Source organism: Schistocerca cancellata, chromosome 2 (assembly GCF_023864275.1).
Source record: "Schistocerca cancellata isolate TAMUIC-IGC-003103 chromosome 2, iqSchCanc2.1, whole genome shotgun sequence".
NCBI lineage: Eukaryota > Metazoa > Arthropoda > Insecta > Orthoptera > Acrididae > Schistocerca > Schistocerca cancellata.
The window spans coordinates 388,265,670-388,337,758 of NC_064627.1; positions in this window are offsets into that span (position 1 = coordinate 388,265,670).

The window sequence follows — 72,089 nt, forward strand, 5'->3', positions numbered from 1 at the left end:
TTCAAAAGAAAGTACAAAAGCAGCCAACCACAACCAACACCTTAGCCGCACACTAGACAAGCAACACATACGAACAACACACTCTACGCTGACACAGTAAAGTTAATCATCTATGAAGGTTCATAGATTGGCAACAAGCCCACTAAAGTTTATTGTTACGATACAATTAAATCACACCACATCCTTGCCGTGTTTTATCAGACCAAGTACAAATATAATACAGAGCACACTATGGTCTTGCCGTGCCCTTTCAAATCAAGTGCAATTATATAAGGCACTGTTCTACCAATGCAAGCGCACTTACGCCCCACTGTGTTTTCACAATTCAACACTTAGTCACACAGTGATGCCAGTACAAATCCAGTCGTGAGTACCGCTTAATGGCTCAAGTCATTCTTATGCCCCGCCTGCCAATCATCGTAATGGGAACTCTGTTCTGCAGTTTCTTCCTGGCTTCCAGTTGCCTTGTCTTCGGGAGCTACGGACGTAAACGCCGCCTGCCCTATAGCCCAACACTGTTTCGCGTTACAGCTGACCACATCCCATGCTGACCGTTCGCAGTCCAACTCCTTTGCTGCCTCTACACCAGGGGTCGGCAAGTAGTTTTCAGTGGGGTCAGGATTCGGTGTAAAATTTTTTATGGAGGTCCAGAAAAAAACTAATAATTAAAAGGTGCTGTATTTTATTTTGTTTTCAAGTCGAATTAGTTTCCAAAAGAGGGTAAACCAAGTAAAACAAGTAGTTCTCAGTTGATATTGTAATATATTCAATGTGAGAAATTACATCGACGGTCTTGAGCCAGTTTTCTAAAGTGCGGTGTACGAGGGGTACAGCAAATGCGAAGTATCTCTTCGAGGTGGGCGTCCGTCAACCTTGACTGATATGTGTTCCTCGAAAAATTCATTTTCGAGAACGATGATTCGCATATATATGTCGAACCAAACGTAGTGGCCAGATTGATAGCTACTTTCTTACAATTTTCATATTCTTCTGAAACATGTTTACCCAAAAATTCTTCAGTGGATACAGTTTTATACATTTGCAAAGAAATATCTTCTTGCAAATCGATTATCTCCACTTGAAGTGAAGACTTTGAAACGCTGAACAACTTAGCAGCCACATCAGTCCATTCTGCCGATGCATCAACTTTATAAGCAAATTTTAGGAATTGAGACAGCTTTCCAATTTCTGCAATGTCTTGAAATCTTGTAGCAAATTTGTCCCTTAGATCGGACAGAAATCTTACAAACACTGTAATGTCTTCTTCCGGGTTCTCTTTTTTATACTCAAGAATCGTTGGGAAATGAATACATTCGTGCCTCGCAATATCTTTTTCAAAAATATCCAGCTTACGACGAAAAGCAGACACGCTTTGTATCAGATCACATACCAATTTCCCATTCCCCTGTAACTCTATGCTGAGCGCATTTAAATATTTCAGAATATCCTTCAGAAAAACCACAGCTAGCATACTCCGCTCGTTATGAACTCTAAGTGCTTCTTTGCTCCCTGGGTATCCAAGATTTGCATAATCAACTGCACCAAGCTGTCCATTACTTCTTTCAGAGCAGCACTGAGTTTTCCACAAAGGGCAGTCTGATGAATTATACACTCGTACGATATTAGACTTGGATTCTGATCCCTGATTTTCTTTACTACACCTTTTTCTTTGCCAATCATCGCTGGGGCGCCGTCAGTTGAAAGCGACACTATTTTATCATAACGAATGTTGGAATTATTAATAAATTCGTCATTAGCTTTGAATAAATCTTCTCCTCGAGTGTTACCTTTCAAAGGCAATATTGGGAGCAATTCTTCCCTGAATATCGTATTTTCAATGTCGAAAAATGTCACGAAAATAGATATTTGTTCATCATCAACAATGTCACATGATTCGTCAAGTGCAATGGCGTAGCATGGTGCCTTTTCCAAAAGTTCAAGCAGAGTGCTTTTAATATCAGTAGCTAAAATTTCCGTTCTTCTTGTATTACTTATTGCCGACATTGGAATGCTTTGAATTGCAGCGACAACATCCTTTTCTTCTTCAAAAAGTGCCGAAGCTACTTCCAGCATACATTCTTTCATAATTTCCGAATCTGAAAATGCTAGGCGGGCAGGAATTCTACATTCTGTGCATATACTAAATGATCTTCTTATTTGGTAGGGTTTCCCCACATATTACTTCCCTTGCTCGTGCCAGTATCTCTGTCTCGTGCTTTATCCACCAGATTGCAAATGCATTCAGTTTTTCTTCTGGTTTTCCCGCGATCTGCATTTCGTTTTCAAGAACGAGCCGGATCATTTCTGAGCGTTCACCAGCAGGTTTGAAACCATGTTAGCACGTTGCACGTTGTCATGTACCGTGTGAAAGCGACTGATATCCGAAATTGACACAACTTTAAAAAACAACTTCCACCCCTAGAGTCCTCACGATTCCGTTCCTACACCCCTGGGCTGTTGCCCGACTCGTCAGTTTTGCGAGCTCCAAACCACTCTGCATTATTATTTATTATGTAGACCTTTCAGCCAATCATCTTCAGGAACAGAATTCAGGCATTTCCATTGGCCGTTTCCTGCTCCCATCAATACCACTTTTCAGCAAATAGTAGTTTACTGTCCATATTTTAAAATTTTTATCTTCTGATAGGTGTTGGAAAACAATGGTCAACATAAGAAAATCACTCGCTCTTGTGGCGGCATAGTAAGACTTGACCACAACTCATTTAATCTCTGTTGGTCCACCATGGCGAGGGACATCGGCTGGTTAAGCAATTGTCAATGTCAATAAAATTTACCAACAGTCGTGTACTTCAAGATATTATTTTATTTTATTGTGGAGGCAACCAGTTTCGGTATTTCGTTATGCCATCCTCAGGCCCCATACTGATCTATCCAAATAATCGAACTTGTCGTATAGCGCCACAAATCACTGCTGAGTATCGTGAATTCAGTTGTTATACGATTGCTTCATTCGAAGTCGTGATAGCGACTACTGCTACAGAAGGCTCCGGCAGAGTGGCCTTCATTGTCGGAGACCTACTTTATGTGTACCTCTGACGCGTCTTCACAGAAGGGAACATTTAGAGTGGAGCCGTCAACATGCCACCTGGACGATCGAACAGTGGGTCAATGTTCTCTTCACAGATGAGTCCCGGTTTGGTCTGGACAGTGATTCTTGACGGATTCGCATCTGGAGGGAACGTGGAACACGATTTCAGGATCCAACCACTGTGGAAAGTGACTGATATCGAGGGTCATCCCTAATGGTATGGGCAGGCATTACGTTGACCGATGTTGCAGTTGTTTACACTCTGTATTCTTTACATTGTTGCCGGCCTGGGTGGACGAGCGGTTCTAGGCCCTAGAGTCTGGAGCTGCGCGGCCGCTACGTCGCAGGTTCGAATCCTGCCTCGGGCATGGATGTGTGTGATGTCCTTAGGTTAGTTAGGTTTAAGTAGTTCTAAGTTCTAGGGGACTGATGACCTCAGATGTTAAGTCCCATAGTGCTCAGAGCCATTTGAACCATTTTACATTGTTTATACTTTACTATCACCTGTTTCAACTGTTTTGTGGCAAAATAAACACAACTTTGCAAAATTTCGGTTTGTTGCTTTAATTTTGGACACCAGTGTATTACTGCACGTCTACGATGATACAACGTACTGTGTTCCGATTCTGCCCCCCTTCAAACGATGCAAGGTGTCGAGGGCACCGACAACCCGATGAGGCATTTAACGAGCAGTGTTCGGAGGGAATAGTTCAGGGGAAGAGGTTACGTGATGTTTCGGGCATATTTTTTGTTCCATAACTTGCGCCCAATCATTCAGGTTACCGCGAATATGATCTAGGACGTTTAGTTCAATATGACAGTGTTGCCCTTTCGTCTACATCCTCATTATGATTATGTCGACACTACCGTCCTCACAGATCACAATAGTTGTGTTCACTGAGCGGCATGCATACGTTACTTGTTTGACTGGCACTCAGGCACCCTATATCAACTCGAATCTTCAGGTAGATCACCAGGTCTTAATACCACATAAATGTTTGGGAAAGTGTAGAACAGCCGGTGAAAAGTAGTAACCTCAATTTCATAGCCTTACAGTATCTAATCAGCAATGAGTAGCTTCGGATGGATGTGACATACCTGCAGAAACTTGTGTAATCTCTACCTCGCCGAACTGAGGTCATTGTAAGGGCTAGAAGCGGGGTTACACGGCATTAGTGTGATGTCTCCTGTGGGTTTCTAATGTTTAGTCAGATGTGCGTAATTTCTATAGTGTCTTGGTTTATACTACCTAAGATTGTACACAACCACAATGAGTGCTTGTCGATGGGCCGTATTTGTATTGGGCACGGTAGTCGTGCTTGGCCACGTGGGGCTGAAGGATACAGCCAACGCCTCCAAGTCTCAGGCGGCTGCATCGATCCGCAGAGATACACACAGCTCTGCAGATGGCGGGCCGACGACTGCTGAAGCAACAGCTCCTGCACAATCCACCTGCCAATGGCGACACAATAGATTTTAATTCCCCCGTGCATTTCTGTTTCCATATACGAGGAGACATTAAACTGTAAGCCAACCATTACTGTGTCAGGCCAAGTAACTTTTATTGAATGCTGCACCATACGTCAAAGTGAAGCAGATACGTGACACTACTTTTCAACATAGTCACAGAATCTCTGTAAACAACGGTCGGAACACGTTCTTCAATACATTAATTGCATTCGCAATTGCGAATATGGACGACCGTCGGCTGTAGTATGGAATGACGACAGTGAAAATTTGTGCCGGGCCGCGACTCGAACCCGGATTTCCCACTTTTCGAGCATCGCCTTACCATCTTTTTTGTGATCTCATTTTGTTCGGTATTGTTCGAATTTTTTCTGAGCAGACGTCCCGTGATACCCGTTTATTCAATCGTTCACCCACTTTTTTATTGAAAAAAAAGACAAAGGGCAGCGAACCCTCCGCTCGAACACGCTGAGCTACCGTGCCGGCTATCATTGGGCTATCCGTGCGTGACTCACGTCGAGACCCAAATTTCCATAGCTCGTTAAACATATGTCAACAGCCTGTACTCGTACATCGATTACGTATGTTCCTGTGCAGGTGGGACATTTCTAATTGAAAATCGCTTGCCCGGCGTCGGCGTATAAATACGATACATGTATGCGTGTCCGAAGTGTATCGTACTTCTAAACACCACACGCATGGCAGTATCGTATTCATCCGCTGGCACCGGGCAAGCGACTTTCAAGTAAAATGTTTCCCTTGTACGGGAATATCAACAAGGGATGTACGAGTACAGGATGTAGACACCTGGTTGACGACATACGGAAGTTTGGATCTGCCCGTGATTCGTGCTCGGATAGCCTAATGGTAAGGCGACTGCTCGCAGTAAGGGAGAAATCCGGATTCGAGTGCCCATCCCACACAAATAATAAAAAAAAAAAATAATGTTTCAAATGGCTCTAAGCACTATGGGACTTAACATCTGAGGTCATCAGTCCCCTAGACTTAAAACTACTTAAACCTAACTAACCTAAGGATATCACACATATCCATGCCCGAGGCAGGATTTTAGCCTGCAACCGTAGCAGCAGGGCGGTTCCGAACTGAAGTGCCTAGAAATGCTTGGCCACAGCGGTCGGCGCACACATTTTCATTGTCGTCATTCCATTATACGGCCGATGGTTGTTCATATTCGCAGTCGCGAATACATTTCATGTATTCCAAACGGCTTTAGTCACCGCATTTGCGTCGTAATTCAGAACAACACAGGCGCTGCAATATCGCACGTTCTTCAAGTCAATCAATTCCTCGAAGGTACTGAGTTGCGCCATTCGAGTACCATTGATCTTCGTCATTGGAAAATCTTTTCCCCCCACGTTCTTTCATCTTGCAGAAAAGATGGAAATCGCATGGTTGAACATCTGTACTTCCCGATCAGAATCACCCAAGTCTGTACAGCCTTGGTCAAATTCTTGGCACCATTTCACTACGGCTGGGCACAATATTGCGTTAGGTCCGTATAATGCCACAATTTCACGGTGACTCTATTACACGTTTTACCCACAAGAACCGAGCTATCCCCAACGCTTCAACTTTGCAATACGTTTCCAGTTGCTGCGCCATTTGTACCGCATACTCTGACGCACCTGTTATCTGTACTGCAGCAGAACTGTCTCTGCAGGAAATCGGGAACATCTACTCTCGTGTAACAATACATTATGTGCAATATTCTTAACGTGAGACGGTATGTGTAACTTACTTCCTGAAGTCGCTACACAGTTATTGCCCATTGTTTAACAGCTTGTCACCATTGTGCTGCATAGGTTAACGGCAGGCGTTGCTGAGAAGAGTGGAAACACGTGAGGCAGTATTGACCCTTCGACTTATCGCAGAAGATACGTCGAAAAACTTAAACATTTATAGCTTTTAGAAATTTAGAAGAAGCGTTTGATAGTGTTGTCTGGAATATACTCCTCGAATTTCTGAACGTAGAGGGAACAACACACAAAGAGCAATGGTTATACACAACATGTATAGAAATCAGGCTGCAGCTGTAAAAGTCGAAGGATAAAAGCGAAGTGATACTTGAGAAGGTAATGAGATAGGTTTGTAGCCTATCCCTGATATCATCCGATCTGTACGTTGAGCTAACAGTAAAGGAAACCAGGGAGAAATCTGGATTCAGTCAAATACTTAGGAATAACGATTGCAAACAATTTAAATTGCGATAAAGGCGAGGCAAAGACACGTTTCATTGCCAGAATACTTAGAAGATGCAACAAATCCGCCAAAGAGACCGCCTGCACTACACTTACCCATCCTCTAGAACACTACTGCACTGCATGGGATCCTTACCAAACGGGATTGCTAGAAGACATCGAAAAAGTTCAAAGACGGGCAGCTCATTTTGTATTATCATGAAGTAGGGGGATATATTTTCACGTAATTTCAATCACCAGCTTTCTCCTCTAAATACAAAAAGATTTTGTTGACTCGCACCGCCAAAGGGAGAAATTACCAACGCAAAAAAATAAGAGAAATTTGTGCTCGCACGGAAAGATGTAGGTGTTTATTTTTCCCACTCTTGTACAACGGCCGACAAACAGTAAGCAAATCGTTCTACAGACTTTCTGCCAAAGAGTTAAGTTTGATCTGCAGAGACAAGTACTGCAACTTACGTACATTTGATCCTGCATACTTTAATGAAGCCTTGATCTCCCTCGACGATTTTTATCTCCTACAATTCCCATCACCGCCAAACTGATGCCCCAGGCTGTGCCCCATCAACCGATCCCTTCTTGTAATCAAGTTGTGCCACAAATTTATTTTCTTCCCAATTCAACCCACTACCTCCACACTACATATTTGACCTACCCACCTAGTTTTCAGCGGTCTTCTGTAACACCACATACCAAAAGGTTCCATTCTCTTTTTGTCTGAACTCTACAATAAAAGACGTCGAAAATAAGACATTTGATTCACCTTGGGTGTGTTTAGTTAATGCGATAGTGTCCAGAAAATCCTCAACAAGAGCCACTGTTAGACACTAGGGAGGATATCGTATGGCTCTGAGCACTATGGGACTCAACTGCTGAGGTCATTAGTCCCCTAGAACTTAGAACTAGTTAAACCTAACTAACCTAAGGACATCACAAACATCCATGCCCGAGGCAGGATTCGAACCTGCGACCGTAGCGGTCTTGCGGTTCCAGACTGCAGCGCCTTTAACCGCACGGCCACTGCGGCCGGCGAGGATATCATACATCATGTAAAAACTTACTCCTAACATCTGAAGTCTGCACGTGCTGCATTCAACGTACATATTGCTTAATGGTCACAACCGTATAGGCAAACAAATACAGCTCTAGACCGGACTTATGGAAGTCATCGTTTCTGTGCGTCATCGGCAAGGAGAATGGTAAAGGGGTAATCGCTGTACCTAATGAAAGTACGCCAATGCACCGTGCATTGAACTGCAGCGTACAGATGTAACTACAGAAGGCCAATCGATCCGAAAGTGTTTCGGTGTGATTTGATCTCCCCGTTAACTGATTCTGTAGCTTATTGCAGAAAGTCTGTGTTGAGCTGTTGTTGAGGCTTTGGCCAGAGTTGCCATTAGAGATCTGAAAGGGAGCGAGTATTAATCTTATATTGCGGGCTGCATACTTCGTAAGTGAAGCCGCCGCTGTTACATCAGAGCTAACGGTCTTCCTTCGCTCCAGCTGTATTTCCGCGAGTATGGCCGCGTCTGAGAGCGGTGATGTTGTGGTTGCTTCGTACTCGTCCACTCGTTCTCTCTCACTTAAGCATGCAGCAGTGTAAGGCTGGTCGGGACTTACTGTTTGTACGGAAAACGAGTGCACGATGTTGCTGTTACAAAGTAGCACTGACAAGGTGAAATGACCGACTGTCGAGATGAGAAGGTCCTTAACGAAGCAGTGATTTGTGAGACTGTGGAGGGTGTAAGACAAAAACTAATTGATGCAAATTACAAAATTTCAAAAGTGTTCCATTACAGAAGGAGAGATATCTGGAATAAGTTACACGCTATAGTTCACGCTTCAGACGAAAACCATACAAATTTCGTCGAATGTAAACAAAATGGCTGTATTCTACTTTATTCCACCTGCACCTTGAGAAAACGTATGTAGAGACTGCACTTTATCTTCAGTCATGGTGGTGGTGGTTAGTGTTTAACGTCCCGTCGACAACGAGGTCATTAGAGACGGAGCGCTAGCTCTGGTTAGGGAAGGATTGGGAAGGAAATCGGCCGTGCCCTTTCAAAGTCTTCAGTCATGCTTTCCGGTACTGCTGATACAGAAACGGCAACATCTCGAAAATGTGTATATGTCAACGTAACTGTTAGCCTTTCACTGAATAGACATATACGGGCTGAATCACCTAAAACTTGCGCCGCAAATATGGCGGAAATGGAAATGCTATTTATGTCAGGGGCTAATACTGTTAGCCAATCAACAGATTGTAATAATACTTAGAAAGTGTACTTTTGTGCAAACATAACGTTTTTAAATGGAACAATCCCTATTGACATCAACAAATTAAAAGTAGGTACATCATACCGCTACGGTCGCAGGTTCGAATCCTGCCTCGGGCATGGATGTGTGTGATGTCCTTAGGTTAGTTAGGTTTAAGTAGTTCTAAGTTCTAGGGGACTTATCTTCTGGGGACTGATGACCACAGATGTTAAGTCCCATAGTGCTCAGAGCCATTTTGAACCGACACTTGCACAACACCTGTAGCAGCACACAGTTAAGAACACCACACGTGCATACCCTAGTCATGTGGATTCTCACCAGTAACGAGACAACTCACCATCAGAAGTCGTGTTCAAAAAGACCATTGCCAGTGGCAATACACGCTTCCAGTGTGGTATGGAACGATTGGTGCAAACGTGCTATCATTTCAGCGGAGATGCGCGGACAGGCTGTAGTAACACGTCGTTTCATATCATCGGGTGTAGTTGGTATGTCGTTGTAAACAGTGCCTTTCAGCTTTCCCCATAGAAAATAGAAAACAGACATCAAATCCGGAGGAGCGGGCCGGCCTAGGCACAGGCTGTCTGTGTCCAACGATTTGGAATATTCGTGAAGACATGCTGTAGTACACCATGGCCTAGACAGCCATCACATTGGTACCACAGGTTCCTGCTAGTCTGCAGAGAAATGTCCTATAACGTCCGTGGAACATGATCTATTAGTAGGCTCAAATTACAATGAAATGAACACCCTTAGCTGCTTACAGGCGTTGACATACGTCAACGGGGACAGATGAAAATGTGTGCCCCGGCCGGGACTCGAACCCGGGATCTCCCGCTTACATGGCAGATGCTCTATCCATCTGAGCCAACGAGGACACAGAGGATAGCACGAATGCAGGGATTTCGCCTCCCGCGAAACCCACATTCTCACTACATTCGTACTGCCCCCGCCCGTTATACCATTACTCGCGGCGTGTTGCCGATTCCCGTAAGAGTTATATATATATATATACTAAGATGGTAACTGTTCTTTCGGACATGTCCGAAAGAACAGATACCATCTTAGTATACAGGGTGTTACAAAAAGAAAGAAAATATGTTATGTGGACATGTGACCGGAAACGCTTACTTTCCATGTTAGAGCTCATTTTATTACTTCTCTTCAAATCACATTAATCATGGAATGGAAACACACAGCAACAGAACGTACCAGAGTGACTTCAAACACTTTGTTACAGGAAATGTTCAAAATGTCCTCCGTTAGCGAGGATACATGCATCCACACTCCGTCGCATGGGATCGCTGATGCAGCCCTGGAGAATGGCGTATTGTATCACAGCCGTCCACAATACGAGAACGAAGAGTCTCAACATTTGGTACCGGGGTTGCGTAGACAAGAGCTTTCAAATGCCCCCATAAATCAAAGTTGAGGTCAGGAGAGCGAGGAGGCCATGGAATTGGTCCGCCTCTACCAATCCATCAGTCACCGAATCTGTTGTTGAGAATCGTACGAACACTGAATGTGCACTGAAATGTGCAGGAGCTCCATCGTGCATGAACCACATGTTGTGTCGTACTTGTAAAGGCACATGTACTAGCAGCACAGGTAGAGTATTTCGCATGAAATCATGATAACGTGCTCTATTGAGCGTAGGTGGAAGAACGTACTGACCAAACTAAAATGAGCTCTAACATGGAAATTAAGCGTTTCCGGACACATGTCCACATAACATCTTTTCTTTATTTGTGTGTGAGGAATGTTTCCTAAAAGTTTGGCCGTACCTTTTTGTAACACCCTGTATATTAGTAGGCTGCCATACTTGTGCGCGTTCAGTGTTCTGTCTATGTAAAATGGGCCTATGAGCTCTGATTGTTCACTGTCCCACATCACACGTTTAAACTCCATGGGCGCTGGCGTCCCACCTGATGAAGCCAACGCGGATTGTCATCAGACCAGTAGTGCATCTTTCGGCGGTTTACTTGGCCATGATTGGTAAATCATACACTTGGAGTGTCCTGTCTCAATGCACATGTACGGAAGTTAACACGATTCTCATATTCGTTTCCACGCAGCTCATGATGAAGAGAGTGTGATAGGGATGGAACCTGTATGGACGGGGAGTGAGTAGGACACTTTCCAGGCTCATGCCACTTCCTCGTGCGATTTCGCAGTAACTAAGTCACGGACCCATTGCAGCGGCAGCAGCAAGAACATGAGTTTCCCCCTCTTCTGTCGTCACTTTTTTCCTTCCACTACGTTCTGTAGGTGCTACACTACCACTTTCAAATAACTGGTTGAAGAGGGTGATAAAGAAAGTACAAGAACGAACTGCAATCTTCCTACGCTCTCCATACACCATGAGCATGTCGGCTTTTCCAGGTAAATCCCATTGTCTACTCACCACCTACTGCTTGGACTGTCACACACTAACTGACTAGTAAGTCGCAATGCACTCAAGAAACACACAAGTACGTGTAAGCAGACATAACAACATCGAACGTAGCCACTGAGCAGGATGAAAGGCGCAAATAAGTATCAGTGTGAAAATGTTTCAAAATACGGTATCTCGTAAACGACTCGCCCTAGAATCCTGCAACAAACGCTGATGACATTCTAATTTACCATGCTTTTAATTAGTTTATGTCAAGAGGCATTGTTCCATTTAAAAAAATGTTGTTGTTTCCAGAATGATATTTTCACTCTGCAGCGGAGTGTGCGCTGATATGAAACTTCCTGCCAGATTAAAACTGTGTGCCGGACCGAGACTCGAACTCGGGACCTTTGCCTTTCGTGGGCAAGTGCTCTGCCATCTGAGCTACCCAAGCTTGGGTAGCGGACCGAGACTCCAACTCGGCACCTTTGCCTTTCGTGGGCAAGTGCTCTGCCATCTGAGCTACCCAAGCTTTTTTCGTTTCCTTTACTGCTTGCTCAATATACAGACTGAAAAACATCGAGGATAGGCTACAACCCTGTCTCACTCCCTTCCCAACCAGTGCTTCCTTTTCATGCCCCTCGACTCTTATAACTGCCATCTGGTTTCTGTACAAACTGTAAATAGCCTTTCGCTCCCTGTATTTTACCCCTGCCACCGAAAGAGCGTATGCCAGTCAACATTGTCAAAGCTTTCTCTAAGTCTACAAACGCTAGAAACGTATGTTTGCCTTTCCTTTATCTTCTAAGATAGTGTATGTTTGCACTAAAAATACACTTTCTAAGTATTATTACAGTATGTTTATTAGCTAATAATATGAGATCCTGACTACCAATCCATTCTGCGGAAACCGCACATCAACATCACTTCCCATATCGGCAATATTTGCGGTGCCAGTTTTAGGTGATTCAGCGTGCATATTAAAACTAGCTTATATCTTCAAAAAAAAATTATCTGTATAAATGTATGTACAAAAAGAGCAATAACTCACTGCTCACCAATCAGTCGTTGTATTGGTATATAATTTCCTTCTGTCATTTAGCCAGGTCGAAAATTTTAAGACATTTCAGTTTGCTATTGAGAATGGCTACAAAGCCTAGATCATGATTATGTGAAATAAATAAACAGTAATTTAGAGCTTAGTGGCGAAATTTCTTTCATAATTGTTGCATGTGAAGAGGGGTTGCTGCTAGTACGCGGTCGTACTTGCGAACTCGCCTATTCGGTCTCCTTTCTGAGCGACTGGAGTCCACTTGTACCCGGTAACAGAGGAGTGACGAGTGGGCTAAGGCGTAGACTCCGAGTCGTGTCTACAGGCACACGGCGACGGCTAGTTCGGAGATGGCGTCATAGGACTTGGTGGCGAGTTTAACGTAGCTATACGGAACTCATTTCTGATCTCTAGTTCCCGTGTCCTGAACACGATCTGCTGCAGTTTTTATTTATTAACGGTAGCAGTACATTGTTGAAAACGTCAGTGGAAGTAGAGAGTAACTGAAGGAAGTTGATTGACATCATTTATGATTCGTGGTGCTGGAAACTCAGACTGCCCTCGTCTTCACATTTCAGAGGAGGAGGAAAAATGAACTGCGGTTACGGCTTCCTGGAACTAATCAGGAGCGTAACAACGAGCAACGGAACCAAGCGCTCGACGTGGCGGCGTTGCTTTGCTGATAGCTTTATCTCGCTGCGTTTCCGTACAATCGCTGTTCACACTCGTAGTTGTTCGTTCTAGTGTTCCGCTAGTTATCGGTTTTTCAATGAACCTTCAAAGGATGTTCGCCTGCCGTCCGCTGTGGCGCTAGCTTTTGTGATACACAGAGTGCATTCGCTTTCCCGCAGTACGTTGTTTTTCGTGCTCGAGCTATTTGTTGCTGTTGTTGTTAATGAATGCGACGGAATGGCTGGACTATACCGCACTAATGTTGAACTGAAGGGTGCAGAACCCAGTAGTGCTTGTTTCATCCTAGAGATCCAAAGCATGAAATGTTGTTGTTGTTGTTGTTGTTGTTGTTGTGGTCTTCAGCCCTGAGACTGGTTTGATCTCCATGCTACTCTATCCTGTGAAAGCTTCTTCTTCTCCCAGTACCTACTGCAGCATACATCCTTCCGAATCTGTTTAGTGTATTCATCTCTTGGTCTCCCTCTACGATTTTTACCCTCCACGCTTCCCTCCAATACTAAATTGGTGATCCCTTGATGCCACAGAACATGTCCTACCAACCGATCCCTTCTTCTAGTCAAGTTGTGCCACAAACTTCTCTTCTCCCCAATCCTATTCAGTACCTCCTCATTAGTTGTATGATCTACCCATCTAATCTTCTGCATTCTTGTGTAGTACCACATTTTGAAAGCTTCTATTCTCTTCTTGTCCAAACTAGTTATCGTCCATGTTTCACTTTCATACATGGCTACGCTCCATACAAATACTTTCAGAAACGACTTCCTGACACTTAAATCTATACTCGATGTTAACAAATTTCTCTTCTTCAGAAACGCTTTCCTTGCCATTGCCAGTCTACATTTGATATCCTCTCTACTTCGACCATCATCAGTTATTTTGCTCCCCAAAGAGCAAAACTTCTTTACTACTTTAAGTGTCTCATTTCCTAATCTAATTCCCTCAGCATCACCCGACTTAATTCGACTACATTCCATTATCCTCGTTTTGCTTTTGTTGATGCTCATCTTATGTCCTCCTTTCAAGACAGTATCCATTCTATTCAACTGCTCTTCCAAGTCCTTTGCTGTCTCTGACAGAATTACAATGTCATCGGCGAACCTCAAAGTTTTTATTTCTTCTCCATGGATTTTAATACCTACTCCGAATTTTTCTTTTGTTTCGTTTACTGCTTGCTCAATACACGGATTGAATAACATCGCGGAGAGCCTACAACCCTCTCTCACTCCCTTCCCAACCACTGCTTCCCTCCCATGTCCCTCGACTCTTATAACTGCCATCTGGTTTCTGTACAAATTGTAAATAGCCTTTCGCTCCCTGTATTTTACCCCCGCCACCTTCAGAATTTGAAAGAGAGTATTCCAGGCAACATTGTCAAAAGCTTTCTCTAAGTCTACAAATGCTAGAAACGTAGGTTTGCCTTTCCTTAATCTAGCTTCTAAGATAAGTCGTACGGTCAGTATTGCCTCACGTGTTCCAATATTTCTACGGAATCCAAACTGATCTTCCCCGAGGTCGGCTTCTACCAGTTTTTCCATTCGTCTGTAAAGAATTCGCGTTAGTATTTTGCATCTGTGACTTATTAAACTGATAGTTCGGTAATTTTCACATCTGTCAGCACCTGCTTTCTTTGGGATTGGAATTATTATATTCTTACATACTAAAAAAAGTTGTGCTTGGCATGAAATTGCCGAAGTGCTGTAAATGAATGTAAGAGAAGTGAAGAAGAAAATAATCTCCCTACAATCTTCTTCAAGGCTAGGAAGGTGTAAGCAACGTATAACCTCGGGAATGCATGCAGCGGAGAAGCATAGTTCCAGAGGTTTTGCCTACCAAACACTTTCATTTCTCCTCGATAAACATGATGTGAGGAAAGGCAGATGTTCAAAGGTAAATAAATTCATAAAAATGTGGTATTTTGCATTTATTTGGTAGGGGTGTTTAATAAGTAACCCAACACTTTACTTTTTGAAAGCAGGATGGTTTTATTCAGGATTCCCATACACCATATTATTCCCCTCTCCTTGGCTAGAAAATCCTGTTTTTCAACATAATCTCCGTTTTCTGTAATGGCCTTACGCCACCTTACTTGGAGAACCTGTATGCCCTCATGGTAATACTCTACTTTTTGTTGTAGGACCAACGTCTTGGTCCATCAGTTACCTCCATGTCATCCACTTACTACTTCACGCAGAGTGCATCTTTGATTGGGGCAAACAGATGGAAGTCGGGAGGTGTGAGATCCTGGCTGTAAGGTGCATGAGGAAGAACATTCCATCGAAGCTTTGTGACCTCTTCTCGGGTGCGCCTTGCGTTTTCGTGGAGAAGGAGAAGTTAATTTGTATTTCTGTGGCGACGAAGACACTGAAGTTGTTTCTTCAATTCAGTTAAGGGCAGCGCAACAAACTTCAGATTTGATCTTTGCACCGCGAGGGAGGACGTTAAACAGAATAACCTCTTCTGGGTTCTAGAAGACTGTCGCTATGGCTTTACCAGGAGAGGCTTCGAATTCGAACTTCTTCGGAGCAGAGGTGATGTGCCACCACTCTATCGCCACTTTGTTGGGGTGACGACAAACGCTTCGCTGAACGACTCACCGTGCTTTTTTTCACTGCCGGTCTCCACTGTCATTCTGCAACCGTGTGGGTATATCTTTGATGCTACGGCTTTCCACCAATGGCAGTTCTCTGCTTGGAACGCTCCTCCGTTACAAACGCCATTTTTAAGGCTACGTATACCTCCGCCATCTATCGGAACTTTATGAAACTATAGGTGCTGAAGCAGGAATATTCCACGATGTCTCACAACATATTCTGCATTTTTTCAACCGAAGTTGGGCAAGAAAAAAAGTGTTTTATTGTTTATCGAAAGCCCCTTGCACTTCAATTAGAGTTGTAGAGTATGTCTATCCAGCTTATCGATATTTATCGTGCTATTCGACCCGTCCATTATCCGATTTGAGATATTGTGCACATTCAGTTCTTACTTTCGCACTTTTTTTTTCCTGCGTGGCACAGACTTCAGTGGACATACAAAATAAACAAAGTTGTACGTTTCCGTTCTCCAACGCGCTGCACGGAATCTAAGTTTATCAACTTCACGACAACATTAAAAGAAAACACAAAGTGTGTTTCAATGTTCGTTCCCTCGAGTTCTCTTCCGTAAATCTTTATGCGCAGATACAATTCATTGATGATGAGCGCTAACGAATTATCCGTGCACTGTTTGCGAATGCGCATTCGCTTAATTTCGCCTCGGTAAAGAAACTGTAATCGAAAGCGAGCCGTCAGATCCCTAACGCTCTGCTGATGTTTTGCAGCTCGTCATTGCAGTCCAAGTGCAAACACCCTGTAATCACTTCCAGACGCCCGCTTTACTTGTGTTGCCAAGGAACGTAATCTGATCTGCTACGTACACTTTCTCTTTTTTGTCTTGAGTGTATTTACAATAAGACTGCCGCGAGATTGACCCTTATTAATGAAAATCACTGTTTTTATTCGCTTCAGAGCCCGTTTTCCGATGTTTTGCCACTAGTAACGTTCTTTTAAAATTTTATTTGTGTTACCCAAATTTACTGTGTGTTTTGTTGTTAACCAAATGGTGTGCTTAATCAGTTTTACTGTAATCGAAATAAAAATTAAACAACTTAATCTGGAAAACCACTATGCAATGCCTATAATGAAATCAATTCCTCTGAAATTTATACAGTCTCGTGACCACTGAGTTCTATGGCCCTGTGCAGTAAACTGATAAAATTCCCTATGCACATAAACAATGAAATAGATTTTCCTTAGCTCTTGAATCGCAACCGATGTAATCTTGGTATTCTGTTCTCTCCTCAGTAGGCATACTTAATATTCAATCTTGGCTCTGCGAAGTTCAATGCCGGCCGTAAATTAGCTTCATACAAATAATGTCCGTAGATTAGTTGATAAATGAATAACCTTGCAAATGTTCAGTGATAATTTTGGATATTGGCTCAGCGTTGTGCAATGCTGCCCGCATTGAACCTGTTACAAACATTAACACTTTTCTGATTCTGGCACATTAATTTTTTCTGACTCTGATTGAAAACTCATTTCTTTTAAAAAATACTCATTGAATTCAAACAAACACGACATGGAAGAGGATGAGATACTAATAACGGGATATGCTAAGACCGAATTCTTTAGTTCAAAAACTGTATTCGAAATAAAGTTTCTCCTCCACAAAATCTGATCTCAAACATTTTACGTTAACTTCAAAATCAGTGAACTTCTCAACTGTTCTACAACTCTCACTTACTGACGTAGTTAACAATACTTGGATAGTTACATGACAAAAGGTTTTACATCATTAGACAAAATAGATTCCAAAATTTAACTTGTCTGTATCAGGATTACAAAACACACAAAATATTACAAATCGGGTATACCTAATCAACCTACACATTAAATCTGATGGCAAATACTAGGTTCCTACATTCAAGGGACGATACTGTCAGAATTAGCAAAATCCACATTGCGCTGCTGCATACTTAAAACTAAATATACAAAATTTCATTACCTTACAAAACTGTATTATGCTGCGTCGATAGGCCAACAGCTAAATTCTCACAGCTAGCTTAAAGTCTTACATCCTATCTGTAACAGAGTGCAACGGCAACTGCGTTCTGCGTGCCCCTACTTAACAATCGATTCTGCCACTCAGGCAACATCTTTGGCTCAGTGGTGTCAAAGATACAATCTCTTCTACATGTGATAACCATTTCATGTCATCTTTCATGAAATATGTTAGAAAATCGGGCTCCACGTACACACCCTGTAATCACTTCCAGACGCCCGCTGTACGTGTGTAGCCAAGGAACGTAGTCTGGCCCGCTACGTACACTTCCTCTTTTTTGGTCTTAGAGTGTATTTACTAAGACTGCCGCGAGATTGACCCTTATTAATGAAAATCACGGTTTTTATTCGCTACAGAGCCCATTCCGGGATATTTTACCACTAAATTTTGCATTGCAGACTTATCTGCAGGTTTTGCCAAAACACCTCTACCCGTAAACTCTTGTGCAAAAGGTTACCCAAAATTTTTCCAAGAATTGTGTTTCACATAAAACTGGACAATGAACATGCCCTGTTTCATCATGAGCACCATTTTGTTTTGCATTCAACTGATCATTAAACACGTCTGCTTCTCTCGTGAAGTCAAACTGCAATCCCCGTGGTACATGGATTTCACTGCAGTGGACAGCTTTTAATGGTCAGTTTTGTGGCGTTTTCAGTCACGAGGCTGCAAACGGATGCAGAGCCAGCACCAGTATGAAGTGCCCACTGCAATGGACTGTGCCGGCCAGAGTGGCCGAGCGGTTCTAGGCGCTACAGTCTGGAACCGCGCGACCGCTATGGTCGCAGGTTCGAATCCTGCGTCGGGCATGGATGTGTGTGATGTCCTTAGGTTAGTTAGGTTTAAGTAGTTCTAAGTTCTAGGGGACTGATGACCTTAGAAGTTAAGTCCCATAGTGCTCAGAGCCATTTTTTTGCAATGAACTGCATGCGTTTGCAGCCTCGGGGCTGAAAACGCCAAAGAAGCGACCAATAACAGCTGTCCACTGTAGTGGACGGTATGCGCCGCGGGGTTCATGACACAGCAAAGCACTCGGGTCAGAGCACGCGGGATACGCGCACGCCACACACTCACACAAACATGTGAGAGCACTGACCGGTGCATCCAAGTCACGGTCCTGTTCGTTGACAAGGGTCAGTTCCGCATCAGCCTTAAAAATATTTTCCGGACCACTTTTTTTTTCTTTTTTTCTTTTTTTGTCTTGCTTCGTTCATCGTGCATTATTTTGGCTTCCGGGGTGGCAGAATTACTTCATTTTATTTTCTAAGTCTCCCCCGGTATGACGCTAAATTTATCACTAATCTCATTTCTGCTGGTCCGTAACACTTCTGCCCTTTTTGGTTTACGCTCAATACATATCATGTGCTCAGTAGGGCATTCATCTCATTCTCCTGCTTCTTCCGCATCATTTGTCCAGTGTATTGGGACTTGCTTCTTTGGCTGGCCGCCTCAGCCTGGAGCAACCTTGTGCTCGGTCAGGATGGAGACGCTCCATCTTGAGGTCTGTATGGAGGGTAGCTAGCCGTTGTTGTCTCGGTCCCCTGATAGGTGATTTCCCATCGATCTTCAAAGGAAACACGAGTTTTATTTTAGTTTCTTGATCTGCTCGAAGTACGTGTCGATACCACTGCAGACGGCTTTTCCTCATCTTCTCCACGATACGTGTCGCTCTGTGCAGCCCACGAATTTCATCACTGGTCACAGGATCGTGAAATGCCAGGAGAGATCGCCAACGAAGCATTTTGATTTCCACTACCCTGTCCCCACAATGAGTGGTTGATGACCAGTTGACGAGTTACTTCCGTATCATTATATCATGCATACAGAGTGAATCGCCTAAAGCCGGCCGCTGTGACCGAGCGGTTCTAGGCGCTTCAGTCTGAAACCGCGCGGCCGCTACGGTGGCAGATTCGAATCCTGCCTCGGGCATGGATGTGTGTGATATCCTTAGGTTATTTAGGTTTAAGTAGTTCTAAGTTCTAGGGGACTGATGACCTTAGATGTTAAGTCCCATAGTGCTGAGAAACATTTGAACCATTTGAATCACCTAAAACTTGCACCACAAATATTGCGGAAGTGTAAATTGCTATTGATGAGCAGTTTCCACAGAATGGATTGGTAGTCAGGGGCTCATACTGTTAGCCAATAGCCGGCCGAAGTGGCCGTGCGGTTAAAGGCGCTGCAGTCTGGAACCGCAAGACCGCTACGGTCGCAGGTTGGAATCCTGCCTCTGGCATGGATGTTTGTGATGTCCTTAGGTTAGTTAGGTTTAACTAGTTCTAAGTTCTAGGGGACTAATGACCTCAGCAGTTGAGTCCCATAGTGCTCAGAGCCATTTGAACCATTTGTTAGCCAATAAACAGATTGTAATAATACTTACAAGGGAACCTACCCATCGCACCCCCTCAGATTTAGTTATAATTTGGCACAGTGGATAGACCTTGAAAAACTGAACACAGATCAGTCGAGAAAACAGGAAGACGTTGTGTGGAACTATGAAAAAAATTAGTAAAATATACAAACTGAGTAGTCCATGTGTAAAATAGGGAACATCAAGGAGAATGTGAGCGCAGGAGCGCTGTGGTCCCGTGGTTAACGTGAGTAACTGCGGAATGAGAGGTCCTCGGTTGAAGTCTTCCCTCGACTGAAAATTTTATTTTCTTTATTTTCGCAAAGTTATGATCTGTCCGTTCGTTCATTGACGTCTCTGTTCACTGTAATAAGTTTAGTGTCTGTGTTTTGCGACCGCACCGCAAAACCGTGCGATTAGTAGACGAAAGGACGTGCCTCTCCAATGGGAAACGAAAACATTTGATTGCAAGGTCATAGGTCAACCGATTCCTCCACAGGAAAACACGTCTGATATATTCTATACGACACTGGTGACGGCATGTGAGTCACATGACAGGAATGTTGTCGGCCCACCTAACTTGTACACTTAGCGAATGGGTAAAAAGATTCTTCTACCTTGCCCGATTTAGGTTTTCTTGTGGATGTGATAATCACTCCCAAAAAAGTGATGAAAACAAAGAGTTTGTCACATAAACTGAAAATAAAAAATTAAACTTTTCACTCGAGGGAAGATTTGAACCTAGGACCTCTCGTTCCGTGGCTGCTCTCGCTAACCACGGGACCACGGCGATCCTTGACCGCCAATGTCCTTAATGTTGCTATCTTCGCATGTACTACTGAGTTTGTATATTTTACTAATTTTTTTTCATAGTTCCACACAACTTCTTCCTGTTTTCTCGATTGATCTGTGTTCAGTTTTTCAAGGCCTATCCACTGTGCCAACTTATAACTAAATCTGAGGGGGGTGCGATGGGGAGGTTCCCGTGTTAGAAAGTGTTGCAAACATATATTTTTTTTAATTGAGCAACGCCTACTGACATTAATTAACTGAAAGTAGCGTAAATTAGAATGTCAGTGGTGTTTGTTGCTGGATTCTAGTCCGAATCGTTTACGAGATATCGTATTTTGAATGGTGTCCACACCGATGCTTGTACAATACCTTCAGCAGCACACACTAAAGAACAACGCAAGTACACAAACTAGTTATGTGGATCCCCACCAGTAACGAGTCAATTGAGCATCACGTGTTGTGTTCGAAATGACCATCGGCAGCGCCAATACGCTCCTCCACTCTGACATGGAACGACTGCTGTACATGTGCTAGCATTTCAGTGGAGGTGTCCGAGCAGGCTGCAGTAATACATCGTTTCATATCATTGGATGTAGTTGCTACGTCCTTGTAGACAATGTCTTTGAACTTTCCCGCAGAAAAATGTCTACAGGCATCATATCCAGGGAACGGGCCGGCCAAGGTACAGGTTCTCTGCGTCAAATCCAACGATTCGGAAACAATTCGTAATGTTGTAGTACTGGTGTACTATGGTCCGGACAGCCATAATGATGGTAGCACAAGCTCCTCCTAATCTGCAGATGAACGTCTTCTAGCATCCGTGAAAGACGATCTGTTAGTACGCTGCGATACTTGTACACGTTTAGTGTTCTGTGTATGAGAAACGGGCCTATGTCGTTGTTGTTCACTTTCCCATACCACACGTTTACACTCCATGGACGCTGACGTTCCACCTGACGAAGCCAACACTATTGTCAACAGATCAATAGTGCACGTTTCGGCGGTCTATCCGGCCATAATTGGTACATGAGGCTTCATCATTAAACAAGATACATAACACATCTAGAGCATCCTATCTTAATGCCCATGTACAGAACCTAAAACGCGATTCTCATAATCGTTTCCGTGCAGTTCTTGATTGCGAGAAGTGTGATAGGGATGGAACCTGTGTCGATGGAGAGTGCGTAGGGCACTTTACAGACTCACGCCGCTTTCTCGTACGATTTCACGGTAGCTAACGTGCGGAAACACTGCAACAGCAGCAAGAGCATTAATTGCTCCCTCTTCTTTTGCCACATGTTTCCTCCTGTTACACTGTCTGGGTATTACACCTCGAATCTCTCGTGACTGATTGAAGAGATTGATAAATTATTTGCCGAGATGGTTGACGAGTATGGTGATATCTTGCCGCGTACAACGTACGTGAACGAACTGCATTCTTCCTAAGCTCTCCATACACCATGAGCATGTCGGCTTTTTTTACTGGTAAATCCCATCGTCCACTCACGAGCTACTGCTCGGAGTGTCACACACTAACAGACTAGCAAGTCGCAGTGCACTCAGGGAATACACAAACACACTGTAAGCAAATGTAACAATATCGTCCCTAGTAACTCCACTAGAATGCTGCTACAAAAGCCTGTAACATTCTGATTTAGCCCCATTTTTAGTTTGTTAATGTCAACAGGCATTGTTCCATTTAAAAAATCTGTAGGTTTCCACAAAACACTCACTTTCTGTGTGTTCTTATAATCTACTTATTGGCTAACAGTATTTGCCCCTGACTACCAATCCAATTTGTGAAACCTGCACAACAGTAGCACTTTCTCCTTCCGCAATATTTGTGGTGCAGATTTTAGGCGATTCACCCAGCACGTTTATTTTTTATACTTACCTTGCCCCTTTTAATAAGTTATAACTTTAGTTCCGATAATGTTCTTTGAATTTTTGTCTTTTATAGATGTTTAGTTCTGATAAGGCCTCATTTGGGTCGAAACTGGTTAACAGTGATGGGTACATATGCGATAAAGACATTTGTGAATAAAAAATGGTTCAAATGGCTCTGAGCACTATGAGACTTAACAGCTGTGGTCATCAGTCCCCTAGAACTTAGAACTACTTAAACCTAACTAACCTAAGGACATCACACACATCCATGCCCGAGGTAGGATTCGAATCTGCGGCCGTAGCGATCGCCCGGCTCCAGACTGTAGCGCCTAGAACCGCTCGGCCACCCCGGGCGGCTGTAATTAATAAAAATGGCTCTGAGCACTAAAGGGACTTAACAGCTGAGGTCATCAGTCCCTTAGAACTTTGAACTACGTAAACCTAACTAACCTAAGAACATCAGACTTCCATGTCCGAGGCAGGATTCGAACCTGCGACCGTAGCAGTCACGCGGTTCCAGGCTGAAGCGCCTAGAACCGCTAGGCCACCATGGCCGGCTATAATTAATAAATAGTTGATTAGTTGACTAGTTGTAGTTTGGGTAGCGAAGTGTACAACCAATTTCTGTGTCGAGGTGATGGACGATAGTTAATAAAAAAAAATTAAAAAAAAAAAGAAATGGATATGTTCGTACGTGGCTCTCCAAAACTGAAATGCAGAAAGACCTGCTGTGCGCTCCTAGCCAGAGATCAAATACGAGCTTGCTGACGGTGCCGGCTGCCTTCCTCATGTTGTATATCAGGGCACTTGACCCTGCCACCAGCGGCTGGATCCGACTGTGACAACTGCAGAACCAGTGCGCAAGGCGTTCGGCGAAACGGCCGCTATCAAAAGCTCCTGTCTTGCGTCGCCGGCCGAGCGTACGTGTCTCTCAGTGACAAGGCCAGCACAAGGCCGCTTGCCATGCAAACCTGCACCTCCCAATTGGAGACAGGAGAACAAGAAGGCACTCATCGTAACTCAGTCACTCACTATAACAAACAGTGCCACGTTGTAAACAGCTCCACATTGTACTGTAAACAGTGGCACACTGTAATGCTCATGCAACCACACCCGACAGAGGTAAAAAAGATGCGCCGTCTAGGACGGGTAGCAGGTTCGCGCTTGTCAGTGGCTGTTCTGTGACGCAACAGGCGCATGAAGCGGCCGCCGGCGGACGGCCTTGGTTGCGTTGAATGGGCTGGCGGGGGGGGGGGGGGGGGGGGGGGGGCTATCCTCCCCACCAGGTCGAGCAGCGGGGTAGCGAGAAAGCGGCAGACACGCGCGCAGCAGCAGAAGAACGCGTTCTTCTTGTTACCGCTGGGCCAAGAGCATTGCCTGCCTGCCTGCCTGGAAGGATCTTTCGGAAGCACTACACGTGCGGCATGCCTAGGACGCCTATGATCCTTATTCTTCTAGGATGTTTTGTTATTTTTAACGGAGGGAAGTCTTCAGACGTAAAAGTTATTGCGGGCGTACTCCAGGTGTTATAGCACCAATTCTTCCCGCAATATGTATAAACAATCTAGTGCTGAGGTGTCCAGCCTTCTATCTTACTTGAGCCACACTGAAAAAAGTCGAGCATTTTTCGGCCGCACATAAAATACTTAAAACTAACAAAAAGCACTAAGCAAAAAGAGCACATATCATCGTGTGGTGGGAGTTCCAGATTGAAAATATTCAGTTAGTTATACATAACCTTTGAAACGTCCCCTTAGAAAAATTATGAATTACTATGCTGGTGAACCCCTTACGTTATTTGATTTTCAAACAGCTGGGTAAAACTCAACGTACTCAAACAGTTTTCTCTTTACCTTTTCTAATCATCACAAAACTGACACAATATTTTTTGCGCAACGCAATCTGATTTCCAACAATCCCTACAAAAGAATGGCCCTGACTAACAATATACCGAGCGAGGTGGCGCAGTGGTTAGCACACTGGACTCGCATTCGGGAGGACGACGGTTCAATCCCGTCTCCGGCCATCCTGATTTAGGTTTTCCGTGATTTCCCTAAATCGTTTCAGGCAAATGCCGCGATGGTTCCTTTGAAAGGGCACGGCAGATTTCCTTCCCAATCCTTCCCTAACCCAAGCTTGCGCTCCGTCTCTAATGACCTCGTTGTCGACGGGACGTTAAACACTACCCACCCCGACCGACTAACAATAACCTATACCTTTCATGAATCACTCACCTCACAAAAATCTTCGTTATTCGAACTACTGCTATAAAGCGAGCGCCAACACTGCCAGCTAAGTAAAAGATTGTAACTACGGAAGACACTAACTACTAACAGGCATAGTTAGCAAATCAAAGATTTTGATAGAGAACAAACAATGTATTTACCTTAATAATGTCCAAAAGTCATCATATATATATCTATCAACTCATGACATCCATCTTTACAAATTTCCTTTTTCTGGCGGCACACGTCCAGGTCGTCCGTTTATAACAACCTCTCAAAACTCTGGCATCTCTGTCCCCACATCCGCCACTGCTGGCGGCTCACCTCCAACTGCACAACGCTATGCGCTGTTCACATCGAACTGCCCAACATTACACAAGGGAATATTCCAACAATGAGTCCAACCAGCCACAGACCGCACACAACACAGCCAGTGATTTTCATACAGAGCACTACGTGGCGTTACCAAAATAAAAACCTCAACATCCTACTTACACCTTATATATAAGGAATTTTGTGGAATTTGTTTTTACCGATCGTGTGATAGATAACTTATGTCTTGAGCCTCACTGATACTTGCTTTGGACCGCACGTATGCCCCTGATCATGGTTTGGACACCCCCGATCTAGTGGGTAAGGCTGCGTTCACAGTGGCACCGACAACATTCGCCAAACGCCGTCTCCAGAAGTCGGCTGATAACATCGGCCTACAGCTTGGCTACAGTGCATTCTACCCCCTTCCTCAGTTTTTGGCGGAGTGAAGAAGGTTAGGTGCACCATCTTGCTCCCAAATAAAATATGTTGTTCAGCTTCTTCCCATTGAGGCACGGGCCATAGCTGTAGCACATCAAGATAAGAAACATCAGTTACAATTAATTCACCAAAAAAGAAAGGCCCATAAACTTTCCGCGGGGATTTTTCTTGGGGCTAACCGTGAAAGACTGTCACTCTTTGTCATTCCATACTCTTCCCACTGCGCACAGGCATACAAACAAATCTGTTTGAGTTGCTCTTTCATTTGGTGTATTATTTAAAATTGTACATTAACGTAATAAATGCTACAACGCCTTAAAACCGGTAAGTTCATTTTGAAACACCCTGTACTGTATACGGTTCCCTCGGTTATCGAAATAATCGGACAAGCCTACGAACATACAAGATGAACGAAGGTGCTTTCTGTTACATACTCGAGATGATTTGTGATGACTTTGAAAAGCAAGATAACAAACACTTTGTTTTGCCATATTTATTTGAAATTGTGCAGGCATACGTCAATTAACATCAATAATTGCCATTCAGCATAGGCGTGACAGACTAGCTTAAAGTTATAACAAGATTCTTTGAACACTTGAGGCACTGAAAAATGGAAACATACTGTCCCTACATTTGTAAACACTTCATGTAACAGAATCACAACCCTACTGGCATTAAAAACGCCAGTAAACAGTAATAATAATTTGTAGGCAGCTAATAACAACTTACCACAGCCCAAAAGAGACCCACTACTGTAACTATAAGGATAAGCAAAAATGGTTCAAATGCCTCTGAGCACTATGGGACTTAACATCTGAGGTCATCAGTCCCCTAGAACTTAGAACTACTTAAACCTAACTAACCTAAGGACATCACACACATCCATGCCCGAGGCAGGATTCGAACCTGCGACCGTAGCGGTCACGCGGTTCCAGACTGAAACGCCTAGAACCGCTCGGCCGCACCGGCCGGCTGTAAGGATAAGCACTTCAACTTGAACAAATTATATTATGAGATTATAATTTCCGCCTACAATTTCCGATGATGATATTAAGTCACTTGTAGTTCCCAATAAACCTGCGTTTTCGGTCCATAGATTCCGAAATGTATCCGGATTATGATATTTTTCTCATCAGGAAACTTACCAGTTTCTCACATTCAATGTTTCATGTGTGAAAACATCGGTTTATTTATCCTAAGAAAACAAACTGATCTGAATTTCACCGATGGTCGTCCGGAGTCTACATGTTTGGACGATGAGATCGGCTACAGTGTGACCGCGCACTTACTGACGGACTGATTCGGCAGAAGTCGGTCGTCGGCGAAAACTGCCCATATCGATGCAACTGTGACCGCAGCCTAACGCCGGAAGATCTATCAGGCTTTTGGCACAATGTGCTGTTGTTTTCAGAGAGTCGCAGCGCTAGTAAATTGTAGCGAAATGCAGGAAGGTCTACAATCGGCGCTTGTTGCAGGGATTGCCGATTGACCCTGAGCATAAGCAAATGTAACGTATTGCTTTTAAATATGCAAAAAATGGTTCAAATGGCTCTGAGCACTATGGGACTTAACTTCTGAGGTCATCAGTCCCCTAGAACTTAGAACTACTTAAACCTAACTAACCTAAGGACATCACACACATCCATGCCCGAGGCAGGATTCGAACCTGCGATCGTAGCGGTTGCGCGGTTCCAGACTGAAGCGCCTAGAACCGCACGACCACTTCGGCCGGCTTTTAAATATGCAGAAAGACCTATTATTGTATGATCACGCTTTTGCAGAACAATGGTTGGAAGCACTCAAATTTATATCCATTAAATATCTAGCATTGTGCGTACGGAGAGATTTACAATCGGATGAGTATAGAAAATTAATCGCAGGTATGGCAGATGTAAGATTGAAATTCATTGGAAGAATCGTCAGCTTGTGTAGTCCACGAAAAATGAGGTAGCTCATGAAATACCTGAATATTACTGGTAGGTCTTGGATGTGTACCATACAAAATCGATAGAGGAAACAGATCAAAGAAGAGCAGCGTGTTTCGTTACGCAGGTTCGTTTGGTGAGCGCGAAAGTGTCACGCAGGTGCTCAACCAACAACAGTATCAGAGGCTACCAGAGAGACATGCTGAATCACTGTTAAAATTCCGAGAGTATACGTTCGTAGAAGTTACACATTTATCATGTAACTACCGGTTTCGTTCAAAAGAACATCAGGTACGCGGCCAGTAGTCTTCATAAGAAATCCTCACATAGTTGTATCAATATCATGAATTGTTAAGTATTGAAACGCTGTCGAGCTCAAGATGATTAGTTCCTAGTATACTGCTTCCCCCTATGTACTTCTAGCGAAAAGGTCGTGTAGTTAAAATTAGAGACATTCATCAACAACCATTCTTTCCACAGACCAAGAAAGGCAGGAAATGACAGTGGTTCATAAAATACCCTCCGCCAAACAAAATAAGGTTGCTTGCGGAGTATATTTGTAGACGTAGATGTATATTACTGTATGTACACTTGTGGATGTACAGTAACTGAAACTGAGTGTAGCAAAGTAAGAGCAGAAATGCGAAAGCACGTTTTCAGCTGTGACTTTGTTAAGTAAGGTACAGAAATTCGGCTCTTGTTTAGTTCTCTCGCCACTGTGCTAAAAATTAATGCACAAGGTGTCTGTCATTAATATTCGGTGAGGCATTTTTTAATAATTTTCGATGTCAACTGAGTGATTACAGCAGCTCGGATTTTCATGCACTATCAAATCTTAAAACGTACATGTAGTGTCATATCCTTAATTATGGACAATGACGTAACAACACAAAAATATGAGATATCAAAATTCAGTTCTATAATTATTTCTATTTTCTTCTTAAACAGTACACAGAAACAAATTTCTGGAAGTTTTCTTCACTTAGTCTTACGCCTCTATCAGATAAAATCTTTTTTGTACATAGAGAATGACGTTTCTACATCACAAGAATTGTCAGATGCATTCTTAAGTGAAGTAATTTTGGACAAAGTCATATCAAGTTGAAAGTCTTTTGCATTTTCGTCGCAAAAAATTTTTTGTCACCTTCCTAAACTCAAAAATAAGAATTAGAACCAATAACTTGGTTCATCTTCTGCTGCAAGACCTATTTCTCCACAGGATGATTCAACGATTTTTCTACCTCCTCAATAACTGTCAGAGTTTCCATCAGTTACCTATGATTTCCAGCTTCCTTATTGCTGCAGACACGAGGGTAAATCTTGATTTAATGTAATTCGGGTCTTTCTTCAAATCTGAATGCCATTTCCGCAGGCGGCATTGGTGGCTACGAAAATGTCTACGATCCAAAACTGGAAAGAAAAACTATTAAGTGGGAGTAACCTAAGGTTTTTCGATAGAATAAAGGAAATAGATGCTAACTTCAAACAATGTGCGGGAATTTACGGTCTCTTACCGAATTAGCTTCATTTGAATTGTCACTGTAAAAGATGGCAGCACTTATGCTGGTGCCCCTTGTGGTTCAAATATACTGAAGCGCCAAAGGAACTAGTATAGGCTTGCGTATTCAAATGCAGAGATATACAGTATAAAGAGGCAGAATACGGCGCTGCGGTCGGCAACGCCTATATAAGACACCAAGTGTGTGATGCAGTTGTTAGATCGGTTACTGCGGCTACAATGACAGCTTATCAAGATTTGAGTGAGTGCCGTCACATTTATCAGACCTTTGTATTTTGTGCGCCTATTTACCTTGTTTTCAGTTTATTCAATTTGTCATATTTTAGATGTACTGATTCAGCTACACGATATAGCCCATAGGCTAAATATGTAACGTGCTTTATATTATAAAAAAGTATTTTAATTGCTTTCCCTACCTTCGTCACATGCGGAGCAGCGTCGCTTAACAACAAATGATCACCTTTTATATTTAAGTATATTGGCATGAAGTATATTGACATCTACCGATATCTACTCTATGAAGTTTACAAACTAACAAAATTCGCGAAATTACTCATTTCCTGCACTTTTGGCGTGGTTAAAAAAAAAAAGCACCAGTAGAAGTTCACCCTGCAAGTTATTGTAATGTATGTAGTGATGCTAGGAAAACGATATAATGCGGGCTTTAAAAGTCTGAACTCACGCAGCATATCGATGCAATCTTCGTAATATGAATTTACTCCCCAACTGAAAAAAAAAAACATGTAACACGCGTTTACATGTAAATCCGGGCTCTAGTGATTATATACGAACCGTACACGAAAACGCAGAGATTAGTAGAAAGGTGGCATTTAAGAAACAAATCATAATTGAATCAGTGTGATATTTTATGAACATGTATTTGGAATTATTTAATTCCGAAGGTTGTAAAAGAATGAACCTTTAATGTTCAATTACTTAAGAGCGAAAGGACTTCCCTTTTAAAACGCACGTTACGTACGGCATGGTACGATCTGTTTCTCACTGCCCAATCGCTTGTTCTGCTGCGTGGCCTACAAGATCACTGAGGGATTCAACACGTTCACTCTTCGACAACTTTTTATCTTTCGCCATGTAAAGGTTCTGGGTCGCCAAGATGTTACTTGTTTGCTGATGTGTTCAAAAGTACTATAGGTGAATAAGAAGACTTGGGAAGGAGGATCACATAAAAATGTGTCTCTCAAAAAAGGGTACGTAAGGGACATAATTGAAAGAGAAAGACGATTAATCGTAAGACTGTCCTCGATTAAGCACCCGAAACAGTAACCCTGCTGCTGTAAAAATTTGCTAAGCACAACAGTTCGGTGGGTACAATGCAAGAGTGCCAACGAAAAAACCATACCGTCTGCAAACAAAGTGACCGACCAAAAAGTTCCAGTTCACAAAAGGTTCAGAGTGGTTCAAAGATATTTACTCATGAGAGGAAATCCAACATATTTTCAACAGACGGAAGAACTATGGTGTGGAGAAAGCCAATTGACAAGCCTGTATGTTTACAACCTACTGTAAAATACACTGGGGAGAGTGTTTCGGTATAGTGATCTATTTCATCTTGTGGCGTGGAAGAGATTACTTTCATGCTGTGCACCTTAAATAAGAAGTGAAATTCAACATACTGGAGAAAATCTTGCACAGGAGAGTAGAAAAGGTGGGAATTAGCTCTACCTTAAAATATTTTAAGATAATAACTCTAAGCACCCATCATACCTTGTAAAAGAATGGCTTCTTTGCAAGTGCCACGAAGTCATTCACGCACCGCCTTAGTCGCCAGGCCTTAATTCGATACAGAATTTATCGGATGAACTCGATTGAAGGTTCATGAGAACTACAATATCTCGGAAGAAGGTCTGAAAAATAAGCTGAGGAAGAGTGCGAATTGGGCTAAGTGCACCGCACAGTAAACATAATGGTAACATGCTAAAGCGTTGCACATATGCGCAACGTATTCACACCTCTAAAATTTATTTTGGCAAGCATTAGTTAGAAACCAACGAACGCGCAGATAAAGCCGAGGCCGTTGAAGCTGTTTCTATGTACGCGGGGATAACACACGCCTTATGGCACCGTCAAAGGGCTGTTGGGTGTACTTTGAATGTTCCTCCGGAGTAAACTCTGGTTGAATCATACTCCAAACACTGTTATCAACAGAAGTGCCGCCTTAAGCCGCCAGCATACGGACCGTGCATTCGAGCGTCAACGTTGAGAGGGTCGAGTTCACAGTGTTACTAAAATCTCAGAAACAATGCGGCTTGTCCATACGGTACTCTTATCTCGATGTGGTATAGCGATCGCAGCGCGCTCCAACGGCAGTTGTCGGTGGTATCTGGCTCGCAAATAACACAGTTTCTTTAGGAAATGGACGGGCATAAAAGTATTACGTTAGCTCGTCCCTTGTCCGTATGCTAGTCAAGTTGATCCTCCTGTAGTTTAAATAAATACAAAAAATTGTATTCACGAACATGTTAGAGGAAAAAAGGGAAGTTCCATATACACTCACTAAGGCTGTCAGCTTATTAAAGTTCCATTACAAACAATGCTATACAAATATACAATATTCTTTACATAAGATATAAATTATTTCATCGTTCTCACTTTTTAGTAAAACCCTAAGATCACTCTTACTTGATCTCTGTTTCTTTGCAGTAACGGAATGTTTAGAACAGGTTAAATACAAGAATAAATAAGACAGTTCCAAATACCTTACATCAAATAGTGCAGGTCTCTTGCAGATAAAGTCAAACGAACAAGCACATTCCTGATAGACGGCACACTTAGATTTACATACCATCGAATATTATAGAATATACTTTTATTAAATTAGTAACTAAGTCTGAGAACCTATTAGAAAATGCGAAGACGACTAAAAAATAAATAAATAAAAACTGGACGTAGTGGGACGCGGACTTGCAACACAACACACATCACTTCGTAACTCTACGCCTCTGTTCACTACGCTACGTTGAACTTCTGTATCACGTGACATTGTCTTGCACATTACTGTTTCGTCTTGTGTGTTACCACATGTTGAGGCTTTAATTGCAGATATATTATTAATTGATATTAAAATATAATAAATCTTGTCAAGAAAACAACTAGATGCGATAATTCTTTAACCACCAATGTGACGTTTCCCATCATTTTGTCACAACAAATCGTACCAATGAACGACGGGTTTTCACTAGAATGCCAATAAAGAGATGAGTTAACATCCAGTGAGAGGCTGTAAATCAAAATGGCTCTGAGCACTATGGGACTTAACATCAGTCTCCTAGAACTTAAACCTAACTAACCTAAGGACATCGTACACATCCATGCCTGAGGCAGGATTCGAACCTGCGACCGTAGCGGTCACGCGGTTCCAGATTGTAGCGCCTAGAATCGCTCGGCCACACCGGCCGGCGCTGTGAATCTGCCGAGATACGCCCCTCACTGCGCTTCCTGTCAAAGGTCTCTGTATTTCAGGAATTACTGAATGTAGGTAGCAGTTAGCTCCACGCTTAACTTAGCTTCAGACATGAATTGCCTGAAAGTATTACATAGGCGTTTGTATTCATTTTTCGTTTAAGCTCTTTACATAATTGTGGGTTGACTAAGTGAGCTCAAGTGTAATCACTGTTTTATACGGGTTAGTCAGAAACAGTCTTGATCGCACAAAAACACTTTTATTCGTAAGTGGTGACCGGTTTATAACTCATCGTCGACCTGGATTATCGTCGGACCATGCTACAGTGACGACGTGAGCAGATGATGGCACGGAGCAGCAACTGTGGATACCACCCTCTCATGTCAACATTCTGTAAGTGTTATCACTGGAAAGCAAGTGCAAGCGCGGATCCAGGGGTCGATTCTGCAAAGGGGCCACAGATCGTTAGTCTCTTCCCCGTCCCCGTCCCCCTCCCTTCTTCCCCAAAATTTGGCTCCCTTTTAATACGCCACATATCCGACTCGGGTAAGATCAGTTTGGATTCCGGAGAAACGTAGGTACATGCGAGGCAACACAGACCCTACGACTTGTCTTAGAAGATACGTCTGAAGAACGGCAAAGTTACATGTGTACCATTTGTTGATTTAGTGAAAGTATTTGACAGTGTTGACTGGAAGGAAGTAGGGATAAAATACAGAGTGTGAAAGGTTATTTACAACTTGTACAGAGACCAGACGGCAGTTATAAGAGCCAAGGGGCATGAAAGGAAAACTTCAGTTGAGAAGGCAGTGAGACAATAGCCTATCCCTGATGTCATTAAATCTGCACACTGAGAAAGCAGTAAAGGAGAAATTTGGAAATGCAGTTAAAGTTCGTGAGGAAGAAATAAAAACTAAAATTTGCCGAAGACTTCCCAAATCTATCAGAGACAGCAAAGGATTTGGAAGAACGGTTGATCGGAATGGAGTGTCTTGAAAAGATGTTATAAGATGAACACCAGCAAAAGTAAAAGAAGGGTGATGGAGCATCGAGATTTGCTATTTGGGCAGTAAAACAATTTATGATGCTGCAAGTAGAGAGGATATAAAATGTAGACTGGCAGCACCAAGAGAATAATTTCTGTAAAAGAAGAATTTGATCACATCTGAACTTAAATGTTAGGTCTTTTTATGGAGTGCAGCCATTTCCGGAATTAAAACATGGGCGATAAGAGCTTCAGACAAGAAGAGAATAAAAGATTTTGACATGTGGTGCTCCAGAAGAATTCTGAAGATTAAATGAGTAGATCGAATAACAGATAAGGAGTCACAGAATTCAATTGGGGAAAAATAAAATTATGGCACAGCTCGACTAAAAGAAGTGTTCGGTTGACTGGACACACCCCTGCGGTACCGAGAAATTGACAGTTTGGCAATGGAAGGAAGTGCGAGGCGTCAAAATTGTAGAGCGAAACCAAGGCTTTAATGCAGCCAGCATGTTGATATGGGTGTAGTTTGCGGGTAGTTACGCAGTGACGAAGACACTTTCCAAAGATAGACTACCATGGACAGCCGCATCAAACCTGTCTTCACCCAGAAGATCACAACAACAACATCCCTGAGTATAATAATACTAATAATAATGATAATAATAATAATGGAACATTTGTTATGTTTTATTACAATAATTACTAGCTTAGCACCCGCAGCTTCGCTCGTGTAGATTGTATGGTGTGCACAGATTTTTTTGTGTGTTTCTTTAATTGAATTTTTATGTCGTTCACAAATTAAAAAAGAAAGAAAGCACTCCGTCTTCAGGCCGCAAGCGGCCCATCGGGACCATCCGAATGCCGTGTCATCCTCAGTTGAGGATGCGGATAGGAGGGGCGCGTGGTCAGCACACCGCTCTCCCGGTCGTTATGATGGTTTTCTCTGCCCGGAGCCGCTACTATTCGGCCGAGTAGCTCCTCAATTGGCATCACGAGGCTGAGTGCACCCCGAAAAATGGCAACAGCGCATGGCGGCTGGATGGTCACCCATCCAAGTGCCGGCCACGCCCGACAGCGCTTAATTTCGGTGATCTCACGGGAACCGGTGTATCCACTGTAGCAAGGCCGTTGCCCTTGTTCAGAAATTCCACCTTGTAAAAATTTCACGTCAATTAAGGGCATAGAAGTATCGTCACTTCCGAATGTACTTTTGACCAAGAAGCGATTTTGGTAGCTGGGTCGTATGTCTTTGTAAACCCTGCCTTTTGCGTTCTTGTGGCGACATTTCTATACAAACTTTCATCCACTAACAGACATTTCTTTGGGAAGAGGAATTCCGCCTTATGCAAGACACCTTTTTTCTGTTTTGTTTCACCAAGATATGTTTCAGCATATTTTGTGCTATCGTCAGTGAGTTCTTTTTTTATTTTTTAACTGTAAAACTGTTGTTACCTATTAACATTTAGCGAAACGTTTGATACATAATATTTACAATTGTGAATGGATAATTCTTGTAAAATATTATACATAATTTGTTCATAGTTCACAGTTGAGATATTTATTAACGACCTCATGCAGTATGCGTTGTTTATAACATTGCCGAAGTTCTGTTTATATCTAACTGGCAAAAAGAGTGGACGTATGCATTAGTTTACGTACCTTACATTATTGGACATTTATTTTGGTAGCTATTCTGATACACAATCTACAACTTCCCATCTGCAAGCAGCAAAACGTAATTCTTATTCTTTGTTTATTATGCATTTAGAAACGGGAATGAATATATATCACGTTTATCGTGTGTAACTTACGGTTTTGATATTGCGGTGCTTTCTCATATGTTGTTGGCGAAGTGAATAGGCAGATTGCGTGACCAATGGTCGCTTGACACTGCACTTTCTCCGATTTTTCAAAACGTAGGCAGAGTTTTCGCCGCCACTACGTGTTGTTGTGGCTGTGTAGTGTTCATTTGTTTCGCAGCGCGTTTGGCTGGATGAGGGGCGCGAGTTTGAAGTGAATTTGGCATCTGTGGTGTTCGGTTTGTTTGAGTGCGCGTGTGTGTGTGTCTGTGTGTATGTGTGTGTGTGTGTGTGTGTGTGTGTGTGTTCAGGACTGAAGCAGAGAGAGAGAGAAAGAGAGAGAGAGAGAGAGAGAGAGAGAAGGGGAGGGTGAGAGGGAGAAATAATTTTTAAAAAATTCTATCCTTAGCGTATCTTTTTGTATAGAGATGGTAATTATAATAATGTGTTCATCTTACTGTATATCGCTTTAGCATAAGTTAGAAGACATTGCAATTCAGGGAAATTAAGCTTTTGGAAACCGTTCGTTCGGACATTTTAGAAGTACCTGCGCCCTGCAGTTGTTTTGGGAGTTATAAATAGCTACAAACTCGCACCACTTCGGCAGCATCGAAACGTACACAATACAGTATAACATCGAAATGTGCACTCACCATTACCAGTATTTCACTTAGCACTGCGATCCTGAAACTGGTCTGCAGACCACGGTTATGCGAACGTGTAAATGAGAGGAATGCGCCAATTCGGTTTCATTCGATCATTGCTTCCTAAGCTCGAGGATCTCTTTCTGTTAGTTTTTGTTTCCGTTAGGTTTTTCCTATACCGTGTGTGAGGAGGGGGAGTAGGAGAAGGTATTTCCCTAGGTTTGTTCGAGTAAAGTGCAACCGTTTTCAAATTGTCTATACTGCGCATGCGCAGCTCCGCGATAGTTCCGACGGTCAGAAACCTCTGCATTTACTCGAACTCAAATTTCGTGTGTTTCGTTGTTTGGTCACTTGTAGCGCGAGACCAGTAGTCGGCACCTTTGCCGTCTTCGCGTTGCTGAAACGTTTTTGATTTAAATAATGAAACACTATACATGGACCGGCCGGAATGGCCGTGCGGTTCTAGGCGCTACAGTCTGGAGCCGAGCGACCGCTACGGTCGCAGGTTCGAATCCTGCCTCGGGCATGGATGTGTGTGATGTCCTTAGGTTAGTTAGGTTTAATTAGTTCTAAGTTCTAGGCGACTGATGACCTCAGATGTTAAGTCGCATAGTGCTCAGAGCCATTTGAACCATTTTGAGCCACTATAGATGGTCCGTATTGTTTCGCGCTTAGCGCTACGCGCTTCGAGAATTTATTCTCATTATCAACTGCACATATTTACGTAAGTATGTTGTGCAATGTTGGTGTGTGTGTGTGTGTGTGTGTGTGTGTGTGTGTGTTGTGCCTCTCTTGCAAGTGTACTGTGGCTTCCTTTTGAGGTTATAAGGTAACATGCCTTCTCCATAATGCAGGGAACCACACACATAGTGTGAAACTTCGCAAATAGTATGAGCGGTTTTCTGCATAATGAAAGAGGCACAGTGCCTTATAATTATTTAAATAATGAATGACACAGTTAAAGGCTTTCCAAAATCATCGACGATGATGAATGACATTCACTTAAACTTTTCTCCTTCCCACTCGGGATGGGCACTTCTTGGAGGAGTAGTGATACAAAATTTTTACTGGAGAAGTTCTGAATTATCCCTGACATCACTTTCCTCATCAACGTCCTGTTTACTTTTACGTATTTTGATTATATGCATATGATAAAAAATTTGATAAGCTTGTCTCACTGACTTTGGTAACACAAATTTAGTTGCTGATTGGCAATACATTGCAGATTATTAGTACCAATGTTAATAAGCTACAATGTAGTAAATGCCCAAATATTACAAATGCTAGAAATTATCTAATTTTAAGAAAAATTATGGCTGGTTTAATTGGTCGGGAGGGGCTGCAATGTGTCCTGCGGTTATATACCTGGTATGAGCTTAATTTTACTAATTTATGTGTAACAGTATATCACGCATATTTTCCAAGTTAACGGGTGCGTATTATTTATAGCAATGAGTATAGAATGAGACCCACAAATATCGGCTACTGTGATCCGACAGGATTCATATATACAATATGTTTCTGCACTAAATTCACTCAAGAGAATAAAATTACACTAGGATGTACTATATTTTCAGAGGGTTGAGATGTACCGCTCCTTTAAAAGGCTAGCAGGAACCTAACACGTATTTTCTTCAACCACAAGACTACGAGACTAAACACAAAAACTATGCTGATGCGGGCGCTGATTTCTTTGGAGCAGGGTTGTTAAATGCTTTGGAGACAGAAGAATTTCCTCTAGTCAGTCGAAACTAGTTACAACTGCCTATTGGCGGCCACTCAAACAGCTTTCGCCTAGTCACAGACCATGGGAACTGGGAGAATTCATGTGGTTCTAACGGTGGCAGCCATACCTCGAGCGAACCCCCTTCTGCCTTGCTTTATACGACTCCCTGTGGATTTCGGGTCCTACCTGTGGGGCTCTCGGGCTGTGTCTGATTTTTTTGTTGGCAGACGGCAGGTACTGTCAACAGCCTGTGACTGGGCGCCTGTATTTGCCTGGAATGTTCTGTCACAGACAAAGACTCTGTGGTTCTGTGCAGGTCGTCAGGATGAACGGCCACCCATGCAGGCAAGAAACTGAAAAGTACTTTGTGTCATAACATGTAATTTTCAACAATTCGTTGCCATTTTCGGGACCTTTCGTTTTGATGAGGATGAGTACTACGGACGGGGAATCGGGTGAAAATGATGTAAATGGCTTATCCGAAAATTCCGTGGAGCAGTTAGTCAGAGAAAAGACTCGGAAGGTAACATCTTAGATCTGCTGGTGACGAACAAACTCTAACTTTTCGACTCAACGTAGAACAGGGAATCGCTGACGTAAAGGTCGTTATGGCATCACCGAATACGGCTGTAAATAGACACATGAACATTTGTAGAATGGTATCAATGGATGAAGTTCAAGATCAAAATTGTGAGGGATGGAAAAAGAGCCGTCACGGATTAACAGCCGTGTTAAAGAGTTGCTACGAAAGCAAGGAGGGTGATCGCAAATTTCACATCTACATATACATCCATACTCCGCAAGCCACCTAACGGTGTGTGGCGGAGGGTACCTTGAGTACCTCTATCGGTTCTCCCTTCTATTCCAGTCTCGTATTGTTCGTGGAAAGAAGGATTGCCGGTATGCCTCTGTGTGAGCTCTAATCTCTCTGATTTTATCCTCATGGTCTCTTCGCGAGATATACGTAGGAGGGAGCAATATACTGCTTGACTCTTCGGTGAAGGTATGTTCTCAAAACTTTGACAAAAGCCCGTACCGAGCTACTGAGCGTCTCTCCTGCAGAGTCTTCCACTGGAGTTTATCTATCATCTCCGTAACGCTTTCGCGATTACTAAATGATCCTGTAACGAAGCCTGCTGCTCTCCGTTGGATCTTCTCTATATCTTCTATCAACCCTATCTGGTACGGATCCCACACTGCTGAGCAGTATTCAAGCAGTGGGCGAACAAGCGTACTGTAACCTACTTCCTTTGTTTTCGAATTGCATTTCCTTCGGATTCTTCCAATGAATCTCAGTCTGGCATCTGCTTTACCGACGATCAACATTATATGATCATTCCATTTTAAATCACTCCTAATGCGTACTCCCAGATAATTTATGGTATTAACTGCTTCCAGTTGCTGACCTGCTATTTTGTAGCTAAATGATAAAGGATCTATCTTTCTGTGTATTCGCAGCACATTACACTTGTCTACATTGAGATTCAATTGCCATTCCCTGCACCATGCGTCAATTCGCTGCAGATCCTGCTGCATTTCAGTACAATTTTCCATTGTTACAACATCTCGATACACCACAGCATCATCTGCAAAAAGCCTCAGTGAACTTCCGATGTCATCCACCAGGTCATTTATGTATATTGTGAATAGCAACGGTCCTATGACACTCCGCTGCGGCACACCTGAAATCACTCTTACTTCGGAAGACTCCATTGAGAATGACATGCTGCGTCCTGTTATCTAGAAACTCCACAATCCAATCACACAATTGGTCTGATAGTCCATATGCTCTTACTTTGTTCATTAAACGACTGTGGGGAACTGTATCGAACGCCTTGCGGAAGTCAAGAAACACGGCATCTACCTGTGAACCCGTGTCTATGGCCCTCTGTGTCTCGTGGACGAATAGCGCGAGCTGGGTTTCACATGACCGTCTTTTTCGAAACCCATGCTGATTCCTACAGAGTAGATTTCTAGTCTCCAGAAAAGTCATTATACTCGAACACAATACGTGTTCCAAAATTCTACAACTGATCGACGTTAGAGATATAGGTCTATAGTTCTGCACATCTGTTCGACGTCCCTTCTTGAAAACGGGGATGACCTGTGCCCTTTTCCAATCCTTTGGAACGCTACGCTCTTCTAGAGACCTACGGTATACCGCTGCAAGAAGGGGGGCAAGTTCCTTCGCGTACTCTGTGTAAAAGCGAACTGGTATCCCATCAGGTCCAGAGGCCTTTCCTCTTTTGAGCGATTTTAATTTTTTCTCTATCCCTCTGTCGTCTATTTCGATATCTACCATTTTGTCATCTGTGCGACAATCTAGAGAAGGAACTACAGTGCAGTCTTCCTCTGTGATACAACTTTGGAAAAAGACATTTAGTATTTCGGCCTTTAGTAGCCTCAGCTTCACAGATAAACAAAAGATGAAAGAAGCCAAAATTTGCGTAAAGAAAGTCATGAAACGTTCCAGGAATTCTTAAGTAAAATTCTGTCTACCAAATTGACAAAAAATCATAAGAAGTTTTGATCTTAATTTAAATCAGTGAACATATTGAAACCATGAGTCGAGATATACTGTAACGACGATGCCATCGAAATGGAGGATAACACAGGGAAGGTCGAACTACTAAACGTCTTTTTCCGTAACTGTTTCACTGAGGAAGATTGCACTGTAGTTCCTGTCTGAAATCGTCGTACGAACTTCAGAACAACAGATATCGACATGCGATATTGCAGTGCCTATGTTATTCTGGTAACCATGCAAATTCCTTTGGACATGCACGCATGTCGAGGAAAACTTTGTATCATAATCAGAATCACACAGGCACTGTGATATGACATTTCTCTGCCGATACCGGACAAGCGACTGTCGAGTATAACTTCTGACCTGTACGGAATATATATAATTGATGTACGAGTACAGGTCGTACAAGCATGGTTGACGACATATGAACGTTTGGGTTCGGCTCTGAGTCGTGCACGGATAGCCAAATGGTTCAAATGGCTCTGAGCACTGTGGGGCGTAACTACTGAGGTCATCAGTCCCCTAGAACTTAGACCTACTTAAACCTAACTAACCTAAGGACATCACACACATCCATGCCCGAGCCAAGATTCGAACCTGCGACCGTAGCGAGCCAAATGGTACGGCAATAAGTGGGATCAGGGTTCGAGTCCCGGTGCGGCACAAATTTTCGTTGTCGTCATTCCATTCTACAGCTGATGGTTGTCGTTATTCGAATTGTAAATACATTTAATGATATCGAAATGAGTGACCATGGTATAGAAAAGCAGCTGAAATCACTCAACAGAGAAAAGGCGCTTGGACACGACGGGATACCAGAACGATCCGAAAGAACTTGCTCCTCTTCTAGCAGCAGAGTACCGAAGGTCGCTGGAGGAGCGAAACTCATAATGATTGGAAAAAAGAGCAGGTCATTCGTGTTTTCAAGAAGGGTCATCGAACACATGCGCAGAGCTATAGGGCTCTATCTCTGACGTTGGTCTATTGTAGAATTTCGGAACATGTTTTATTCTCCTGTATTATGACAGATCTGATGGTCGAAGGTCTCCTCCGTAGGAATCAACATGGGATGCGCAACTAATGACAGTGTGAAACACAGCTCCCATTGTTCCTCCACGACACCCAGAAAGCAGCAGATACCGACGCCCAGGTTGGTGCCGTCTACCTTGACATCCAGAGGGCGTTTGATACAGTTCCGCACTGCCGCCCAATGAACAGAATACGGAATTAAAGAGTTTCTAGCGAACAGAAAACATCATGTCATTCTCAACGGAGGGAAGCCTCCAGACGTAAAAGTAACTTATGTCATACCCGAGGCATTGTTATAGGACCTTTATTTTTTGGAACATGTACACTGAAGAGCCAAAGAAACTGGTACACCTGCCTAATACCGTGTAGGGCCCCCTCGAGCACGCGAAAGGAGCCTCAACACGACGTGGCATGGACTTGACTAGTGTCTGAAGTAGTGCTGGAGGGAATTGACACCATGAATCCTGCTGGACTGACCATAAGTCCATAAGAGTACGAGGGTGTAGAGATCTCTTCTGAACAGGACGTTGCAAGCCATCCCAGATATACTCAATAATTTTCATGTCTGAGGAGTTTCGTGGCCACTTAGAAGAGTGTTCCTGGAGCCACTCTGTAGCAATTCTGGATGTGTGGGGTATCGCATTGTCCTGCTGGAATTGTCCAAGTCTGTGGAATCCACAATGGACATTAATGGATGCAGGCCATCAGACAGGATGCTTACATACATGTCACCTGTCTGAGTCGTATCTAGATTTGTCAGTGGTCCCGTATCACTCCAACAGTACACGCGCCACACCTTTACAAAGCCTCCACTAGTTTGAACAGTGCCCTGCTGACATGCAGGGCCCTTGGATTCATGGGGTTGTCTCCATACCAGTACACGTCCATCCACTGGATACAGTTTGAAACGAGACTCGTCCGACCAGGCAACATGTTTTCAGTTATCAAGAGTCCAGTGTCGGCGTTCGACGGGCACAGGCGAGGCTTAAAGCTTTGTGCCGTGCAATCATCAAGGGTACACGAGTGGGTCTTCGACTCCGAAAGCCCATATCGATGACGTTTCATTGAATCGTTCGCACTTGTTCATGGCCCAGCACTGAAATCTGCAGCAGTTTGCAGAAGGATTGCACTTCTGTCACGTTGAACGATTCTCTTCAGTCGTCGATGGCCCTGTTGTTGCATGATCTTTTTCCGGTGGCAGTGATGTCGGAGATTTGATGTTTTACCGGATTCCTCATATTCACCTTACACTCGTGAAATGGTCGTACTGGAAAATCCCCACTCCGTCGCTACAACGGAGATGCTGTGCCCCATCGCTCGTGCGCCGCCTATAACATCACGTTCAAACTCACTTAAATCTTGATAAGCTGCCATTGTCGCAGCAGTAACCGATCCTACATCTGTGCCAGACACTTGTTATTTTATATAGGCGTTTCTGACCGCAGCGCCGTATTTTGCATGCTTACATGTCTGTATTTGGCGGTGGTGGTAAATTCCTATGGGGCCAAACTGTTGAGATCATCGGTCCCTAGGTCCGCCCCCCCTCCTCCCCCCCCCCCCACCCCTCCGTTGGAGGTTCGAGTCCTTCCTCTCGGGCATGGGTGTGTGTCTTGTCCTTAGCGTAAGTTAGATTAAATAGTGTGTAAGCTTAGGGACCGGTGACCTCAGCAGTTTGGTCCCATAAGACCTTACTACAAAATTTTTCCAAATACCACCACACAGCCATGACTGACAGGGACTCGAACCTCCGACGGGTGGCGCGCGCCAACCGTGGCCAGGCGCCTTAGACCGCACAGCTACCCAGCACGGCATTTCTGTATTTGAATACGCATACCTATACCAGTTTCTTTGGCACTTCAGTGTAAATAGTGGGTAAAGACGTGATGTTCCACGAACTTTCCCGCGAAGGATGCTGCTGTATTCAAATAAATCTCATCGCTAGAAAACTACGCGAAATGCAGGAACACCTGCAGAGGATAGATGCTTGTTGCACGGTCAGCACAAACAGGCAGAAAGGCATCATTACTACCTGTACATGATTAAACGATTGCGGAACAATCACTGGAAGCTGTTACTTCCATAAAATTTTTAGAAGTATGCATGTGGAGCGATTTAAACTGGAATGACGACACAAAATAATTGGAGTTAAGGCAGGTAGATGCCAGACTGTGATTCATTGGAAGAAAACATTCGTTCGACTTGCACTTGAATACTGCTTGTCAGTCTGTGCTCCGTACCAGACAGGATTGATAGAGGAAATAGAGAATATCCAAAGAACAGCAGCGCGTTTCGTTGCACGGGTTCGAGTAGTAAGCACAAAAGTCAGGAAGATGCTCCGTCAAATCCAATGGCAGAAGCTGTAAGAGACGCGTTATGCGTCACGGTGTCCTTTACTGCTCAAGTTCAGAGCCCGTACATTCCTTGAAGAGTCAACCATTATGTTATTCCTCCTACCTACCGTGAAGGTAAAATTAAAGAGTTTGCAGCCCACAGCAATCATTCTTCCCACGAACCATTAGCGACTGGAACAGCGAAAGTGGAAAGCGACAGTGGCACTCAAAGTACTCTCCTCCACACACCACAAAGCTCGCTCTACACGAGCGACTTCATAGGCAAAGTCGACTACTCGAAGTGCGTGCGTCTTTCGTGCCTATCACGACGCGAGTGTGTCTGTGACGTCAGTGATATTTAGATTGTGCCGAGTGTGGGGCTCTAGTTTCCGAGTATACTGCACACGGCGCATGTGCAGGAACAAGGCTCTGAGCACTACGGGACTTAACATATGAGGTCGTCAGTCCCCTAGGACTTAGAACTACTTAAACCTAACTAACCTAAGGACATCACACACATCCATGCCCGAGGCAGGATTCGAACCTGCGACCGTAGCGGTCGCGTGGTTCCAGACTGAAGCGCCTAGAACCGCTTGGCCACTCAAGAACAAGGGGCTGTGGCGGCGTCTGCTAACATCGGGAGTTATAACCTATTCTGGTCGAGCTCACTCCTATTGTAGAAACGGATTTTGTGCTTTCGTGTCTTCTCAGTTTTTATTTTACTGGTTGCTTTGTTTTCGTAACACACTGAAAAGTTATACAATGCCCTGGCATTTTTTCCTAATAATGTTATCACACAAGATAGGCCAAAACTCTTAAACGAAGAAGGTATTTACAGTTCACAGAGAAAAGGCCTACACTACGCTTAAATAAGAACGCAAATAGATGAACGTGTTTTAATGAAAACCATTTCAACAGTAAAAATATCAGAATTATTTGACGAGGAAAGTCATTTTCGATGTAATTTGACACTTAGCAGGAAAACAAGATACAAAGGATAAAGCAAAAAGCAGCCATTCACTGCGTTGTAAATAATGTTTGATGTGTTTCCAAGTATACATTTTCGCGAGCAAAGAAATGTACATGTTCTGAAATGTTTGCATGACACTTTTCCTATTCTTTCTGTTCTGAAGGGAGTAAAGAATTTACGACATGACCTTTGTCAAGATTTTCCACTATTGATCACTAATAAACTTTGTTATCATCGCTTGTTCCTAAATTATGTTACTACATTAAGATTTTTTCATATAAAGGGTAGTCCCTCATAACTTCACTTTCACCATAGAGATGCGCGGCAGACAACTCGCACAACACAGGCAGTATTGGCGCTGACGTGAAAATGACCACTCAAAGCAGACGAGAATCACAAGGGTGCTGCGGCTATTCGCGATCACGGATTTCGTCCAGATCTACAGTGTATGTAGGGCACGACCAGAAATAATGACAGAAGTGTGAGCTCCAGATAGTTTAGAAGATATGTACCGAGCGAGGTGGCACAGGGCTTAGCACACAGGACTCGCATTCAGGAGAACGATGGTTCAAGCCTGGGTCCGGCCATCCAGATTTAGGTTTTCCGTGATTTCCTTAAACCGCCTCTGGTAAATACCGGGATTGTACCTCTGACAAAGGGCAGACTTCTTCCTCATCCTTCTCTAATCAGAGCTTGTGTTTTGTCGCTAATGACTTCGTTGTCGACGGGACGTTAAACTCTAGTCTGATCCTCTTTCTGAGAAAATATGGCATCTTTGGCGCGATCGGGCCAGGCATCAGCCATTTATGATAGCGTGGTTTCCAAGCAGCCTTTGGCGCAGTGGAAAGAGTACGGAATGTTAATCCGAGGGTCTTGAGATCGAGTCCCTCCGCGGAATATTTTTTCTTTTTATTTTCAGTTTTTACGATACTTACATTGCAAATAAATCGAAATAATGCTCAATAAATTGTACTTATTAATATTTTCATCAAAGAGATGAAAAGGAAAGACAAAGGGAAATTTGAGATTGTAAATAAGTTTCCAGGCGGGGATTTTCAGGCGTACATGATAATTTCGTATATAAAATTAGATACTTTTATTATTTTACACATAATGGTCTATGTGTTGTGGGGTGATATTCGTCGTAAAAATGGGGGAAACAGTAATTTTCTTGGCTACTTGCCGCGTTTTTGCAGTTACATGGTTGTTTTCAAGTATCTATAGAAAAAGAATACTCTCACTGTGTTCTCACAATATTCCCGAAAAACTGACGCTGCACAGTCGAGAGGCAGCAAGAGAATAACGTCCGCAGCCGCTGTCACCGACGGCCGATTGTGCCTGCACCGGCGACCTATTGTTCACGCGCAGCTGCCGAGAGCTCCGCGAAGGTCAAAATGAACCTAACAGAATACGAAGTCATGTACACACTAATTACAGCCCCTTGTTTGGGTGTTATTTGCAGAGTCTTCGTGAACGCTACATGTGCAATCGTCTCATGGAAATTTATTTCTATCCCGAACTTTCCTTCGCATTTCGTTTTCATACATTCTAAGAACATATAAGCACAATATAGTGATATTATTTTGTCTATTTTGGCTAGAGAACACAGCAACTGTTTTCGTAAATTACACTGTAGGAAATATTGCAACCAGCCACAGTTTTTTTCAATGATTTTGTACCATTACTAGTTTCAGGTAGCGTTGACTTTTTTGTAAGATTTAGATTTGTGTCTTGAGACGTAACAAAGTTTTCGTGGTACATAGTTTACTGTATGTTTTAAATTTGTTTGTTAAAATATAACAGAGCTTTTGTAATCACAAATACTTTGTTATATTTCAGACCACAAGTGTAAAACGTGCAAAGAAGTCAACGCTGCCATCTGACGATGGGCTCAGACCCGAAATTAGTAATGGTACAATAATATCATTAAAAAAACTTGTGACTTGTTGCAGTATTTCCTACAATGTAATGTATAATATACTGAGCATTATTTTGGTTTCCTTGCAGGGTGAGTAACGTAAAAATTTAAAATTAGAAATATGGAGTAACAAGCAGTCTTGGTTGAGCGTTAAAGTTTTTTATTACTTCCCAATGACGTATTTCACCTTTATTTAGGTATCTTCGGCTGGCTGATATTTGGTAGCGATGGATACATGGGATACCCCTTCTCAAAGGGGCATTTACCTGCTGGGATATTTTATGCGCGGTATCCCATGGGAACTAATAAAACTATTTTAACAGTGCAACCAAGACCGCTTGTTTCTCCATATCATACTTACTGGTTGCTGTACCAGCGCCTTTGTGAGCTAGAAAAAGTTTTAAATAAAATAATTCCGCATAGGGACTCGAACCCACCACCCTGTGATTACCGTAATCTACTTTTTTTGTTGCGTCGCCTGGAGACTACGATGACTCGCCTCACCCGGGCGAAAATGCTGTTTTTTTCTAAACGCCTGGCCATCTGGATCCCGGTGTCAAGCCCTACATACTCCATAATCTGGGTGAAATCTAGGCAAGCCCTACGTACACCACAATTTGGACGAAATCGATAATGACGTGTTGGCGGGGTGTCCTCGTCGGTACAGGAAGAAAACACCAGGGGCGCTACAGTAGACTGACGTGAGTCGAGTAGACAACTGAGATGGGAAAGTCGATAGTGTACAGAGGCTTCAAGAGGTTAGACGTCGATGTCATGTAATAATAATAATAATAATAATAATAATGGCGTGTGACGTGGGCCGCCCGTCGGGTAGACCGCTCTCAATTTGACGCCACTTCGGCGACCTGCGCGTCGATGGAGATGAAATCATGAGTATTAGTAACACAACACCAACTCCCTCAGTGGAGAAAATCTCCGACCCAGCCGCGCTGACCACCCAGCTACCGGGGGCGGACGATGTCATGTTGTTGTTGTGGACTTCAGTCCTGAGACAGGTTTGATGCAGGTCTCCAAGCTACTCTATCCTGTGCAAGCTGCTTCATCTCCCAGTACCTACTGCAACCTACATCCATCTGAATCTGCTTAGTGTATTCATCTCTTGGTCTCCCTCTACGATTTTTACCCTCCACGCTGCCCTCCAATACTAAACTGGTGATCCCTTGATGCCTCAGAACATGTCCTACCAACCGATCCCTTCTTCTAGTAAAGTTGTGCCACAAACTTCCCTTCTCCCCAATCCTATTCAATACTTCCTCATTAGTTACGTGATCTACCCATCTAATCTTCAGCATTCTTCTGTAGCACCACATTTCGAAAGCTTCTATTCTCTTCTTGTCCAAACTATTTACCGTCCATGTTTCACTTCCATCCAAGGCTACACTCCATACAAATACTTTCAGAAATGACTTCCTGACACTTAAATCTACACTCGACGTTAACAAATTTCTCTTCCTCTGAAACGCTTTCCTTGCCATTGCCAGTCTACACCTTATATCCTCTCTACTTCGACCATCATCAGTTATTTTGCTCCCCAAATAGCAAAACTCCTTTACTACTTTAAGTGTCTCATTTCCTAATCTAATTCCCTCAGCATCGCCCGACTTAATTCGACTACATTCTATTATCCTCGTTTTTCTTTTGTTGATGTTCATCTTATGTCCTCCTTTCCATTCCACTCAACTGATCTTCCAAGTCCTTTGCTGTCTCTGACAGAATTACAATGCCATCGGCGAACCTCAAAGTTTTTATTTCTTCTCCATGGATTTTAATACCTACTCCGAGTTTTCTTTTGTTTCCTTTACTGCTTGCTCAATATACGGATTGAATAACATCGCGGAGAGGCTACAACCCTCTCTCACTCCCTTCCCAACCACTGCTTCCCTCTCATGTCCCTCGACTCTTATAACTGCCATCTGGTTTCTGTACAAATTGTAAATAGCCTTTCGCTCCCTGTATTTTACCCCCGCCACCTTCAGAATTTGAAAGAGAGTATTCCAGTCAACATTGTCAAAAGCTTTCTCTAAGTCTACAAATGCTAGAAACGGAGGTTTGCCTTTCCTTAATCTAGCTTCTAAGGTAAGTCGTAGGGTCAGTATTGCCTCACGTGTTGCGATATTTCTACGGAATCCAAACTGATCTTCCCCGAGGTCGGCTTCTACTAGTTTTTCCATTCGTCTGTAAAGAATTCGCGTTAGTATTTTGCAGCTATGACTTATTAAACTGATAGTTCGGTAATTTTCACATCTGTCAACACCTGCTTTCTTTGGGATTGGAATTATTATATTCTTCTTGAAGTCTGAGGGTATTTCGCCTCTCTCATACATCTTGCTCACCAGATGGTAGAGTTTTGTCAGGACTGGCTCTCCCAAGGCTGTCAGTAGTTCTAATGGAATGTTGTCTACTCCCGGGGCTTTGTTTCGACTCAGGCACTTTGAGTGCTCTGTCAAACTCTTCACGCAGTATCGTATCTCCCATTTCATCTTCATCTACATCCTCTTCCATTTCCAAAATATTGTCCTCAAGTACATCGCCCTTGTATAGACCCTCTATATACTCCTTCCACCTTTCTGCTTTCCCTTCTTTGCTTAGAACTGGGTTTCCATCTGAGCTCTTGATGTTCATACAAGTGGTTCTCTTTTCTCCAAAAGTCTCTTTAATTTTCCTGTAGGCAGTATCTATCTTACCCCTAGTGAGACAAGCCTCTACATCCTTACATTTGTCCTCTAGCCATCCCTGCTTAGCCAATTTGCACTTCCTGTTGATCTCATTTTTGAGACGTATGTATTCCTTTTTGCCTGCTTCATTTACTGCATTTTTATATTTTCTCTTTTCATTAATTAAATTCAGTATTTCTTCTGTTACCAAAGGATTTCTGCTAGCCCTCGTCTATTTACCTACTTGATCCTGTGCTGCCTTCACTACTTCATCCCTCAAAGCTACCCATTCTGCTTCTACTGTATTTCTTTCCCCCATTCTTGTCAATTGTTCCCTTATGCTCTCCCTGAAACTCTCTACAACCTCTGGTTCTTTCAGTTTATCCAGGTCCCATCTCCTTAAATTCCCACCTTTTTGCAGTTTCTTCAGTTTTAATCTACCGTTCATAACCAATAGAATGTGGTCAGAGTCCACATCTGCCCCTGGAAATGTCTTACAACTTAAAACCTGGTTCCTAAATCTCTGTCTTACCATTATATAGTCTATCTGAAACCTGTCAGTATCTCCAGGATTCTTCCATGTATCTCATGTTACTTAAAGTAATTTAACTAAATGCCTAAAGTGACTTGCGGAATATGTCGATGTCATGTTGTGTTATTTTCCGAAATTTTACTGAGAAATTTGTCAATCGGTTCTTATAAAAATGTAAAGATTTGTACTACAGTGTAGAAGCCCCGGCTGAGCAGGTGGCTATCGCGTAGCGATACACGGACGTGCTGTGCTGTAGTGTTGTGCATCGCCCACCCTCCCCGCGGCCCCTTTTGTCTGCCTAGCCACGGCGCAGAACCTGCCCCGCCAGCCTGTAAGCCGAGCCCCGCAGTGAAAGGCGCCTTTGTCGCTGCCAGCTTCCGCAACTCCCCACACCCCAGCCGAGCGCTCCGCGCACCCTGCCCGCCGTGTCCACCACATCGTGCAGGACGGCAACACCGAGCCCTGTGCACTGTACAAACTCCTCGTCTTTGTTTGCCTGCAACAGGTATATCCGCCGGCCGTTACTGAGCCATCCTCACACTGGACGTAGCCCTGAACATCGTCTGCGAACACATCGCACGCGAGCGGCAGTTGTCGGCAACATTCGGCGCACCACTTGCACAGAATTTGTTTTCGAATATGCACACGCACATTTTCTACACGGGGAACCGTCGGTGTGCAGCGGTATGACAGGAACGATTATTCGAAGCAAAAAAGTCTAGTAAACACGGACTCTAAAATGCATACCTTAAGAACTACCGCCGGCCGGAGTAGCCGAGCGGTTCTACAGTACATTGTGGAACCGCGCGATCGCTACGGTCGCAGGTTCGAATCCTGCCTCGGGCATGGATGTGAGTGATGTCCTTAGGTTAGATAGGTTTAAGTAGTTCTAAGTTCTCGGGGACTGATGACCTTAGAAGTTAAGTCCCATAGTGCTCAGAGCCATTTGAACCATTTTTGAACTTAAGAACTACCAAGAATAATTGTTTCCCAATAGCGAAAATGAACAAGTGCTCATAGCTCTAAAGATATTCGCTTCAGAGCCCTTGTTTACTGGAAATTTTCCCCTGTTTTGGTCCATACTACCATCCTCAGAATATAGAAAGAAAAGTGCTAGTTTCACAGAATCGAAGAAGAAATGTTCATATCCCGTAAGATACGCATTTTACAGCCCATGTAGACTTCTTTGCTTCGAATGATCGTTCTTGCCGTATCCCTGCGTATTGGCCATTGCTGAATATAGAAGCAGAAATACGCGAGAAAGAGTTTGGAGCCGTCACAGATTTCAAACATACTTGTTGTTGTGTCCGAAGACTGATTTTGTGTAGCTCTCTACGCTAATCTATCCCGTGTGCTTATCTAATACAACCTTCTTTTCATCTCATATTTATCAGAAGGACGCGTCATATCGTTGAAGTGGTGACAAGTTGGAATCCTAGCACCAGGCAGCAGTGCAACTCCCGGCCAATAATGTTATAAATCATGTTTTACTTCAACCTACATCCGTCTGAACTTGCTATTTGCAATCAAGCCTTAAACAACCGTTGCTTTGCTTCCTCCCCCCCCCCCCCCCTGTCCTCTCGAATCAAACTGACTACTCCTTGGTGTCTCAAGATGTGTTCGAACAACCAATCACGTTAGTCAAATTGTGTCACAAATTCTCTGTTAGTAGTTCTGGTGATAATCAAATTTTTCTCATAATTTCTAAATTGCACATAACTGAACCAGAAGTATCAAAGAAATTGAAACCTTTTTTTGTAATCTTTTTTTGGTGTGTTTGTTCCTAAGAGTGAGGCCCTAATCTCTCCAGTCTAAATAAACAATAAATAAGTAAATATCTGGTCTCCCCAACTGGATTTAGTGCAAACCTTCTATTCTCTTCTTGTCTGAATTGTTTTATCGTTCATATTACACTTACGTACATGGCTACACATGGGACAAGAACAGATTTCCCAACACTTTAATATGACAAATTTCTAGTTTTCATGTATGCTTGTTTTTCTGTACCAGTCCGCATTTTATATCTCCACCACTTGGGCCATCCTCAGTTGTTTTGCTACCCAAACAACGAAACATATCTACTATTTTAGTACTTATTTCCTAATGTACTTCCATCTGTATAACCTGATTTGATTCAACTGCACATCATTTCGCTTCTTTTACTTTCGTTGATCTTCACCTTGTAACCTCTTTGTAAGACGCTGTCCATTCTTTTCTACTGCTTTTCCAAGTCCTTTGCCATCTATGGCACAATTACAATGTCATCAGCAAAAAAAAAAAAAAGCTGAAAGATTTCGTTTCCTCTCCCTGAACATTATAACTGGGTAATACTCATCGCACAACACTTCCTGCAAACGTGACGTCATTTTAACGACCGATACGGCAATATCGACACTGGATCTGCCAGGCGTCACGTTCATTTTGGCATATTTAGCTGTTCTGTACTATACCTTACAGTACACCGTTTCAAGACAACAGCACATTGAGAATGTATCACAAATACGCCACCATTGTTATCAAATGTCAGTTAATAATGCATCGTTCAAGAGATACTGTGATAACCGAGACATGAGAAAAAAAAGTGTGAAATCTTATGGGACTTAACTGCTAAGGTCATCAGTCCCTAAGCTTACGCACTGCTTAACCTAAATTATCCTAAGGACAAACACACACACCCATGCCCCACATGCCCCAGGGAGGCCTCGAACCTCCGCCGGGACCAGCCGCACAGTCCATGACCGAGACATGAGACTAAAATCAAATGACTAAGCCCTAGCTTAATGGATACTGTAATTCTTTTTGTAAATTGAAGGCTGTAGGTTCGCTTCTGCCCACAAACTAATAATTTTTTTTTCATTTTGGTTTTGTTGACACACTTTGGGACTTTCCTAAGAATGTAATACAACTATATAGTACAAGATTAGATGTTATTTACCATTTCATTCTGATTAGAGAACAATGAATGAAAAAATTTTTGGCAGTTTATTTTCGAAAATGTGGCGATTTTAGAGTGTGTGATTGGGTAGGGACCTAAGAGGACAGCTTAAGTTGCTCCGAGTGAAACGAGGAGCAATAGCATTCATATTCTTTCTTGTCACTAGTATTTTGTGGGTAACACTCCTCTCACAAGATTTTCTGCTAACCAGTGGCGCCTCCGATTGGTATACACTCCTGGAAATTGAAATAAGAACACCGTGAATTCATTGTCCCAGGAAGCGGAAACTTTATTGACACATTCCTGTGGTCAGATACATCACATGATCACACTGACAGAACCACAGGCACATAGACACAGGCAACAGAGCATGCACAATGTCGGCACTAGTACAGTGTATATCCACCTTTCGCAGCAATGCAGGCTGCTATTCTCCCATGGAGACGATCGTAGAGATGCTGGATGTAGTCCTGTGGAACGGCTTGCCATGCCATTTCCACCTGGCGCCTCAGTTGGACCAGCGTTCGTGCTGGACGTGCAGACCGCGTGAGACGACGCTTCATCCAGTCCCAAACATGCTCAATGGGGAACAGATCCGGAGATCTTGCTGGCCAGGGTAGTTGACTTACACCTTCTAGAGCACGTTGGGTGGCACGGGATACATGCGAACGTGCATTGTCCTGTTGGAACAGCAAGTTCCCTTGCCGGTCTAGGAATGGTAGAACGATGGGTTCGATGACGGTTTGGATGTACCGTGCACTATTCAGTGTCCCCTCGACGATCACCAGTGGTGTACGGCCAGTGTAGGAGATCGCTCCCCACACCATGATGCCGGGTGTTGGCCCTGTGTGCCTCGGTCGTATGCAGACCTGATTGTGGCGCTCACCTGCACGGCGCCAAACACGCATACGACCATCATTGGCACCAAGGCAGAAGCGACTCTCATCGCTGAAGACGACACGTCTCCATTCGTCCCTCCATTCACGCCTGTCGCGACACCACTGGAGGCGGGCTGCACGATGTTGGGGCGTGAGCGGAAGACGGCCTAACGGTGTGCGGGACCGTAGCCCAGCTTCATGGAGACGGTTGCGAATGGTCCTCGCCGATACCCCAGGAGCAACAGTGTCCCTAATTTGCTGGGAAGTGGCGGTGCGGTCCCGTACGGCACTGCGTAGGATCCTACGGTCTTGGCGTGCATCCGTGCGTCGCTGCGGTCCGGTCCCAGGTCGACGGGCACGTGCACCTTCCGCCGACCACTGGCGACAACATCGATGTACTGTGGAGACCTCACGCCCCACGTGTTGAGCAATTCGGCGGTACGTCCACCCGGCCTCCCGCATGCCCACTATACGCCCTCGCTCAAAGTCCATCAACTGCACATACGGTTCACGTCCACGCTGTCGCGGCATGCTACCAGTGTTAAAGACTGCGATGGAGCTCAGTATGCCACGGCAAACTGGCTGACACTGACGGCTAGTGGTGGGCAGGAAATCGGGTATCTGTTAGAAATCACAGTGACTGAGAAGTCACTGATATCACAGTAGCAACTTTACAGAATCTAACTGCGATTTCAGTCACAGTTAGCAGTCGCAAGTAGTATTTCATAGTGGTGGGCAGGAAATTGCGTATCTGTTAGAAATCACAGTGACTGAGAAGTCACAGATATCACAGTAGCAACTTACAGAATCTAACTGCGATTTCAGTCACAGTTAGCAGTCGCAAGTAGTATTTCATATTCAAAGACGTGAGCCATCTATTGGTCGAATTTAGAACTGCTTTCTGCGAATTCAATGACAAGTCGCAACTAAGAGTCGCAAGTAGCAACTAAAAAGCGCGGTTAACAGTGGCATCTGTTCGCCAAAACTCGTACTACGTCCATCTCTGCAGTACGCTATGCAGTCCAACTGCAATTTCCGTGACAAGTCGCAACTAAGAGTCGCAAGTAGCAACTAAAAAGCGCAGTTAACAGTGCCATCTGTTGGCCAAAGTTCGTACTACGTCCATCTCTGCGAAACGGTATCGAGTCTAACTGCGATTTCCGTGACAAGTCGCAACTAAGAGTCGCAAGTAGCAACTAGAAAGCGCGGTTAACAGTGCCATCTGTTGGCCACAGTTCGTACTACGTCCATCTCTGCGATGCGGTATCGAGTCTAACTGCGATTTTCGTGACAAGTCGCAACTAAGAGTCGCAAGTAGCAACTAGAAAGCGCGGTTAACAGTGCCATCTGTGGTTCAAAGTTCGCACTACGCCCATCTCTGCGATACACTATTGAGTCCAACTGCGATTTCCATGACAAGTCGCCACTAAGAGTCGCAATTAGCAACTAAAAAGCGCAGTTAGCACTGCCATCTGTTGAGCAAAGTTCATACTACGCTATTCGCCACCGAGTAAAACTGCGATTTCTGTGACAAATCGCAACTAAGAGTGGCAAGTAGCAACTAAAAGGCGCAGTTAACATACTTTTCCTAGTTTTCGTAGTGACGTACGTACTTCGTTATGAGAGCCTTGTGCCTCACGAGATCGATGTGCTGTGCGTGCATATGAAGGGCTTATTTCAATAGTGGTACAAGTCCATTTTTGTTCATTTTGAGATACAGAGTCGTAAAGTTAAATGAGCGCTGACAAATCTGCATTTGAGATACCAGAAATATTCAAGCATATGGCTTCTTGCTAGAGATGAACCTTTATTTATGTTTGTTTGGATCACTAATTTCAGAAGCATTATAGACAGAAAAGTGGAGGTAATGGACTTGTACCACTATTGAAATAAGCCCTTCATATTATATGACGACATGCACATTCAGCATCAGTTATGGTTGGTCAAATACTGCTGTGACTCTGAATGTATTATATTAATAAGAAGCAACATTGCCTTTTTCTCCTGAAAATATCAAGTAACGTAACAAATGTGTTTGATTCTGCTGCCAATATGACAGTTTTGGTTAATACTCCACATGTCTACAGGACTTTGCAATGTTAACACAGCAGAACTCAGACGTCTGTATAAGTGTAGAGAAATGAAAACAGTCATATGAATGCCTCACTTTTGTTCCGACACAGTTCAAGACTCGGGAGAAAAGTTTTACACCTGGTGTTCTACATAGCAACTGCACACACAAGAACTTTTTGCCGACACTACTACCACCTACATAAGTAAGCTTTTCCTGTGTTACTTTCAAGTAATGCACTTAAGCTAGTCCTGATTTAACTGGAAGATCTGTACTTCCCACTTTCATATCAACAGCCTCAAAATGCATATTGTAGACTTCGGGATATGTTACAGGTCAGTGTCACACCAAGATTGTGGAGAAAGGGGGGGGGGGGGCGGCATGTCACTCTCCAACAAGTGTTTACCAATAAGTAAGTGGCGGAAAATTATGGGTATAGCACGGCTTAAACATGTGGAAAATGAGATTTTTATTATTCACTCACTGTATTTGACATTTATTATTCCTTTAAAATCGCACAACTACTTCAATAATACACAGTTTAATCATTCACACACTTATTTCACAATTATTTCACTTTTAAACTGCAAATCCTCTAAGAGCTGTCTTGAATCTTCACGAGTCTCTCTCAAAAACAGACTTGATGTGGGTAGATACGTACAGCAACCAGTAATCAGAGTCAGAACTGTGTCTGCAAAAACACAAGGATTATTAAACAATTTTTGCTGTCATTAATTACTAGCAATATAATTGACAGAGTAGATTGCTAATATTTGCTATAATGAATATCACATTTGCAAGAACGATCTCACTGAAGTAATTAAGTCCATCGAAACGATTAGAAACTAACCTCCCGTCTGACGAAAACGGTCAAAAGACGCAGTGGCAATTTCTTCAGATCTGTTGACAATGATATTTTGAGTTATCACTTTACTGAGTGACTGAAATGTAGTTCAGGTACCTGTGAACATAACAATATGTTAGAATTCATTTTCTAAATACGAACTATTACAGTACTGCACGGCTACTTACATATTAATTACACTATTAATATTTTCACAGTTGTTGCTTTAATACAAAATTAAAGCCAGCGGAAGAAAAAACGTAAAACATACTTGCCAATGACAGGTTTGTTGACAGATGTAACTTTTTCATACGGTGGTAAGTCGCTGAAATCGCAGGAATCACAGAAATCGCAGAAGTAGCAGAAGTCACAGAAATCGCAGAAGTAGCAGAAATCGCAGAAGTAGCAAAAATCGCAGAAATAGCAGTGGCGGAGGGATACACGACCTATGTTCCTTAACTGCGACTCTTAACTGCGACAAATCACAGTTAAGAATAACAGATACTAAAAAGTAGCATTCACAGAAATCACTGATATCAGAAAATCGCAGTTTAGCCCATCACTACTGACGGCGGCGGTGCACAAATGCTGCGCAGCTAGCGCCATTCGACGGCCAACACCGCGGTTCCTGGTGTGTCCGCTGTGCCGTGCGTGTGATCATTGCTTGTACAGCCCTCTCGCAGTGTCCGGAGCAAGTATGGTGGGTCTGACACACCGGTGTCAATGTGTTCTTTTTTCCATTTCCAGGAGTGTATTTATGCTGCTAACAAACAACATGTGCGACTGTGAGCTGTTACCCACGCGATCGACCGCTAACGGGAGTCAATAGCATCTCCTGCAGTTGTCGGTATTGCGTGTGACGCCAAAATGACGTCACGTTTGCAAGAATTGTTATTGAATGATTGTTTCCCACATAACCGCCTTTCGTGATCTCCAGGCGTGAGACAGCTGCTGTCGATTTTTCCGGCGATGAGTAAGGACGGCACTGATGAACATGTTCGCAAGTCCATGCACACCTCTTCCTCCTTACCTTCCATGTTCATTACGAAGTTTTCACCTCTGCATGAATCGTATAGGCGCTTAAATATTGTTTGATAAAAACGCCTGGAGAGGTTTGTTTACCTTTGCACGTAGAGATACAGTATAACTTTTATCTACCTACTTATTATGTCTGACATATTATTATATCACACCATACTCAAAAACGAGTGTTTTTATGACCTTTAAAGCGTCAGTGCCTTGAAACGTCAAGCTGTTATAAAAGAAATTAACCAAACACAAAACTTTAGCTAAGAAACGTGTATTGCAATGTAAGACCTGAGTCATAGCAAGAGCTCTTGCATCGATCGGTTCTCGTTCTGTAGCACTATGCGTAAATACAACGGAATCTGTTTTGTTGTTCACGCTCGGAAATATTTGACCACGCGAAATTCAACATTATGATGTCATAAACCTCGCTCCAAAGTCACACGAGACAACACGTTTAGGTTTCGCTGCTCCAAGGAAATTTTCGCTTATGCTGTGCCTCTCCTGGCAGCCGTTTCTAATACCTACGATCTTCTTCATCTGCACGCGTGATCGACAAACCAGCGTTTTGTATGCGGTGGAGTCTTAAGTGCCTACGCTGTGTAGTTACTCATTATGTCCATCTGTTAAGTGTCCAGATTCACATATTATGACAAACATCTAGTGTCCAGAGTCGCATATTATGATAACTGACTAGTATCCACCGGGTAATCAAAAAGTCAGTATAAATTTGAAAACTGAATAAATCACGGAATAATGTAGATAGAGAGGTACAAATTGACACACTTGCTTGGAATGACATGGGGTTTTATTAGAACCAAAAAAATACAAACGTTCAATAAATGTCCGACAGATGGCGCTTCATTGATCAGAATAGCAAAAATTAGCATAACAAAGTAAGGCAAAGCAAAGATGATGTTCTTTACAGGAAATGCTCAATATGTCCACTATCATTCCTCAACAATAGCTGTAGTCGAGGAATAATGTTGTGAACAGCACTGTAAAGCATTGGCGTCGGATGTTGTCTTTCAGCATCCCTAGAGATGTCGGTCGATCACGATACACTTGCGACTTCAGGTAACCCCAAAGCCAATAATCGCACGGACTGAGGTCTGGGGACGTGGGAGGCCAAGCATGACGAAAGTGGCGGCCGAGCACACGATCATCACCAAACGACGCGCGCAAGAGATCTTTCACGCGTCTAGCAATATGGGGCGGAGCGTCATCCTGCATAAACTTTCCAGCAGGTGTTTATCAGCGAGGCTGGGGATGATGCGATTCTGTAACATATCGGCGTACCTCTCAACCGTCACGGAAGCAGTTTTGCTGTCCAGCGCCATCTGTCGGACATTTTGTGAACTTTGTTTTTTTTTTTTTTTTGTTCTAGTAAAACCCCATGTCATTACAGGCCTGTGTGTCAATTTTTACCTCTCTATCTACATTATTCCGTGGTTTATTAAGTTTTCAAATTTATACTGACTTTTTGATCACCCTGTATATTAGTATCGGCTGTTAGTATCTGGTGTCACCTATTATAATCGCATGTTAACGAGTAGTCATATATAATGATGACCACCTGCTAGTATCTGGAATCATACTATAACCATCTGTAAATATCGGGTCACACACATAACGACGAAAGTATTTTTGCATGGTGTGTCACTGCCAAATAGCATGGGTCGATGAAACGTGGACTGTACACAGAAAGACTGCTACGGTATAACACAGAAGGTAACTGAAAAAAATACGCAATGTGGTGAACTGAAATGACACTTTTATTTAAAGACAATGATTACACTGAAACGATTCATGATGGGTTCCTAGACATTACAGACGGCGCGAAATGGTTCCTAGTAAGACGTATAATCCCCACCAAGAGCAATGTATACTCCTCAGTGTGCTCCCATGCTGGCCACAATGTTCGTGAGGATTTTTTGTGGATGTTCCACTTCTCCATTCGTGCGGTTGATAATTGCTAGATGGTCGTTGGTGAATACGTATCTGCTGCAATACGCTTCGCCAACGTATCCCACGCGTCTTCAGTGGGAGTTAAGTCGAGGAAACTGGTAGGCCAGTCTATTCGCAGAATATCCTCCCTTTCGAGAGCTGCTCACCTGCGCAGTTCGATGCGACCGCCCATTGTCGCCCATAAAAATGAAGCCATGGCCGACAGCACTCCAGTAAAGACGCACTTGGGGAAGGAGTACGGTGTCACAACAAAGTTGACCGGTGAATGTAGTGTGTTGAAAGATAGAAGTCAGTACGCCCATGCAACATTACGCCTCACCACACACATGGTACACGAAACGATCATGTTTGACAATGTTCCTGGCTGTGTCAGGAGTTCCCATCTCCCGTCCAGCATTGCCGAACATGATCGTTTTGGCGATCTTTCTGTTGTATTTACTACATAGATTTTTCTGAGAATTTACAAAAGCGCCATGTCGGTTCAAATGGCCATTAAAGAGAATAACAAGAACACCATACGGTCCTCTGCATTAATAATCGTAAGTACACTAACGAGCGTACGAGTCTCTTTTTATACCTTCCTCAATGACGCAACAAAAAGAAACAGAAGAATGAAACTTTAACGTCCTTGGAGAAACAACGTTCAAAGTTTTTACTGCGCTTTCTGTTAAGCTGGTAGTATTTTATTACCGGCTTCCTACTAAACCGGCGTGAAATCACAGCGGTGCAGACAATAAGCCATGAAACGTACGGTACACTCTATAATGGCATGTAAAATCGCCAGGAATTACCTCACAGTCGAACGTTTATGTCACTGCACGATATTACTTGTGTATTTACCTGTCATTTACAATAGTGTATGGCGTATACAGCTGACATTTTTAATAAACTGTAGTCATAACTACTCTTTTTGTAACCTTGAGAACCTATGAGAAGTACTGCGTTCTTACAGGGAACAGGTAACAGCCAGCAGAACTGCATTGTGGGGTATTGCATTATCCTGCTGGAATATGCGATTTGTTACACAGGTCATGAAGAGCATGACACGATTTACCATTCTTGGCACATACTGGCGAGTAATCGGCCTCTTTTCAACAATTCCCAGATCAGTGCTGTTACCATATCCCATTGCTTCCATGACTTGGGTCTGCAGAACCACTGCCTCCCGTGACGTTTCATCAGGTCGTCTACAGACACAGTGGTGTCGATCTGACCGCTACAGACAGAAGCGAGACTCATTGCTGAACACAGGTTGTCACTTTATGTCCTAGATGACTGTAGCTCCAACCATGCAAGCCTCTGTGGTCTCAGTGGTAAACGATGCAACTGGAGATTTCAACACAGCTTCCATAAATCTACACCCAACAGTTCTTTGTGACACTCTTCCTGTAACCCCTGCCCAGATTTCAGATATTCTCATCAGCCTATTCTTCAGAGCCAGTCGAACAACCCTGCAATCTTCTCGTAGTGCAGACTTTTTGGAAGGACCCATGTCCACCCTTCTCGTCACATTGTTGCCCTGAGCCCGTCTCGTCACCATTCATTCTGCCGTCTTTGCACTGGAGCCAACTGTCTGTGTGATCTGTCTGTACGGTGCCCCCATGTCCCTCATGCCAATAATTCGACCATTCTGTAAGTCCAAAAGTATGAGATAAGCTGCACGTGCCACGTCCTTTGGGCTTTGTGTTGCGATCTTCGGCTGGAAAATTCCAGTAATGTATGAACACATCCAATGGCCATCAAGTACCCACCTGTACTAATGACTTTTTTCTAGACGGAAAATAAGCTTGCATAATGATGAATTTCCAATCAACATTTCCCGCAGACATCGAAGTATTGAAGTATCACTTTCGTAGCTGTTCGATCAAGGTGGTCATGGTGTGGGAAAGATGATACCACCGCATTTGTTGATGATCATGTGATAGGTCCCGGACGCAATCTCTGACGTCACTGCGTGCATGTTCACAGTGCGGGTTCAGAGTTTAAACAAGTGTTAAGTAGCAATCTGACAAGAGAAGGACGCGATATGTTGTGGCGCAGATTAAATACTTATTTTGCGCACGGTCTGTTCTTTTCTTTATTTTCGGTGCCCAAAACCTCAGCGTGCGTTCATGCGCGTATTATTGTGATTTTCTGTCTCTTTACTATTAAATAATTACGTAATTTATTGGTTTGAGAAGAGGCTAAAATAATGCCATTAGTGAAAGTTTTGGAACACAGTCGTGATCTTTATTTTACTGTTATAATTTTCAGGCGCGTTGTCATATCATTCGCTAATCCAGGATGACACAGACGGTGAGGACCAATATTTATATCTTTTTCCCTTGGTTATTTTGTCAAGTTTTGTACGTATCAGACCAATATCCTTCTGGAAACTTCGCTCATCTTCTTCGACTTGATGGCTGATAAGAAGAACTGCTGCTTCCCTGAAATCCGCCACTGGTGACATTACCTCATCTGTCACTGCCATGGCACCATCGTTTTCTTCGTCTGATGCCTCTTCATCTATTAAAGGTGTAGTAACCTCTGCTATTACAGCCTCTTCTTCTGTCAACGGCTGCTTTATTTTTTCGTAAATAACCCCCTCTTCTCCTGTAGGTACATATTCTGCGGTGCCAAAGTACTCCACGAACATTTCACAATTACTGCCTGCCTGTATGTCCAGGATGGAACACTTACTAATTCTGTAAACGCGCTTCCATACCACAAAGATAATCTGCTCTACTTTAACAGCAAACACAAACCCATCTGACGTTTTGTGACCAGTACGCTGCTTGCGCACCGATACGTAAATGGAGGGCTTTAATAGAGAGGGGAAACCTACAAACGCCCCACCTATTCCTCCATCTCCTGTCAATACCGTTGCAACATAGCAGCCAAAACTTTACGAAGAGGTTTTCTTTCTTAATAGTAACAAACCAAAACTGGTTTTGTTTCATTCCCCGCTGCAACTAACGTGACCTTTTCCTGTGAGAGTGGCACGTATGCAGTTTGCTATGTTTATCTACACTGAAGAGCCAAAGAAACTGGTACACATGCCTAATACCGTCTAGGGCCCCCGCGAACACGCAGAAGTGCCGCACGACGACGTGGCATGGACTTGACTAATGTCTGAAGTAGTTATGGAGGGTACTGACACCATGAACCCTGCAGGACAGTCCATAAATCCGTAATAGTACGAAGGGATGGAGATCTCTTCTGAACAGCACGTTGCCAGGCATCTCAGATATACTCAATAATATTCATGTCTGGGGAGCTTGGTGGGGATCGGAAGTGTTTAAACTCAGAAGAGTGTTCCTGGAGCCACTATGTAGCAATTCTGGACGTGTGGAGTGTCGCATTGTCCTGCTGGGATTGCCCAAGAACGTCGGAATGTACAATCGACATGAATGGATGCAGGTGATCAGACAGGATGCTTACGTACGTGACACCTGTCAGAATCGTGTCTAGACGTATCAGGGGTCCCATATTACTCCAACTGCACACGCCCTACACTATTACAGAGCCTCCACTAGCTTGAACAGTCCCCTACTGACATACCGGGTCCATGGATTCACGAGGTTGTATCCATACTCGTATGAGTCAATTCGCTTGATACAATTTGAAACGAGATTCGTCCGACCAGGCAACATGTTTCCAGTTATCAACAGTCGAATGTCAGTGTGGAAGGGCCCAGGCGAGACGTAAAGCGTTGTGCCTTGCAGTTATCAAGGTTACACGAGTGGGCTCCGAAACCCCATATAGATGATGTTCCGTTGTATGGTTCGCACGCTGACAACTCTTGATGGCCCAGCATTGAAATCTGCAGCAACTTGCGGAAGGGTTGCACTTCTGTCCCATTGAACGATTCTCTTCGGTCGTCCTTGGTCTCTTTCTTGCAGGATCTTTTTCGGCCGCAGCGATGTCGGAGATTTGAAGTTTTACCGGATTCCTGATATTTATGGCACACTCGTGATATGGTGGTATCTGAAAATCGCCACTTCATCGCTACATCGCAGATGCTGTGTCCCATCGCTCGCGTGCCGACTATAACACCACGTTCAAACTCACTTAAATCTTGCAAACCTGCCATTGTAGCAGCAGCAACCGATCTAACAACAGCGCCAGACACTTGTTGTCTTATATAGGCGTTGCCGACCGCAGCGTCATGTTTTGCCTGTTTACATATCTCTGCATTTGAATATGCGTACCTATACCCGTTTCTTTGGCGCTTCGGTGTAGTATTTAGTCTGTCTACGTTACGTTCAGTAAAAACATCGGCCTGCAACGTCATTATGGTATAGTAAATGAGGAGATAAACCGCAATATTCTGCACTTCTGCGGACATTTTCATAACATTTACGTGCTTTGCCGTTTCCAGGACCTGAAAAACAAATCTTAGTTACATTTAAAAGAACTTAAGGTGCGTTGAGATGGATCATATTTTGTGGAATACAAATATTTGGCGGCAGTAGCGTTGGTAGTAACACTGCTGAAATGTGGTTGCACTAGATGGAAATTTTGCAGTATGGCTGGGCAATAACTCTGATGTTGCAGGTAATTGTCGACGTATTGCCAAGGGGTTGCCAGTATTGTCCACCAAGGGTGGAGATTACTCCGTATTGCAGGGCAATGTCTATCTCTGCCCTTGTTTGTAAACGCTTCCCGTGTTCCCTCTCGCTCTCACCGTTGTTTCTTACTTCTCCACCGGCAGTGCTCTAGTCACATATCTGGACGAAAACGTTGTAATTTCGCTTTGTTCGAAAGGGCGCCTACGTATATATAACCGTATGTTTTATATCTCTTTATTGCCGTGAAGTTCTTTTGTACAGCAATGGGAAACTGGACAAACGGGGGAACTACGACATTTATAAATACGGTTCGTCTACGACCAGGGTTATTGGACGTCGGAAGTAATGCGTACAAAGAGCGCAATCTGAATGACATGGCAAGTTGTTGCCGATGAGTTCGGAATCACGCTTGACGGAGCTTACAAAAAAATTACAATTCTTCGAACATAAGGAAAATGCTAGGCAAAAAATGTTGCATAGGAACAGTAGAAGTGCAGGCGTCTCTGTCCACTTGGTTTTCATTTGACGCCATGAGTTTCATACTATCACGAGGCGTGTGTGTAGCAGGAAAATTTTGGAAATTTGTGGTAAGGTCTTCTGAGACCAAACTGCTGAGGTCATCGGTCCCTAAGCTGACGCACTACTTAATCTAACTTAAACTAACTTACGCTAAGGACAACACACACACCCATGCCCGAGGGAGGATTCGAACCTCCGACCGGGGAGCTGCTCGGACCGCGACAAGACGCCCTAGACCGCGCGGCTCTGAAGCAGGAACTGACAGTGTAAACACAAGTACGTTTCCGTGTACTGGTGGACAAAAAATAAAAATAAATAAAGACTGTATTCTTATTTCAAGCTTAGGTTAGTGAAATCCTTCTACTAAAGCATTGCATACTTCTGGTACCACTGATGAATAGTGCGCCTTCAATGAAGTATGTTAAACTTCTGTGCGAATCATCAGTAGCTAAAAACCGCTACGTGATCGCCAGTCGGATTGTAACGTGTGTGTGCTCTCTCATACTTGCATCGTTTTAGCAGTTCTCGGGCGAACTGCTTGCTCGAGATTTTAGTGTTTATCGACATTTTGGTAAAATTCCGGAAAAGATGTTTCCAGCATCAGTTAAATAGTTAAATTTTCTAAAGCACTGCGTTTAATTATAAAAGAAAGCTTCCACAAAGCCCGATCGGCCTCATTCTTTCTAACTTTATTCCACGTGAGAAGTAAATGTAGTCGAACCGCACACACTGCCACTAGCTCGCGTTCGTCCATTTCGGGGCAAGTGTGTGGCCCCGTGTAAACATTACTGGCTCGAAAATGTATTACCGCGAACATTGCCCTGCAGCAATCACACGTAATGTTGACGTACATGTGCCTGCAACTTATGTGGCCGCAATGTTGCCGGACAACATTGTCGGGATGAATTGACGGCAACTTGCAGTTTTTATCGCCCATCTTAATATGCCGTAAGTGACATTTGAAGCTCACGCAACTCAGGAAAGCGCAGGAGATTTATTTAAAAATCTTCTTGTCTCAATAGAGAACACATGTTGAAATAATAATGAAACGTCCCCTTAGAAAAATTTATGAATGGCTGTGCTGATAAACCTCTTACGTTATTTGATTTTCAAACAGCTGAGCAAAACTGAACGCACTCAAACATTTCTCTCTTTACTTATTCTGATCAACACTAAACTGACACAATATTTTTAGCGCAACACAATCTGACTTTCAATAATCCCTACAAAAGATTGGCCCTGACTAACATTAACCTATACCTTTCACGAATCACTTACCTCACAAAAATCTTCGTTACTCGAATTACTGCAATACAGCGAGCGCCAATACTGCCAGCTAAGTAAAAGATTCTAACTACTGATAGGCATAGTTAGCAAATGAAAGATTTGGATGGAGAATAAACAATGTATTTTCCTTAATAGTTTCAAAAGTCATAATATATATATATATATATATATATATATATATATATATATATATCAGTTCATGACATCCGGTCTTACAAGTTTACTCTCTCTGATGGACACACGTCCAGATCGTCCGCTCTCAAAACTCCGCCATCTCACTCCCCACATCCACACTACTGCTGGCGGCTCACCTCCAACTGCGCAACGCTACGCGCTGTTCACGCCCAGCTGCCCAACACTACAATAGCAAACAACAAAGCAAAGCAGCCACAGACTGCACACAGCACAACCAGTGATTTTCATACAGAGCGCTACGTGGCGTAACAAATAAAAAAACCTAAACAGCCTACTTACAATAATTTCTTCAGGTCTTCCAACAGAGAGCGTAGTAGCATGGCTTCCAGAGCGCCATTCGTGTCTACCCTTTAACAGACCCCACAGCCAGACAGCACAGTGTGGTGCAAACGTGTGAAACAAGCAGGTAACCATGCCATAGAGACGCTCTCATGTTTCCCACAGCCATCTGCGTGTTTTTGAGAGGTGTCAAATCGTGGCCTTCCGAGTGGCGGGGGTGTTGCCAACAATTTGGACGTGCTGCGTCATTTGTGCAACGATGATGGTATCAGTGCTCACGTGAACATTTTCACATCTGTAGGCGAGGTTCTGGCTGTCCACGCAGCACAGACGCCCACCAGGATCGTCGTATTGTAAGGGCAGCAGTGGCAGATAGTACAGCTACCACAGCACGAGGGCTTGTGAGCCCAGTCGTGTCGACACGAACTGACGCGAACCGGTTATTAGCAGTGGGACTACTGGCACGCACAGCTCTAGCCCATCTTCCACTGCGCCACAGATCGAGATCCACGGCTCGACTGGTGCCGTCAGAGGATTACTTGGAAGACAGAATAGCGCGCCGTCGCCTTCAGCGATGAAAGCAGATTCTGCCTGCACACAAGTGCGCATACGACGTGAACTGGTGAGCTCTGTCTTGTAGAGTGCATCCGTCCAAAACACACTGGCCCCATTCCAGGTCTTACGGTACAATAAGCTACAATTCTCATTCACCTTTGGTGTATCTGGAGGTGACGCTAACCAGCACCGGTACGTGCAGAATGGTATTAGACCCAATCTTTTGCAGTTCTTGCAACTGGAAGGTGATATGTGGTTTCAACAGGATAATGCTCGCCCCCCCCCCCCCCCCCGCTCCTCTTGAAACTCAAAACGCTCTGCAACACGTGAAGCAGGTTCCCTGGCCAGCACGATCTTCAATCTCCAGACTTGTGTGCAGTAGAGCACATGTGGGATATGATGGGAGGAGAAGTGACTTGTGCGAATCATCAACCAACAATTCAACAATTCTTACAGAACTACGTGAAGAGGTCGAGCAGACGTGGCATAAAGTATCCCAGGACAGTATTCGCCATCTGTACTATCGACTGGATGCCAGAGTCAACGCCTGCATTGCTGCCCGTGGAGTCTACACCACGTACTAATATGGGTGATTCAGCATGGGTCGATACTGGTACCTTGCGAGGTGTCAGGGTGAAGACGAGATTGTACCTCTTTAGTTCTGACGAATTTTGCATGAGAACGAGACATGCACTCGACCCCCTCCTTACCTATCACGTAATTAATTATGTGCACAACGGAAACGAAGGGAAATGATGGTGGACCGTGCTAGTTGGTAAAATAAGGAGTGCACACATACAATAATTTAATAGAAATCGTTATCTAATTAGAGAAAAAAAAGAGAACTTTATCATAATAAACAAGAGGAAATGGGATTCTGCATATATCTACGAAATGACATGCTGCTTAAATATTACAATGATATTTATTATACATCAGAACATAAAGGCACATGATTATCGACACAAACAGAAGTTTAAAGGATAGGGTATTCTGAACTATTATGCACATAAGAGTTGGCTCGAGAACAAGGGCTACTCTCTGTGATGCGTTAGCTTGACTACAATGACTGGAGGTCCTAATCAATCAAATATTACTCTCTCGACTATATTGCAATATCGCGATTAGTAGTGAGAGCTCACATGGAATAACGGGGAGAAACAAGCAAGGTGGACTTGTGGCAAAATGAGCGCGCGTACTGCTGATGACTTCATTATAAAATTGATGGGTCCTACAACGCCGGAGCCGCAAAATACTTTACCAATCCTGAAATTTGTAGCAGGTCGTCGGTAGGCAGCTTTCTGATGATGTAGCAGCCGACTTCTGGCGTGCAGCAACTCTGTTTCAACCCCTGGCCTCCAAGGCTGTGCGAGAATTCTAAGTTCTGCCGAAAAAAGTGCGACTAAGCCGCAAAACCGTTCGACTCCGACGAAGATCAGATACCGAAATCTTCACCGCCCGCGCAATGCAAGAGCGAAGCCAACATTTCTCAACTCCCTACTCTCCTAGAAAACCGCGAATCAGCCTTGAGTGCTGATTCCAAAATTCCCCTACACTGTCTCAGAACATAATTCGCGCCAATAGCAACCGTTCCCTCCAATTTCGAGCAGGGCATTATGACGTCAGCTAACCTCAGCTATTCAGCTGAGGGCACTGAACTTGCCGTTTGACCGGCAATGAAAACAACCTGCCTAGACCACCGGCCATCCGGCGCCAGACAGTCGCACCCAGCAGGGCACGGTCCACAATTACTCTCAGAATCAAGAGGACAATGCAGTCACTCAGCGCCAGCAGTCTTCGTGCTGGACGCGCTGGAACGGTAAACACATAAACTGTGGCGACACTCGGGCGTCTCGCAGGTCGTTTCGCCCTGCATGTTGTTGTTGTTGTGGTCTTCAGTCCTGAGACTGGTTTGATGCAGCTCTCCATGCTACTCGATCCTGTGCAAGCTTCTTCATCTCCCAGTACCTACTGCAACCTACATCCTTCTGAATCTGCTTAGTGTATTCATCTCTTGGTCTCCCCCTATGATTTTTACCCTCCACGCTGCCCCCCAATACTAAATTGGTGATCCCTTGATGCCTCAGAACATGTCCTACCAACCGATCCCTTCTTCTGGTCAAGTTGTGCCACAAACTTCTCTTCTCCCCAATCCTATTCAATACTTCCTCATTAGTTATGTGATCTACCCATCTAATCTTCAGCATTCTTCTGTAGCACCACATTTCGAAAGCTTCTATTCTCTTCTTGTCCAAACTATTTACAGTCCATGTTTCACTTCCATACATGGCTACACTCCATACAAATACTTTCAGAAATGACTTCCTGACACTTAAATCTATACTCGATGTTAACAAATTTCTCTTCTTTAGAAACGCTTTCCTTGCTATTGACAGTCTACATTTTATATCTTCTCTACTTCGACCATCATCAGTTATTTTGCTCCCCAAATAGCCAAACTGCTTTACTACTTTAAGTGTCACATTTCCTAATCTAATACCCTCAACATCACCCGACTTAATTCGACTACATTCCATTATCCTCGTTTCGCTTTTGTTGATGTTCATCTTATATCCTCCCTTCAAGACACCATCCATTCCGTTCAACTGCTCTTCCAAGTCCTTTGCTGTCTCTGACAGAATTACAATGTCATCGGCGAACCTCAAAGCTTTTATTTCTTCTCCATGGATTTTAATACCTACTCCAAATTTTTCTTTTGTTTCCTTTACTGCTTGCTCAATATAGAGATTGAATAACATCGGGGAGAGGCTACGACCGACACCCCCGGGATAACAAGGCCTTCCAACAGTGTTAGTGACGTCACACTAAGCGGCCCATAGCCGACGCAGCAGTCCACGGACACCTCCGTACAGCCGCGCCTGATGCTAACGATCTTCTGTCCGTCATACAGAAAGGAGCCAACTATAATTCGAACCAAAGACCAAATTATATATATTCTTGTAAACAGCATAAAGGTTCATAACGAAATACCGATTACATATACGGGCAGGAATAAGTTTAATCGATTGAGGAACTTTGCCACTATCTTATAATTGTCAGAACACTATTTAGCTTTAAAACTCGCATACAGGTGGTGACAAATGCCAACTGACAGCCGGACTTAACATTTTCAAGCTATTACACTGAAAGTAAATTATCTTAAGCACTGTCATACATAGCAAAACCCTCACAACTTTCGTTTACAATAAGGTAACAAGAGTACGCTTTATCTCATAAAACACATGACTATTGTGAATTTACTCACATGTTCACGGTGACAGCCCTTTTCAAGAATTTTTACAAGTGTATCCCCAGTAATAAAGAATGGAAACAAAAGATAGATATCAAATATTCTCCTTTAACATAGACATAACTGAACACAAGATTCTGTCTTGCACTGTAATACTAAGGGACTGCTCTTTCCTTTAAGAAAAGCCTGACAATTTGAAGTTCACTCTGCTATTGAAGATACACTTCTTGAAACAATATCAAAAATGTTATGAAAGGTAAGGAAATGAAAAACAACCAAGTGCATTACATGTAAGAATGTGAGCAAAAGGCTGAGGCTCTCTTTGCTTACCATTTTCAATCTCTCTACAGCTTATTTCCTTTTCCACGTAGAAATCACCAACTGCAAGTCTAATTATTGCTGTCTGTTACTAACAAAGTGCTTTTCTGTTTAGAAAATCTGACAATTTGATGTTCATTCTGGTACTGAAGATAAACACTTTTCAGAGGAGTTCTAGAACCTATTCCTGCCCGTATATGTAATCGGTATTTCGTTATGAACCTTTATGCTGTTTACAAGAATATATATAATTTGGTCTTTGGTTCGAATTATAGTTGGCTCCTTTCTGTATGACGGACAGAAGATCGTTAGCATCAGGCGCGGCTGTACGGAGGTGTCCGTGGACTGCTGCGTCGGCTATGAGCCGCTTAGTGTGACGTCACTAACACTGTTGGACGGCCTTGTTATCCCGGGGGTGTCGCTACGACCCTGCATACAATAGGCGAAACTCGACGGAAGTCAGTCGTTCCGCCAGGAGCTTAAGCCTATTGTATGAACCCCTCAGAATTCGGGTAAGTGCAACCCCCAACCGGGAATGCTGTGTGCCACGTCCTCCGATGCTCGCCTCGCACAAGCCACACAGGGAAGTAACCCAACATGCATAGGAATCAAGTGTAAAGTATTTTTGGGCTCTCAGTACAAATACCCGCATTACAATAACCTTATTCGGTCTGTTACCACCGTGCAATGGCATAGAACAAGGGTCTCCAAACTTTTTAGTCCGCGGGCCACATTGACTCCTCCACGAAGTCATAGGGGCCAAGATCTTCCTAGTGGGATTAAAACACCCTAGCACTCTATGATCACCGTAATGTAAGGCTAAAGGAAAGATGAAATCGCAAAAATCTAAGGTTGTGGGAATAGCTAGCACTGAAACGAACTACAATTTTTATTTAATTACATAATTTTGATTGGTGGACGTACCTGACCGAAATTCTGGTGTATTTTATTCTGGCGAATTTCACCGACAAAAAAGTATGTCACTGCACATTCTTCACGAAAGCGTCCTGCAAAGTTAACGAAATCTCAAAATCATTGTTAGCAACACTATTACTGCAAGACGTAACAGAGGTAGAGTACGTCAACGCATTGTTATTTCAAGCGGCGCAACAATAAGTTTAGTTATGTAGTCTTGTAGCGAGCAGCAGAGCCAGTGTCGCGGTGTATTGGTCGCGATAGGCCTCGAAACTCAATTGTTGGCAGTATAGGCACCACCTGAAATACTTGGCGGGCCGGATACCGGGGATGTCCGGCCAGATAACGCGGGCCGGTTTCGGCCAGCGGGCCGTAGTTTGGAGACCCCTGGCATAGAACGTTAATAAAATTGATGAAAATGAGAGGCGAAATGCAAAAGAGGGCATGGAACCTCTCAACTTCGGAATCTGTTGTGCTGTTGATCTTTAAATGTAATCATTTCATGTACCGTATATGCACTGTTGCAACAATAAATCTTGGGTGAACTGGAAACCTCTAAAAGGGTGTACTAACATTTTCCCGGCCGTGTACTATTGTAAAATTTCAAGGATTATGTACTTCTACTGGCGAATGCTCTCGCAACAATGAAGATCAGATTGCATCTCCTACGTAAATAGCCGTGTTGGTGCTGGTTCTTCTGAGCATGCTTAGCTTGGTAAGAAAGCGACCAGAACGTGCGTAACTGGTTCCCCTTAAGGTA